General features: G+C 42.3%; 2 protein-coding genes across 2 annotated transcripts; one reads left to right on the forward strand and one right to left on the reverse strand.

The window, feature by feature from the left end:
* Positions 1-20,293: 20,293 nt before the first annotated feature.
* Positions 20,294-38,395, reverse strand: LOC311122010 (F-box only protein 15-like; the record flags this gene model as incomplete). The annotated part of the gene is made up of 12 exons (XM_084196439.1): positions 20,294-20,404; positions 20,540-20,698; positions 20,875-20,999; positions 21,449-21,594; positions 22,738-22,820; positions 23,092-23,221; positions 23,403-23,603; positions 34,291-34,457; positions 35,417-35,489; positions 35,592-35,696; positions 37,847-38,017; positions 38,286-38,395. The coding sequence occupies 12 exons, from the start codon at positions 38,393-38,395 to the stop codon at positions 20,294-20,296; spliced, it is 1,581 nt and encodes a 526-aa protein (XP_084052565.1).
* Positions 38,396-45,220: 6,825 nt separating this feature from the next.
* On the forward strand, positions 45,221-47,868 carry LOC311122011 (cerebellin-2-like). The gene is made up of 3 exons (XM_084196440.1): positions 45,221-45,643; positions 46,440-46,559; positions 46,766-47,868. The coding sequence occupies exons 1-3, from the start codon at positions 45,350-45,352 to the stop codon at positions 46,961-46,963; spliced, it is 612 nt and encodes a 203-aa protein (XP_084052566.1). The 5' UTR covers positions 45,221-45,349; the 3' UTR covers positions 46,964-47,868.
* The last annotated feature ends 24,221 nt before the right edge of the window (positions 47,869-72,089 follow it).

A 72,089-nucleotide genomic window follows, 5' to 3' on the forward strand; every position in this document is an offset into this window, starting at 1 on the left:
ATGAGCGAGGTGAGGAAAGGGAGAAGGTCTCCGGAAATGGTCTGGAGAAGAGAGGAGGGGATAGGGTCAAGCGGGCAGGTTGTTGGGCGGCCGGCCGTCACAAGTCGCAAGATTTCATCTGGAGAGAGAGGGGAGAAAGAAGTCAAAGCATAGGGTAGGGCAGTGTGAGCAGGACCAGCGGTGTCATTCTTTTCAAAATGGTTGACGAAGTCGTCCACAGAGAGGGAGGAGGGAGGGGGAGGAGAAGGATTCAGCAGGGAGGAGAAGGTGGCAACTTGGTACAGTATTCTGAAAACCGTCCAGGGCACCAAATCCTATGACGCCAAAGCCAACTACCATGCCAGCCTCCAATAACACGGTTTAGCACCAATACTCGGTTACAACAAACCACCAGTGTGTTAACACGCCAAGCAGATCATTCGTGTCCGTGTCTAACGTTGTGTAAAGTCTTGGGTTAGTTTTGACAGTTTGAGTGAGTACGTCATCAACTTATTCAGCCATTTAATTAGCTAGAATAGTTAGCATACTAGCTAGCCATTGCTCTCTGCCAACGAGCTAACCCCTCCTCCCACGGCACGAACACACAGCCAAGCTAACGTTAACTAGTCACCCATGTCCCGAATTCCCTTGAACGACTCTGGTTACCAGTATGTAAAAACAAAACAAAAATAAATGTAGGTTATAACTTACCCTTAGTAACTACTGTTAGCCAGTTAAGTGCAAAGCTAGCCACTGAATCGATTCAGCTAGTTTGCGTCTGTCCCAACGGAGAGAACGCGTCTCCAAATATTAAAGCTAGGTCGTTCCAGCTATTGTTTAATTAGTTATCCAGGTAGCTACATTTCGAGTACAGTAGCTACTAACTACCTAACGTTAACGCTTCAGATAATGAGGTTAGAAAAACAGCTGAATGGTAGGTAGGTAGCTGGCATAATTGCAGGTACTCTTAAGTGTGAAATAACATTGGAAACAACTATCCACAGTTGCTAATAGTTACCAGTAGTTACCCGCTAGCTAGCTAGCTTTATTGGTCCAGGTAGTGAGTTAACTAGCCTCGTGCTTCACCGGGCTCAGTCGAATACAATACTTACCTACAATAATTACCTACAATAACTACCTAGATAAACTACCTACAATACCTAACTACAATACCTACCTACCTACAATCTAAATACATGGTTTAAGCTTTAGTCGACACCATATAAGCCAAGCTTACCTCCCGCCAGAGAGAGACACAACCTCACAAATGGAAGAAGCACAAAATAACTGTCAATCTCCCTCGGCCTGGGGCTCCATGCAAGATCTCACCTCGTGGAGATGCAATGATCATGAGAACGGTGAGGAATCAGCCCAGAACTACACGGGAGGATCTTGTCAATGATCTCAAGGCAGCTGGGACCATAGTCACCAAGAAAACAATTCGTAACACACTACGCCATGAAGGACTGAAATCCTGCAGCGCCCGCAAGGTCCCCCTGCTCAAGAAAGCACATATACATGCCCATCTGAAGTTTGCCAATGAACATCTGAATGACTCAGAGGAGAACTGGGTGAAAGTGTTGTGGTCAGATGAGACCAAAATGGAGCTCTTTGGCATCAACTCAACTCGCCGTGTTTGGAGGAGGAGGAATGCTGCCTATGACCCCAAGAACACCATCCCCACCGTCAAACATGGAGGTGGAAACATTATGCTTTGGGGGTGTTTTTCTGCTAAGGGGACAGGACAACTTCACCGCATCAAAGGGACGATGGACGGGGCCATGTACCGTCAGATCTTGGGTGAGAACCTCCTTCCCTCAGCCAGGGCATTGAAAATGGGTCGTAGATGGGTATTCCAGCATGACAATGACCCAAAACACACGGCCAAGGCAACAAAGGTGTGGCTCAAGAAGAAGCACATTAAGGTCCTGGAGTGGCCTAGCCAGTCTCCAGACCTTAATCCCATAGAAAATCTGTGGAGGGAGCTGAAGGTTCGAGTTGCAAAATGTCAGCCTCGAAACCTTAATGACTTGGAGAAGATCTGCAAAGAGGAGTGGGACAAAATCCCTCCTGAGATGTGTGCAAACCTGGTGGCCAACTACAAGAAACGTCTGACCTCTGTGATTGCCAACAAGGGTTTTGCCACCAAGTACTAAGTCATGTTTTGCAGAGGGGTCAAATACTTATTTCACTCATTAAAATGCAAATCAATTTATAACATTTTTGACATGCATTTTTCTGGATTTTTTTGGTTGTTATTCTGTCTCTCACTGTTCAAATAAACCTACCATTACAATGATAGACTGATCATTTCTTTGTCAGTGGGCAAACGTACAAAATCAGCAGGGGATCAAATACTTTTTTCCCTCACTGTATATACAGTGGGGGAAAAAAGTATTTAGTCAGCCACCAATTGTGCAAGTTCTCCCACTTAAAAAGATGAGAAGGCCTGTAATTTTCATCATAGGTACACGTCAACTATGACAGACAAAATGAGGAAAAAAAATCCAGAAAATCACATTGTAGGGTTTTTAATGAATTTATTTGCAAATTATGGTGGAAAATAAGTATTTGGTCAATAACAAAAGTTTCTCAATACTTTGTTATATACCCTTTGTTGGCAATGACACAGGTCAAACGTTTTCTGTAAGTCTTCACAAGGTTTCACACACTGTTGCTGGTATTTTGGCCCATTCCTCCATGCAGATCTCCTCTAGAGCAGTGATGTTTTGGGGCTGTCGCTGGGCAACACGGACTTTCAACTCCCTCCAAAGATTTTCTATGGGGTTGAGATCTGGAGACTGGCTAGGCCACTCCAGGACCTTGAAATGCTTCTTACGAAGCCACTCCTTCGTTGCCCGGGCGATGTGTTTGGGATCATTGTCATGCTGAAAGACTCAGCCACGTTTCATCTTCAATGCCCTTGCTGATGGAAGGAGGTTTTCACTAAAAATCTCACGATACATGGCCCCATTCATTCTTTCCTTTACACGGATCAGTCGTCCTGGTCCCTTTGCAGAAAAACAGCCCCAAAGCATGATGTTTCCACCCCCATGCTTCACAGTAGGTATGGTGTTCTTTGGATGCAACTCAGCATTCTTTGTCCTCCAAACACGACGAGTTGAGTTTTTACCAAAAATTTCTATTTTGGTTTCATCTGACCATATGACATTCTCCCAATCCTCTTCTGGATCATCCAAATGCACTCTAGCAAACTTCAGACGGGCCTGGACATGTACTGGCTTAAGCAAGGGGACACGTCTGGCATTACAGGATTTGAGTCCCTGGCGGCGTATTGTGTTACTGATGGTAGGCTTTGTTACTTTGGTCCCAGCTCTCTGCAGGTCATTCACTAGGTCCCCCCGTGTGGTTCTGGGATTTTTGCTCACCGTTCTTGTGATCATTTTCACCCCACGGGGTGAGATCTTGCGTGGAGCCCCAGATCGAGGGAGATTATCAGTGGTCTTGTATGTCTTCCATTTCCTAATAATTGCTCCCACAGTTGATTTCTTCAAACCAAGCTGCTTACCTATTGCAGATTCAGTCTTCCCAGCCTGGTGCAGGTCTACAATTTTGTTTCTGGTGTCCTTTGACAGCTCTTTGGTCTTGGCCATAGTGGAGTTTGGAGTGTGACTGTTTGAGGTTGTGGACAGGTGTATTTTATACTGATAACAAGTTCAAACAGGTGCCATTAATACAGGTAACGAGTGGAGGACAGAGGAGCCTCTTAAAGAAGAAGTTACAGGTCTGTGAGAGCCAGAAATCTTGCTTGTTTGTAGGTGACCAAATACTTATTTTCCACCATAATTTGCTAATAAATTCATTAAAAATCCTACAATGTGATTTTCTGGAGAAAAAAAATCTCAATTTGTCTGTCATAGTTGACGTGTACCTATGATGAAAATTACAGGCCTCTCTCATCTTTTTAAGTGGGAGAACTTGCACAATTGGTGGCTGACTAAATACTTTTCCCCCCCCACTGTATATATATATATATATATATATATACATACACACAAATATACACACTACCATTCAAAAGTTTGGGGTCACTTAGAAATTTCCTTGTTTTCGAAAGAAAAGCAATTTTTTTGTCCATTAAAAAAACATCAAATTGATCAGAAATACAGTGTAGACATTGTTAATGTTGTAAATGGCTATTGTAGCTGGAAATGGCTAATTTTAATGAAATATCTACATAGGAGTACAAAGGCCCATTATCAGCAACCATCAGTCCTGTGTTCCAATGGCAAGTTGTGTTTGCTAATCCAAGTTTATCATTTTAAAAGGCTAATTGATCATTAGAAAACCCTTTTGCAATTATGTTAGCACAGCTGAAAACTGTTGTGCTGATTAAAGAAGCAATAAAACTGGCCTTCTTGAGACTAGTTGAGTATCTGGAGCATCAGCAATTGTGGGTTCAATTGCATGCTCAAAATGGCCAGAAACAAATAACTTTCTTCTGAAACTTGTCAGTCTATTCTTGTTCTGAGAAATGAAGGCTATTCCATGCGAGAAATTGCCAAGAAACTGAAAATCTTGCACAACGCTGTGTACTACTGCCTTCACAGAACAGCACAAACTGGCTCTAACCAGAATAGAAAGAGGAGTGGGAGGCCCCGGTTCACGACTGAGCAAGAAGACAAATACATTAGAGTGTCTAGTTTGAGAAACAGACGCCTCACAGGTCCTCAACTGGCAGCTTCATTAAATAGTACCCGCATAACACCAGTCTCAATGTCAACAGTGAAGATGCGACTCTGGGATGCTGAACTTCTAGGCAGAGTTGCAAAGAAAAAGCCATATCTCAGACTGGCCAACAAAAAGAAAAGATTAATATGGACAAAAGAACACAGACACTGGACAGAGGAAGATTGGAAAAAAGTGTTATGGACAGACGAATCGAAGTTTGAGGTGTTCGGATCACAAAGAAGAACATTTGTGAGACGCAGACCAACTGAAAAGATGCTGGAGGAGTGCTTGATGCCCTCTGTCAAGCATGGTGGAGGCAATGTGATGGTCTGGGGGTGCTTTGGTGGGAGATTTGTACAGGGTAAAAGGGATCTTGAAGAAGGAAGGCTATCACTCCATTTTGCAACGCCATGCCATACCCTGTGGACGGCGCTTGATTGGAGCCAATTTCCTCCTACAACAGGACAATGACCAAAAGCACAGCTCCAAACTATGCAATGAACTATTTAGTGAAGAAGCAGTCAGCTGGTATTCTGTCTATAATGGAGTGGCCAGCACAGTCACCGGATCTCAACCCTATTGAGCTGTTGTGGGAGCAGCTTGACCGTATGGTACGTAAGAAGTGCCCATCAAGCCAATCCAACTTGTGGGAGGTCCTTCAGGAAGCATGGAGTGACATCTCTTCAGATTACCTCAACAAATTGACAACTAGAATGCCAAATAACATTCTATTGGTAGCAAGAATTTTGTATAATAATTTAAAATCGAAAAATTCTAAGTTTTGAATCCGGTGTCATTTTGCGTATCAGTTCATAAACAATTTGCCGTGGAATCGGTACGTCAAAAATCTCTTCCCAACTATTTTGCTATCTATATGGGACGGCTGTCAATCCTTTGGTCCTCAAATGAAACTGGTATACTTTTTTATTTATCACAATTTTCTTTAACCAATTATGTTCTTTAATGCAGGGCCGACAGACAAATTCCTTACTTTTTCCCCCTTCCACTTTCCTCTTCCATTTTTGTGGTAATGCTGCAATTATTTGGTTGTAATTTTGGGTAGAACAGACATTTCCATATGTTTTTGTTAGCTGCATGTGCGACATAACTCCACCAGTCCTACCTATGATATCCTTTACGAAGATTATACTTTTTTTTTTTATTACCAAAAAATAATGTTTTTTAATCAATTAGTATATTTGAGTTTAACCACAATATTTGTTGCATTATTTGTTCTGTCGTTTCTGGAGGATTAAATTGAAATTGTAACCAACTTCTATGGCTTGTTTTAGAAATAGTAATATTTGGGAGATGATTTCCTTTTCAAATAACTGAACGTGAGAGGCTGTAATCTGAATAAAGGGAAAAAGGCCATTCTTGAACATGGGGTGAGACAATCTTACTAATTTGCTAGAGAACCAGTTAGGATTTAAGTATAATTTTTGTATGACTGAAGCTTTTAGTGATAGGTCTAATGCTTTAATATTTAATAATTTCTGTCCTCCGAATTCATATTCATGATATAAATAGGCCCGTTTAATTTTGTCTGGCTTGCCGTTCCAAATAAAATCCAATACTTTTTTCTCATATAATTTAAAAAACTGTTCGCTAGGCGTAGGCAAGACCATAAGCAAATAAGCAAACTGGGATAATACTAAAAATAGTTAATCAGGATGATTTTTCCACAAATAGACAGGTATTTACCTTTCCATGGTAGCAAGATCGTATCTATTTTTGCTACCTATCTATTAAAATGTATTGGAGTGAGATCATTTACATCATTTGGGATATGTATTCTGAGTATATCCACATCACCATCAGACCATTTTACTGGTAAACGACACCTTAGTGATCCAATACGTAATATAGTACATTTATCATAATTTGGTTGTAATCCAGAGAGGTTAGAAAATGTATCTAGATCCTCTATGAGGCTGTGGAGCGATTCAAGTTGTGGATTTAAAAGAAAACATGAATCATCAGCGTACAATGACACCTTTGTTTTTAAGCCCTGGATTTCTAATCCCTTGATATTATTGTTGGATCTGATTTTAATAGCTAACATTTCGATGGCCATAATAAATAGATATGCCGATAGTGGACAACCTCGTTTTACTCCTCTTGACAGTTTAAAACTTTTGGAGAAATAGCCATTATTTACTATTTTACACCTAGGGTTACTATACATGATTTTAACCCATTTCATTAGAGATTCTCCAACATTGAAACGCTCCAGGCAATTATATATAAACCCCAGTCGTACTTTATCAAATGCCTTTTCAAAGTCTGCTATGAATAGCAGGCCTGGTTTCCCAGATTCTTCATAGTGTTCTATTGTTTCCAGTACTTGCCTTATATTATCTCCAATGTATCGTCCATGTAAAAAATCTGTCTGATTAGAATGAATAATGTCCAACAATACCTTTTTAATTCTATGTGCTAAATTCTTTTTGGTAGCATTTCTATGTTGAAGATAAAAAAATAATTTGGTTCATTTTCCTTAATATTCCATCCAGTTTGCTTTATTTTTTATAATATATTACACTTGATCTTTCTTGAATAAGTTTCTCCATTTCTTTTTGTTTTTGCTCTAATTTATTCTGAGCCTCTATGTTACAGTTGTTATTGCTATCTATCTGTTCTGTTAGACCTTCTATTTCCTTTGTTAGTATGGACTCTTTTGACCTAAATTGCTTTTGTTTTCGAGATCAGTAGTGAATTGCATGGCCTCTAAAAGGCACATTTAAAAGTGTCCCATACAATAAGGGGATTTGCTGTACCTATGTTATGTCGGATAAAATCAGTTATAAATTCCTCTGTCCTAGTTAAAAACAAGTTATCATCCAATAGGCTTTGATTCAATTTCCAATATCCACACCCACGTGGAAATTCAGTAAGAGTAATGTATATGCCAATTATATGATGGTCCGACCGCATTCTGTCCCCTATCAACACTTTTTTAAACTTTTGGTACCAACGAGAATCACATAAGAAAGAAGTCAAGACTAGCTTGATTGAGTCTCTGCCATGTATATCTCACTAGGTCAGGATTTTTAAGCCTCCAAGCCATGATTTCCTTAAGAGCGTGAGGGTGATAGTTTGTAGTGCGATTTCCTTTACGGTCCATTGAGCCATTTAAAACAGTATTATAATCTCCCACCATAATAATAGAGTCTTGTATTGCTTGCAGGGTTGATCATTTATTACATATATTGTCAAAGAAGCGTGTTTCACCATTTTAAAAATGTTTTATATTACAAGCAGCCAAAACATTCAACAGACATTCTGCTTTTTTATTTATATAGGTCGTTATAATAATAATAATATATAATATGCCATTTAGCAGACGCTTTTATCCAAAGCGACTTACAGTCATGCGTGCATACATTTTTGTGTATGGGTGGTCCCGGGTATCGAACCCACTACCTTGGCGTTACAAGCGCCGTGCTCTACCAGCTGAGCTACAGAGGACCACGTTATCAATAAAACATCACAATACGGTGCAGAGCGTTTGATTTGGCTGCTGGGGGGCAATGAGACCCTCAGCTCCACTAAAACCATTGACAACTAAGTGCCATTTTCAAGGGATTGTTAAATGTTATAACTATTTGGTTTTAATATCGTCACCTCTTGAAAAGCATAGTTAGAACTACACATTTCCGATTATTCCACATTTAGCTCTATCATCAGTTATACAGCAAGTAACTGCATGCTTTTCATGATCAGTAAACATCAATTGATCATGTAATTTTAGATACCTGAGGGAAACCTATCCATTTGGCATGTAGCTAGCTAGCTAGATAGTAAAGCAAACAACATGTGTCATTTAGCTTGCTTCATCAGAGATGTGGCTTTTGTAAAGAGCTTGACATCGGCAAGTCCTCGTCCTGGTAAAGTTGTCAGTCGGACATCTGTCATCACCACTATAGATGATATGCAAATCAAACAATATTTGGATATAGCCATCTAGTTTATCCCCCGAAAGTTAGCTTGTCTACTAGCCAAATTGACGTGATCGGTTAATAGCTAGCTAGCAAATTTACTGCAGCCAAGCTATCCTGCAAACGAAAATCCTCAGTCAAACCATCTGCGCTATAGAATTTGTATGCACACGGAATATGCTTGACAGGGAGAGATGCTCCGTTATCTGAACCTCTTATACATTTTACATTTTAGTCATTTAGCAGACGCTCTTATCCAGAGCGACTTACAGTTAGTGAATACATATTTTTTTATACTGGCCCGCCGTGGGAATCGAACCCACAACCCTGGCGTTGCAAACACCATGCTCTATCAACTGAGCTACATCCCTGCCGGCCATTCCCTCCCCTACCCTGGACGACGCTGGGCCAATTGTGCGCCGCCCATGAGTCTCCCGGTCGCGGCCGGCTGCGACAGAGCCTGGATAGAGATTTATATAGAGATTTAGTGTCGCCTCTCGCCAGTGAATTATGTGATATGTTTATACCCAGTAACTTCATTCAAAAAGTGAGACAAATTGTATAGACTTTATTCACTTTTTTTATTGGATATTTGAGTGATATAAAATAAAAGTGAACTATACCTGACGAGTGGTTTAGGTAATTTCCCATCCTTTGTAGGCTCTGCCTGTCAAGCAGCAAAGGATGCATTTGCCGATGTACTTTTAGTTGATAATGATTACTTTGCAAGCTACCGGTAGAAACTTTGAACAGTTGACTAAACATAGTGGTAAGTAGACCTAATGCACTTTTTTCTCCAACCAACGTAGGCATACCTAGCGAAGTTAGCTAACATTATCCCCTTTTCAAGATTGTTTTTAAGAGTGTTAAATTCCCATAGCTCTTGCTGACTGACATGATAGTCTACTTTGACTGATTGACCACATCAAATTGGCACTGCGGTCAACCTAAATGGAAACAAGAATCCTCGGTCAAGCCATCTGCGCTGTAGAATTTGCATGCATGCACTGCACATTATGGTATCATGGGAATATGCTTGACAAGGAGAGACGCTCCGATCTCTAAACCTCTTCTAAACAGATTTAGTGTCGCCAGTGAATTGTGTGATGATGTGATATGTTTATACACAGGAACATCATTCAAAAAGTGAGGTAAATTGTATTGACTTTCTTACATTTGTTTTATTTTTTGGTTCGGTAGCACCACACATCATACGCGGAAGTATATTCCTTCCAGGCGGAAGAATATGCCTCCAAGGTGGTAGTTCGGTTAGACCCTAATCAGTGATTGAGATTCCACATAACTGATTGCATTTGGTTGTCATAAAATATGTCAGAAATACAGTCTTGCAGCAAAGAAACATCTAACCACTTTATAAAAAGCCATGATTGGATTTGTATAATACCATAAACTACTGTCAAATATGATCATGTATACGATTTGAATGGTTATGATTTTAATTGAAGAGCTCATTCAAATAGATTGCCAAAACAAGTAATTACTGGGTAGGTTTCATCTCTTATTCCCAATATATATATATTATATATATATACACAGTGGTGTGAAAAAGTGTTTGCCCCCTTCCTGATTTGTTATTTGTTTGCATGTTTGTCACACTTAAATGTTTCAGATCATCAAACAAATTTAAATAATAGTCAAAGATAACACAAGTAAACAAAAAATGCAGTTTTGAAATGAAGGTTGTTATTATTAAGGGAAAACTAAATCCAAACCTACATGGTCCTGTGTGAAAAAGTGTTTGCCCCCACTGTTATAACACAACTCAACTGTGGTTTATCACACCTGAGTTCAATTCCTCTAGCCACACCCAGGCCTGATTACTGCCACACCTGTTCTCAATCAAGGAATCACTTAAATAGGACCTGCCTGACAAAGTGAAGTAGACCAAAAGATCCTCAAAAGCTAGACATCATGCCGAGATCCAAAGAAATTCAGGAACAAATGAGAAAGAAAGTAATTGAGATCCATCAGTGGAAATGGTTATAAAGCCATTTCTAAAGCTTTGGGACTCCAGCGAACCAAAGTGAGAGCCATTATCCACAAATGGCGAAAACATGGAACAGTGGTGAACCTTCCCAGGAGTGGCCGGCCGACCGAAATTACCCCAAGAGCGCAGCGACGACTCATCCAAGAGGTCACAAAAGACCCCACAACAACATCCAAAGAGCTGCCAGCCTCACTTGCCTCAGTTAAGGTCAGTGTTCATGACTCCACCATAAGAAAGACTGGGCAAAAATGGCCTGCATGGCAGAGTTCCAAGACAAAAACCACTGCTGAGCAAAAATAACATTACGGCTCATCTAATTTTTGCCAGAAAACATCTTGATGATCCCCAAGACCTTTGGGAAAATACTCTGTGGACTGACGAGACAAAAGTTGAACTTTTTGGAAGGTGTGTGTCCCATTACATCTGGCGTAAAAGTAACACCGCATTTCAGAAAAAGAACATCATACCAACAGTAAAATAAGGTGGTGATGGTCTGGGCCTGTTTTGCTGCTTCAGGACCTGGAAGACTTGCTGTGATAAATGGAACCATGAGTTCTGCTGTCTACCAAATAATCCTGAAAGAGAATGTCCGGCCATCCGTTCGTGACCTCAAGCTGAAGCAAACTTGGGTTCTCCAGCAGGACAATGATCCAAAACACACCAGCAAGTCCACCTCTGAATGGCTGAAGAAAAACAAAATGAAGACTTTGGAGTGGCCTAGTCAAAGTCCTGACCTGAATCTATTGAAATGCTGTGGCACGACCTTAAAAAGGCAGTTCATGCTCAAACACTCCAATGTGGCTGAATTACAACAATTCTGCAAAGATGAGTGGGCCAAAATTCCTCCACAGCGCTGTAAAAGACTCATTGCAAGTTATCGCAAACGCTTGATTGCAGTTGTTGCTGCTAAGGGTGGCCCAACCAGTTATTAGGTTGTAGGGGGCAATCACTTTTTCACACAGGGCCATGTGGGTTTGGATTTTGTTTTCCCTTAATAATAACAACCTTCATTTCAAAACTGCATTTTGTGTTTACTTGTGTTATCTTTGACTAATATTTAAATGTGTTTGATGATCTGAAACATTTAAGTGTGACAAACATGCAAAAAAATAACAAATCAGGAAGGGGGCAAACACTTTTTCACACCACTGTGTGTGTGTGTGTGTGTGTGTGTGTGTATATATATATATATATACACATATACACAGTTGAAGTCGGAAGTTTACATACAACTTAGCCAAATACATTTAAACAATTCCTGACATTTAATCCTAGTAAAAATTCTCTGTTTTAGGTCAGTTAGGATCACCACTTTATTTTAAGAATGTGAAATGTCAGAATAATAGTAGTGATTTATTTCAGCTTTTATTTCTTTCATCACATTCCCAGTGTGTCAGAAGTTTACTTACACTCAATTAGTATTTGGTAGCATTGCCTTTAAATTGTTTAACTTGGGTCAAACATTTTGGGTAGCCTTCCACAAGCTTCCCACAATAAGTTGGGTGAATTTTGGCCCATTCCCCCTGACAGAGCTGGTGTAACTGAGTCAGGTTTGTAGGCCTCCTTGCTCGCACACACTTTTTCAGTTCTGCCCACACATTTTCTATAGGATTGAGGTCAGGGCTTTGTGATGGCCACTCCAATACCTTGACTTTGTTGTCCTTAAGCCATTTTGCCACAACTTTGGAAGTATGCTTGGGGTCATTGTCCATTTGGAAGACCCATTTGCGACCAAGCTTTAACTTCCTGACTGATGTCTTGAGATGTTGCTTCAATATACCACTTAATTGTCCTTCCTCATGATGCCATCTATTTTGTGAAGTGCACCAGTCCCTCCTGCAGCAAAGTACCCACAGCATGATGCTGCCACCCCCGTGCTTCACGGTTGGGATGGTGTTCTTCGGCTTGCAAGCAACCCCCTTTTGCCTCCAAACATAACGATGGTCATTATGGCCAAACAGTTCTATTTTTGTTTCATCAGACTTTTCTCCAAAAAGTACAATCTTTGTCGCCATGTGCAGTTGCAAACCGTAGTCTGGCTTTTTTATGGCGGTTTTGGAGCAGTGGCTTTTCCTTGCTGAGTGGCCTTTCAGGTTATGTCGATATAGGACTCGTTTTACTGTGGATATAGATACTTTTGTACCTGTTTCCTCCAGCATCTTCACAAGGTCCTTTGCTGTTGTTCTGGGATTTATTTGCACTTTTCACACCAAAGTACATTCATATCTAGGAGACAGAAAGCGTCTCCTTCCTGAGCGGTATGACGGCTGCGTGGTCCCATGGTGTTTATACTTGCATACTATTGTTTGTACAGATGAACGTGGAACCTTCAGGCGTTTGGAAATTGCTCCCAAGGATGAACCAGACTTGTGGAGGTCTACCATTTTTTTTTTCTGAGGTCTTGGCTGATTTCTTTTGATTTTCCCATGATGTCAAGCAAAGAGGCACTGAGTTTGAAGGTAGGCCTTGAAATACATCCACAGGTACACCTCCAATTGACTCAAATGATGTCAATTAGCCTATCAGAAGCTTCTAAAGCCATGACATCATTTTCTGGAATTTTCCAAGCTGTTTAAAGGCACAATCAACTTAGTGTATGTAAACTTCTGACCCACTGGAATTGTGATACAGTGAAATAATCTGTCTGTAAACAATTGTTGGAAAAGTTACTTGTGTCATGCACAAAGTAGATGTCCTAACCGACTTGCCAAAACTATAGTTTGTTAACAAGAAATGTGTGGAGTGGTTGAAAAACGAGTTTTAATGACTCCAACCTAAGTGTATGTAAACTTCCGACTTCAACTGTATGTATATGTATGTGTGTGTGTGATATACACACACACACACACACTGTATATAGTACCAGTCAAAAGTTTGGACACCTACACATTCCAGGGTTTTTCTTCATTTTTACTATTTTCTACATTGTAGAATAATAGTGAAGACATCAAAACGATGAAATAACACATATGGAATCATGTAGCAACCCAAAAAGTGTTAAACAAATCACACTCCCACTCAGCCAGGCAGGTACAGAACTGACTGATTAAGTGCGAATGGACACATTTTGGGATCTTTTATTTCAGCTCATGAAACATGGGACCAACAGTTTACATGTTACGTTTTATATTATTGTTCAGTATAGTTTACTCACTTTTTTTTTACCACTACATCGCTGGACCCAACCAACCCATACTGTGTAAGGTGCAAAAAATGCGACTTTGACATTGCGAGCATGGGTGAATCAGCCCTGAAGAGACCCATGAAGGGGGAAAGACACAATGCTGCATCCTGCGCTGGCGCCAGTTCTACATTGTCACTTTTCTTCTACAACAACCTCCAGAGCTTTTTTGCCAATCGCCTCATTCACGGGCGCCTGCGATATTCTGCTTTATCAAGGAGACTCATGGGCGGCGCACAATTGGCCCAGCGTCGTCCAGGGTAGGGGAGGGAATGGCCGGCAGGGATGTAGCTCAGTTGATAGAGCATGGCGTTTGCAACGCCAGGGTTGTGGGTTCGATTCCCACGGGGGGCCAGTATAAAAAAATATATATATATGTGTTCACTAACTGTAAGTCGCTCTGGATAAGAGCGTCTGCTAAATGACTAAAATGTAAAATGTAATGTAAATGTAAAATGTATTTGAGATTCTTCAAAGTAGCCACCCTTTGCCTTGATGACAGCTTTGCACACTCTTGGCATTCCGAGTGTACAAAATATTAACAACACCTTCCTAATATTGAGTTGCATGCTCTTTTGGCCTCAGAAAAGCCTCAATTCGTCGGGGCATGAACTCTACAAGGTGTCAAGCGTTCCACAGGCATGCTGGCCCATGTTGACTCCAATGCTTCCCACAATTTTGTCAAATTGGCTGGATGTCCTTTGGGTTGCGGACCCTTTTGATACACACGGGAAACTGTTGAGCATGTAAAAACAGCAGCGTTGCAGTTCTTGACACACTCAAACTACCACACCCTGTTCAAAGGCACTTAAATATTTTGTCTTGCCCATTCACCCTCTGAATGGCACACACACACAATCCATGTCTCAATTGTCTCAAGGCTTAAAAATCCTTATTGAACCTGTTGCCTTCATCTACACTGATTGAAGTGGATTTAACAAGTGACTGAACAGGTCAGGGTTCCAACTACTCCACTATTTATGTTATGCAATATAAACATTTTTACTGTACCATTTTGAAAATGCACTGCTCCAAACCTACTTACATCACATAGGAGATAATGGCATTTCTCACATATTAAAGACTAAATTAAAGGACCGTTTCAAATATCATATCAGCAAACTCAATGGATTAATAGAGAACAAATACTTATCTTTCTATGTTAAAGGACTAGATACTTACATCACATACACGATAATGGCATTTGCAGTGCCTTCAGAAAGTATTCATATTCCTTGACTTATTCAACATTTTGTTGTGTTACCACCTGAATTAAAAATTGATTAAATATACTTTTTTTTCACCCATCTACACACAATACCCCATAATGACAAAGTGAAAACATGTTTTTTGACATTTTTGCAAATGTATTGAAAATGAAATACAGAAATATTATATTTACATAAGTATTCACACCCCTGAGTCAATACGTTGTAGAAGCACATTTGGCAGTGATTACAGCTGTGAGTCTTTCTGGGTATGTCTCTTAAGAGCTTTCCACACTGGATTGTGCAACATTTGCCCATTATTCTTTTCAAAATTCTTCAAGCTCTGTCAAATTGGTTGTTGATCATTGCTAGACAAACATTTTCAGGTGTCTTCTTGGTAAGCAACTGCAGTGTATATTTGGCCTTGTGATTTAGGTTATTGTCCTGCTGAAAGGTTAATTAATCTCCCAGTATCTGGTAGAAAGCTGACTGAACCAGGTTTTCCTCTAGGATTTTGCCTGTGCTCCTTTTCTTTTTTGTCCTGAAAAACTCCCCAGTCCTTAAAGATTAGAAGCATAACATGATGCAGCCACCACTACGCTTGAAAATATGGAGAGTGGTACTCAGTAATGTGTTGTATTGGATTTGCCCCCAACATAACACTAAGTATTCAGGACAAAAAGTGAATTGCTTTGCCACATTCTTTGCAGTATTACTTTTGTGCTTTTTTGCAAACAGGATGCATGTTTGGGAATATTTGTATTCTGTACAGGCTTTCTTCTTTTTGCTCTGTCAATTACGTTAGGATTGTGGCGCAACTACAATGTTGTTGACCCATCCTCAGTTTTCTCCTATCACATTCATTAAACTCTGTAACTCTTTAAAGTCACCATTGGCCTCATGGTGAAATCCCTGAGCGGTTTCCTTCCTTTCTAGCAACTGAGTTGGGAAGGACGCCTGTATCTTTGTAGTGACTAGGTGTATTGATACACCATCCAAAGTGTAATTAATAATTTCACAATTCTCAATGTCTGTTTTTAATCTTTTTAACCATCTACCAATAGGTGCCCTTCTTTGTGAGGCATTGGAAAACCTCCCTGGTCTTTGTGGTTGAATCTGTGTTTGAAATGCACTGCTCAACTGAGGGACCTTACAGATCATTGTATGTGTGTGGTACAGAGATGAGGTAGTCATTCAAAAATCATGTTAAACACTATTATTGCACACATAGTGAGTCCATGCAACTTATTATGTGACTTGTGAAGCACATTTTTACTCCTGAACTTATTTAGGCTTGCCATAACAAAGGGGTTGAATACTTATTGACTCAAGCCATTTCAGCTTTTCATTTGTAAAAAATTCTAAAAACATTATTCACTTTGACATTATAGCCAGTGACAAAAATCTCAATTTCATCCATTTTAAATTCAAGTTGTAACACAACAAAACGTGGAAAAAGTCAAGGGGTGTAAATACTTTTTGAAGGCACTGTATATTTATTTTGGAGCAGTAACGGTGAGTGGACATTCCCCCTTTCTCTTCTACATCTGCATTGCTTGCTGTTTGGGGTTTTAGGCTGGGTTTCTGTATAGCACTTTGTGACATCTGCTGATGTAAAAAGGGCTTTATAAATACATTTGATTGATTGATTGATATTTTTCCAGCTCCTGTGAAAAGTATGGATGGGCGTTGTTTTAAATGCCCACTGGGAGCAATTATGGTGCCTGTAACTGTATTTAGACATAGCCTTTTTCAAACAAGTTGTTTCGTTTTATTAGAATTTGATTAGAATTATTTGCTGTCTTTTTAGGTCTTATCTAGAGATGGGCGATATGAACAAAAATCCATATTGCGATAAATTGCCTAGATTGCTGCGATAACGATTAACAGAATGATATGTTTATAACATCAATGTGCAGCAGTTTTTATTTTTTATTACCCTTTCAACTACTACTACTAGTTTTATTGTAGTAGCCATCAATTGTCCCATTAACAATCACCCATATTAGCAAACTTATTTCATTCCATATTTCACATTTCTCTAGTATAGGCTACTTATCGTAATGAACGATATCAGTAAAATGCCTGCGATAAGTGGTCGGTATTGATCATTTTCTGTTTGTTTTCACAGCTCTAGTCTTATCAATAGTGAATTAAATATTGCTTATTGACAACATTAGGCATGTCCATGGTTCAGACTTAATGCATTTTACAGTACATTTACATTTTAGTCATTTAGCAGACGCTCTTATCCAGAGCGACTTACAGTTAGTGCATACATTATTTTATCGAACCCACAACCCTGGCGTTGCACAGTAGACACGTATCAGTGTGATTGCTATGTTAACAATATATTTCCATATTGAAGCTAGGCAATTACTGTTCAAAAACATGTTAAACATGTTTAGCAAATATGCGACAGGCCTACATTTTGTTATTTTGTTTCTGTAGGCTATTTAACAAACTAGGCTACAATTGACTAACATTCGAATTGGAGTTGATGACAATGCAATACATAAAATACCATAAATAGACAACTTGAAGCAACCATATAGAGTTGAAGTCGGAAGTTTACATACACTTAGGTTGGAGTCATTAAAACTCGTTTTAAAACCCTCCACAAATGTCTTGTTAACAAACTATAGTTTTGGCAAGTCAGTTAGGACATCTACTTTGTGCATGACACAAGTAATTTTTCCAACAATTGTTTACAGACAGATTATTTCACTTATAATTCACTGTATCACAATTCCAGTGGGTCAGAAATGTACACACACTAAGTTGACTGTGCCTTTAAACAGCTTGGAAAATGCCAGAATATGATGTCATGGCTTTAGAAGCTTCTGATAGGCTAATTGACATCATTTGAGTCAATTGGAGGTGTACCTGTGGATGTATTTCAAGGCCTATCTTCAAAAGCAGTGCCTCTTTGCTTGACATCATGGGAAAATCAAAAGAAATCAGCCAAGACCTCAGAAACAATATTGTAGACCTCCACAAGTCATCCTTGGGAGCAATTTCCAAACGCCTGAAGGTACCACGTTCATCTGTACAAACAATAGTACGCAAGTATAAACACCATGGGACCATGCAGCTGTCATACCGCTCAGGAAGGAGACGCGTTCTGTCTCCTAGAGATTAACGTATTTTGGAGCGAAAAGTGCAAATCAATCCCTGAACAACAGCAAAGGACCTTGTGAAGATGCTGGAGGAAACAGGTACAAAAGTATCTATATCCACAGTAATACGAGTTCTATATCGACATAACCTGAAAGGCCGCTCAGCAAGGAAGAAGCCACTGCTCCAAAACCACCATAAAAAAGCCAGACTACGGTTTGCAACTGCACATGGGGACAAAGATCATACTTTTTGGAGAAATGTCCTCTGGTCTGATGAAACAAAAATAGAACTGTTTGGCCATAATGACCATCGTTATGTTTGGAGGAAAAAGGGAGATGCTTGCAGGCCGAAGAACACCATCCCAACCGTGAAACACGGGGGTGGCAGCATCATGCTGTAGGGGTGCTTTGCTGCAGGAGGGACTAGTGCACTTCACAAAATAGATGGCATCATGAGGAAGGAAAATTAAGTGTATATATTGCAGCAACATCTCAAGACATCAGTCAGGAAGTTAAAGCTTGGTCGCAAATGGGTCTTCCAAATGGACAATGACCCCAAGCATACTTCCAAAGTTGTGGCAAAATGGCTTAAGGACAACAAAGTCAAGGTTTTGGAGTGGCCATCACAAAGCCCTGACCTCAATCCTATAGAAAATGTGTGGGCAGAACTGAAAAAGTGTGTGCGAGCAAGGAGGCCTACAAACCTGACTCAGTTACACCAGCTCTGTCAGGAGGAATGGGCCAAAATTCACCCAATTTATTGTGGGAAGCTTGTGGAAGGCTACCCGAAACGTTTGACCCAAGTTAAACAATTTAAAGGCAATGCTACCAAATACTAATTGAGTGTATGTAAACTTCTGACCCACTGGGAATGTGATGAAAGAAATAAAAGCTGAAATATATCACTCTCTACTATTATTCTGACATTTACATTTTAGTCAATTAGCAGACGCTCTTATCCAGAGCGACTTACAGTTAGTGAGTGCATACATATTTATTTATTTTCATACTGGCCCCCCGTGGGAAACGAACCCACAACCCTTGCGTTGCAAGCGCCATGCTCTACCAACAGAGCTACAGGGAACTACAAGAGTACATTTTACATTTACATTTTAGTCATTTAGCAGACGCTCTTATCCAGAGCGACTTACAGTTAGTGAGTGCATACATTTTCATACTGGACATTTCACATTCTTAAAATAAAGTGGTGATCCTAACTGACCTAAAACAGGGCATTTTTACTAGGATTATATGTCAGGAATTGTGAAAAACTGAGTTTAAAAGGTATTTGGCTAAGGTGTATGTAAACTTCCGACTTCAACTGTATTTAGCCATGGAGCACGTTCTGATTGGCCAGTGAGGGGTCAAGCCTCGACACACCTTCAACTTGCTTGCACCTTTAACTTGTTTATTCAAGTTGAAGGCTGTGGTGGCGCAGTAGCCACCACCAGCTACTGCGCCCATAATTCTGGTTGTGAAAATAGCAAAAATATTTCTGACACACCCCTGAACCTATAGCGCTGGCCCCATTGTGCACATGTTGATTTTGTCTATCCCCACCAGACACGTTCATGACAGGCAGATTAAAATATAAAAACCAACTGAGAACCAACTATATTCATTTGGGGACAGATTGGACATTTAGCTAGCTTGCTGTTGATAGCTAATTTGTCCTGGGAGATAAACATTGGGTTGTTATTTTACCTGAGATGCATATGGTCCTTTTTTTTTTTTTTTTTTTTTTGCTGGATCTTTGTAAGCAGTTTGGATGAAATAATTAAATAACGCTTGGGCATGCAACGTGGCCGCTCTAGTCAGCATGTTAGATTTAACATTGCATTAGGTTTGTTAAAATAGAGCCCACCATGTCTGAACCATGGTAACTTAGGAGTCTGGCACTTGTATTGAAATATAATATAATTTAGCATTAAATATTCAGCAAGCATTCCAGCAGGACTATGATATTTTCTGCTGTCACCATGACAAATATCTGCATTTGAAAATTGGCACATTGTACCCCCCATAAAGGGCTAGAAACACACAATAAACACATAACAGATTAATTATTTTTAAGATATTTTGGGGCATAGGGAAATTTACTTTTAAAAAACTATACAGAGATCATATAGTACAAACTTACAGCGTCCACTCAACAGTCAGCAGCCTTAGTAGGCTCTCCCAAAGTGCTGGTTGACTTTGACTGTGCTGATGTAGATCACCAGATTAATAAGGAAGAACTGTCTCTGTTCCTCCAGCCGCACCACGTCCATCTGTACCTATACACAATCATATGAAATAATATAATACATAAATTATTATAATTATTATTTACTTTGGTAGAGAAACAAAAGTCATGCTTCTCACTGTCTGGTGCTGCCAATAACTGATCATTTAATAAAGCTAAAACACACCTTGCCCTCTGCATCCTGGTACTTGATCAGGAAGTGCTGGCCCTGGTAGTCATAGGAGAAAGGCTCCTCATTGGCCAGCACCATGGAGACGGGCGTGCTGACACACCAGAAGGGCATCTGGGTTTCATCCAGCAGGGTCAGGCTCATCATGCAGCAATTCTACACAGAGAGAGGAGAGGAGACAAAGAGAGAAAAACACAAATGCTGCCATTAGCGCAAATCAGTGATGATGGTTTATGCCATCTGTTATGTAATTGCTTTGTCAACATTATGTAGGCCTTATGACAGGTGGTTCCTGTAACCTAAACCAGTGAGTCAGTGTTCCTTTCCAGTACCTTCACAGTCCCCTCCAGAGCGTCAGACCTCCAGGGCAGGCTGACCCTGGCAGAGAGAGGGGTGTGCTGGGACTGCTTACTCCTGATGATGGCATTCAGCTGGATGAAGCCTTCATGGATCTGACCTGGACAACGACAAGGACCACATCAAGACATCAACAACAGCCTATGGTCAAGTAGCTGTGTAGAGAAACTACAAGGCAGAGGAAGGAAGACTAGACTCAGTAACTCGGGCAAGGGCACACACTACTGTAGGAAGTCTCAGTTCAGACTTGATATTAAACAATGTCACTAAGCTAAAAACAACCCAACTCTATCATTCTCCTCGGGACCCCAGGCTTCTCACCTTCTGTTTGAACGCCTGGGGAAGTTCTCCTCAGAAAGAAGCTACAAAGGGGTGGAGTACGGTGTCTAGATGGAAAATGAATGCCAGCGCTTCAATTCAAACGCAAAATCCAACATTGAAGTTCTCCAGACTTCCAATAGTCGAGTCAATGAGACGAGATTTGGAAGGATGGCCACGCGAGACTATGATAACCCTAACCCTGAGCCCTGTGGATAGTGGTTTGTTTACCTTTCCGACAGAAGAGTTCAGGGAAGTGGCCAGACATGATCTCCGTCACGGTGTTGTGGAGGGTAATGTGTAGCGTGTAACCATGTAGACCATAGTTCGGGTCCACGTCGTCGAAAGGAGGCATGTTCTCTGGAATGGTGTAGGGGCTGGGAGAAAAAGAGAGAGAGTGATAGAGAGATGAGAGACAGAGACACAGACAGGGAGAATGAATTAATGTAAAACAGAGGAATATAGGACCATTCCCACCTGTCACCAGGAGAGGGAGTTAGCACCCCATCTGCAAGTCTAAGGCTCAGTCACATCAACCCACAGAACCAACGTAGAGCCAGTGTGCAGTAGGCACACATCATCATAGACATTTTTTATTTTATTAGGATCCCCATTAGCTGTTGAAGAAGCAGCAGCTACTCTTCCTGGGGTCCACACAAAACATATAACATGACTAAACACAGAGCACTAATAAACAAGAACAGCAACACAAATGTATAACAACATTTAAAACAACTAAAGGTTCATGGGAGTGTGTCTCTTCACAGTCCGCATTGTTCCTTGTTTTTATATGTTTTTATTTCAATTGATTTTATTTCTTGCCTTGAGTTACTTGAGGTGGAAAATAACTCCATGTAGTCATTGCTCTATACAGTACTGTGCGTTTCCCAGCCTCTGTTCTGACTTGGGGACTGTGAAGAGACCCCTGATTGCATGTATTGCCGCGTATGTATGGGTTTTTGAGCTGTGTGTTAACTGGCTGAACAGACAATTCGGTACATTCATCACGTCAATACTTCTAACAAAGATCAGCAGTGATGCAGTCAATGTCTCCTCCACTCTGTGCCAGGAGACTGGCATGCATGTTATTGACATTGGCCCTAAGTGTACATTTGAGGGCCAGAAGTAGCGACTGATCGTGTGCCATTAGTTTACCATTATCAACAGCTGAACTCAAATTGGTTTATTAAATATTGAAATTAACTATTTTCTTGACTTTCAAGAGTTTGAGAGTAGAGTGCCTAGAGTACACTTGGCAATGCAAACTGCCATAATGTAAACAACAACACAAGCATTATATTGAAACTAACAGACTAATGTACTTAACAAATAAGCAACAAAAATAATATATGAATAATGTATACATCTGGGTTAAATAGTGGAACAACAAATCGTGTTAGGGGACATCAGTCTTCAAAGACACTTTGAAACAGCCAGCGGGCCATCTGTGGGTAAAAGGTGAATACAGAGAGAGTTGTAGCTGGGCTGGACCAGGGTGAGGGGAGCCAGGGGCTGCATACCAAATAGACGAGCCCAGGAGACTCCTCTCCACCAGCCTGTGGTAGTGGAAGGTGGCCATCACAAAGGCTATAGACAACTGGCCCTGTGGTGAGAAACGGGGAATAGACGTCATCATTATTCAATCATTAAGATCATATTATTCCTCCTAATCATCATCCTCTTCCTGATCATCATCATAATTATCATCATCATCAGGGAATAGAGAAACACCATCATTACTCAATATCTTCCTTCCCCTCCTAATTATCCTCATCATCGGGGAATAGACCAATACCATCATTATCACCCTCATTATCAGTCTCCTCGTGCATCATCATCCTCATCATCAGTACATACTGTGAATGTAGGCCTACCCTCCAGATGCCGATGACAATGCCAGGCGACAGCAGCAGCAACATGACCAGTCTGTCTCCACCTTTCACCTGGCTGCTCTTAGAGATGGTGTCAATATCCAACTGAGCCATCAGAGACCACCAGCCTGGCCTGAAGGGTGGAGGGGACAGAGGAAGGAGGGGGAAGGGCAGAAGAAAGACAAGAGCTCTTTTCATTCAACAGGACCAAAACCTCCCAAATATGATTTGATATGGGATGGCTAGAAGGATGGGTGGTAGGAGATGGAGGGAACAATAAATAAATGGTGAGGAAGGAGAGAAAGCAAACTCACTTGATGGCGCTGGGACATTTGAGGGGAACTTTCTTGACACCGTGAAGCTGTAGGGTAGAGAGTTGGTGGAAGGCGGGCCATGAACCGTTGCTCCAGCACACCGTCACTGACGAGTCACTGTAGTAAGTGTGGCTCTGCTCAAAAGTCCCCTCACAGCCCGACTTGTCACACACTGTGATCTCCCAGGCCACACGTTGCTCTCTGAAACAGAGGACAAAAGAGAGGAGAACAATTTAATGAAGTGATACTGACATGGTTTTCATACCCTATTGAAAACTACTAAAATGTACGTAGCCAAATCAAAGTTTATTGGTCATGTGCACACGGTACAGTGAAATGCTTACTTGCAACAGTTTTCAGCTGTGCTAACATAATTGCAAAAGGGTTTTCTAATGATCAATTAGCCTTTTAAAATGATAAACTTGGATTAGCAAACACAACGTGCCATTAGAACACAGGACTGATGGTTGCTGATAATGAGCCTCTGTACGCCTATGTAGATATTCCATTAAAAATCAGCCGTTTCCAGCTACAATAGCCATTTACAACATTAACAATGTCTACACTGTATTTCTGATCAATTTCATGTTATTTTAATGGACAAAAAATTTGCTTTTCTTTCGAAAACAAGGACATTTCTAAGTGACCCAAACTTTTGAACGGTAGTGTACATAATAGAATATACAGAGTATGAGTCAGTGTCAAGTCACTAAATCTCGAGTCCGAGTCCCAAGTCCCTAGCATTCCAGTCCAAGTCCGAGTCCTTTATGCTCGAGTCCTGAGTTGAGTCATGAGTCCCTTGGTAGTGCTCAAAGCTACATTTTGTAACGTAGAAAGTTGGATAAATGACTGTATTGAATAGCTAATACAGTAGCTATCTGACATTTGCTGTTGTAGCTATCATGTTGAATAATGCAAGGGAGAGAGACTTTGACAACAAAGTCACTACTGGTCGAGTCCGAGTCATCACTGGTCGAGTCTGAGTCGAGTCACGAGTCATGAAAATCGTGACTTGAGTCCGACTCAAGTACGAGTCCTGGACTCAAGTACTACAACAATGATATTATTTCTAAAATGTGTCAAATTATGATGACGATGACCGTTTCTGTATACGTTCTTCTGACTATGTCAGTATTACTTTATGGAAAAACATGATGTCTTATCTAACTTTTTGTAAACTGTTTGTGACTGAGCCCATTCAATGTATGCCAAATAAATTCCCATTCTACCCTCATTGCTCAATAAAGCATTTGAAGGAGGAAACCAACCAATGTGTTGTTGACTATTGAAATCACAGCATTGACAATGACCCACTAAAACAGAAATGACTTGCAGATACCTGAAATGAAACCACATGTATTATGATACATTTCTGACCCAGTTCTTTCTACAAACACAGCTCAAGGATACCCCCACACGATGATGCATCCTGTGTCTGCTGGCAGCAGCCCAACCTTCATCCAACATAAATTAAATAGGAGAACAAAACTAAGAACCCAAACAGCCAGGATGCCCTGGGGAGCCCTGTGGGAATTCCATTGACTCTGTTGTTTTGTCCGTCCACCTGTTGTCTTGTGAAATTATCATTACCAGGGTAAATCGCATCCCCCCGCATGGCAAGAACAAACAGGTCACCAGAGGGAGTAGTCTGGGCAGGTGGGAATGTAGGGAGGGGTGGGGGTTCAAATCATTTATTTAAACAGAAACACAATTATTTCTCCATCCGCCAAGGCCGCTGCCATGGAACTCAGAAATTGAGTGCCAGTGTTGCATCTAATCAGAGGTTTTTAAAAAAACTGACCTTAAACAGCAGAAGAAACGCTAAGTGAGCTTTCACCCGTGTGTGTGTGTATCGGTATTCCCCACAGCACAGATCGCATTTCAGACAGAGGCTTCCTCCCTGCGCTTTAATAAGAGAGGTCATAAACAGAGAGGAGAGAAAAACAAATGGAAGGCAGGTCGTTCTATTTCATTTCAGCAAGCTATGATACCCACCATCTCAGATTGTTCTGACATTTTTTCTGTAGTTTGATAAGATTAGCATTCCTACAATATTATATTGTTGAAATATAATTTGATCTCTGAGAAATTAAGTTACTTGATTGCACCCAAATTGGAACAGCACCGTCTAGTGGTCAGAATCTGGTAATATCAGGATGAAGGATGTGACATAATTCTAACAACTTCAATGACACATTTCTCTGAACAGAGAAAAAAAAAAAAAAATATATATATATATCCCTGAGAATACATTACATAGGATAAAGGGACAATACTCGGAGCCGCAGCTCCATACTACTTGTCAAACATAGAGAACTGATACTATATACTCGTTGTTGGGGTGGGAAGGGTGTGGGGGGTCCCTGAGTGGCTTTGACCATTTATTTGGATTCCTTATGTTTTACTCATTGTTAGAAAAAAGGTTTGGTCCAAATCTGATGTTAGGTACTATATTTATTGATTATATGAATCCTATACATTTAAAATGGCCAATTTGGATGCAATCAATTAGCTTAATTCCTCAGATCAAATTATATTTAAAAATAATAATGTTGCAGGAACAATTTCAGAACAATCTGAGACGGTGGGAGTCGAAATCCTCTTTCTTGTGTTTTCTGAGGTGGAACGACCCAGGCATTTTATATTTTGGAGGCTCGTATCATCCCCATTAGGGGTGTGGCCATACTCATATTCGTAATCGTATCAGTAAATTGACAGTTCATAATCAGATCGGATATGCCTAAATAGATGTTGTCAAAATACCTATCTCCCTGCACGTTTATCGACCAAAAAAGCTGCAGATTAGGAGCAGCGCGCGGAGGGATGTCTGTGTGTCCTAAATTTGCAGCGGGCAGACAAGTTTGATGTCACTCAGTCAGCCTGCGCATTTCATATTTTTTCCCTACCCGCTTGTTAGATATTATGCACATTGATAGCTTGCTAGGCTAGCAAACGTCCTCGCCTTTTGATTTATCATAGTAGCAGGCTAACACGAGGCAGCAGCAATCTAAATGATAAGATCGAAACAAGCGGTGATCGGATTCAGTTGAAGTTATGAAGAGAAGTGAGTGAACTGAGAAATACACATTCGCTCTATCCAATCAGAGCAGCAGGATCAACGTACAGCCCGCCCTTCTCTTTACTGACAGGCAAACTAGCAAGTTGAGTTATTTAGTCCATGTAGCACATCGCACTTGATTGAAAGTAGTTAAAGCTGCAATATGTTACTTTTTGGGTGACCTGACCAAATTCACATTGAAATAATGTGATATAGACAGGGGTGCACATAACTTTTTCAGTGAGTTACTCATGTGAGTACCAGCAGATAGTGTCTGGTACTCACCCCATATGTAGCGTGGTCTTAATAAGTACAGTCTTCCTCACTGTCCTCCTCAGTGCTGCCACCACTGTCCTCTGCTTCAGCTTCCTGCATGGTAGATGATGAAGATGCTGCAGATGCACCTCCCTGTCCTTGGTTGAGCCTCCGATTAGCTGTCTCCATCCACAGGTCAACAGCAGGCTTTGGGTCAAATGTCTCTGTGGTCTGCTTTGACAGGTGAATGTGCATCAGTGCTGAGAGATGAGCATGTGACAGACGAGATCTGTACTTGGTTTTTATTATGTTGAGATGTGAGAATCCCCTCTCACAAGCTGCACTGCTTAAAGGCAGTGTAAGAGACAGCTTAACCACCTTGTTGATGTTGGAGTAAGCATCTGGGTTACTTGTATTTACTATTTGGACCAAGTCATACATAGAAGAGGCTCCCAGGCGTTTTCCTGCCTGCTTTAAGCGCATCCATTCTGTCACAGTGGTATCTTTGTCAAGTTGCAAGGTGGCCTCATATTTCTTGAGAATGCTGCAAACTGTTGTGTTTCCAAAACTGTGGAGGTCTTGCATTTCCATGTTGGAGGCCATGTTGAAGGATCAAATACTAAGAAATGATCACATGACTTGAGGGAGTCATATCTGATTTCAAACTCTTCAATTAACCCCCTGAGTAAGTGTGTCTTGTCTCTGTCAGCATCAGCATTGGAAACAGTGTGTGCCCTGTGGCTTTCACCATCAAGCAGAAGTGTGAACTGTCCAATGGCCACCATGAGTTAATCCTTACATTCTCCAATGGTCAGCTTTTCCTTCTGAAACCTAATGGATGTGGTCTTCAAAATGTTGCAAATGTCAAGCATGTTTGACAGAAAGCACTGAAAACGCTCTGAGCAGATATGCTGCAAGTCACTGTTATCACTCGTAACCAGTTGCATTTTAATGGCTGGCAATAGTCTTGATATTTTTAACAGTGTTTCATGCCTCCATGCAGACCATCTGATATTATGAAACTTACCCAGTTTCACAAAGGAGATCCCATTTTCTTCACATAGCTTATTCAGTGCAGCAGTTTTTTTTGCTCCACCTTTTTGTAAATAAAACTGCAGCAGCTTGACCACAGAGCGATTAAATGTCTCACAGTAAGGAACATTGCGATTAGCTGATTTCGCGCAATTCTCCAGTGTGTGTGCGGTGCACAGAATGTGCACAAGGGAGTCTCCAAACGCAGCAAGTTGCCGGAGTTTTGGCACAACGCCGTTGTAGATACCTACGTTGACAGCAGCCCTGTCTGTGCACACAGCGACCAACTTTGTTGTCCAGTCATCCAAGCCTATGTCCTGGAAAAGTCTCACAAGTCCGTCTGTTATGGCCTGCGCGGTTCGGTCAGCACCCAATTCAATCAGTCCAATAAAGTCCGAAGTAAACTCTCCGTTGCTGGACACAGACACAATGTAAACGATTTCCTGCTCAGTTTTTGTGATGTCCTCAGATCCATCAAAAAGCAGCCCCCAAAATTCAGCAGACTGCAACTTGGCTCGTAACTCCCCGCTGATGGTGTGAGCGATGCTCTGCATGATCCGTGTGCCCCCTTCACGTGAATGATATGCACCTCCGACATTTACTCCTAGCCGCTTCAGTAAAGGAACATCCTCAGAATAGGAAGACATGGGGCGTGCGTGTTTAGCTTTATGGAAGGCGAGGAGAAAAATATTAAACAGAGCTTGCCGCTGTTCTTCATTCAGCTTGTCTCGCCATCTGGCAAGTGGGCGACTGGACATTTCTTCTCGGCTAGCTTGTTTAGCAATGGCTTGCGCCACATTCGTGTGCTCCTTGCTCTTTTCATGTTTGTCAAATAAAGGATGGTTGAAATTTCTGAGCCTTTATAAAATGCACCTGTTTTGTCTGCTAGATGTGGATTTGAGCGGCAAATCTTGCACCACATTTCAGTGCGCTCATCGTTAGCTTCAAGCCACTGCACATCTTGGAGCCACTTTTCCGAAAAAAAGTATTTTCTTCGGCTCTGGCTCCAGTTGGCGTTTCTTTGTAGATGGCGAAACGCCAAAAGAAGCTGCTTAATGTCTGTTGCTTTTTGGACATCCCTGACAGTCGTTGACAAGCAACATGTCATGTGTAAGGTTAGATGAGAAGATCGGTCAAGTACGCAAAGGCGCGTAGTAACACAAGTGGCATTACGCATTCCTGATTTTTGTCACGCTTGCGTACCTGCGTACCAGTTATGTGCACCCCTGGTTATAGATATGTCATTCTCAATGAAAGCAAGTCTAAGAAGTGGTAGATCTGTTCTGTGTATTTCTATGCTTCCCTTTCTTAAGTTTAGTTTTTTGTCTTTTACTTTTGATTTTGTACACCAGCTTCAAACAGCTGAAAATACAATATTTTTGGTTATGGAAAACATATTTCACAGTGGTTTAGACGGTACAATGATTCTCTACACTATACTTGCTTGTTTTGTCACATAAATTGAAATTAGGCAACTATTAGAATTTTAGCAACCAGGAAATGGCGGAGCGATTTCTGCATAGTGCATCTTTAATTGTTTAATTCCAGCATACACTTCCATCATTTTAATAAATGTCTTCATTTCCTGCACTAATATGTTATCATTTACACATTGTAACCATGTTTCCATCCACAGTTATGCGAGCAAAGTCATACCGTATAAAAAAAAATCCAGACAGACGTGATGGAAATGCCAACAGATAATTTGTTTGTTCGACATTGTGGGATCTTTTTGTGTCGGTAAAATTAATAATGTGAGAAATGGAGGTGGAAAGACCTTAATGTACAAAATTATTGATATAATAGCCATCATATAGAAGTAAACTTGGAGTCACGCGATGATATGGTGTGTGGTCTTCCCATTACAACTCAGGAAACTATGCAGTGTATTATTAGGCTACAGATTAAATAAGTGATGAACTTCACAGGGTGGTGAAATTGCAAGGTGATGAGCTTGATGCTCATTTCCAATAAATATCGAGGGTCTTATTCTGGTAAGATGATGATCGATGCTTGACTACCATTTGACAAATACAAATATTCTCACTCTTATCCATATTAATAATCTCATCATGTAGACTAGCCTCCTGCACAGCCTACTGCACTGTATCTGCGAGCTGTTGGCTAGAGTGCACGAAAGACTAGAGTAGGCACATTTGCTATTTAACGCAACCGTTTTTTGTGACAAACCTATCGGTAGAGTTGAAAATGCAATGGAAACACATTGAACTTTAGAATTTTATTCAGTAGATGAAAATGAAAGCGAAAAAGTACATTTTGTGTGTATTAGGTCATCACGCACTGATTTTTATCCGCAACAAGTCAGTTTGGTGGAATGGCTGCCGTTTTACAGGCTCCTAACCAACTGCGCTATTTTGTTAGTTTTTTCGCGTTGTTTGTAAATTATTTTTTAACTTATTGTGTATATAATGTTGCTGCTACCGTCTCTTATGACCAAAAATAACTTCTGGACAACAGAACAGCGATTACTCACCTCGAACTGGACAAAGATTTTTTATTTAATGAGTTTGATGAGAAGGATACTGCTTTTTCAGAAACGTGCCCAAATCCCTGTCATTTGCATGAAGAAAAGATGGAGAAAAAGGGGGCGGATGTCGGGCTGCCTTCTGAGAATTCGTTGGTGAGTGAGTAAACCTCCACTACCATCCGTTCTATTGGCCAACGTGCAATCATTGGAAAACTAAATGGATGATCTACGTTCAAGAATATCCTACCAACGTGACATTAAAAACTGTAATAACTTATGTTTCACCGAGTCGTGGCTGAACGGCGACACGGATAATATAGAGCTGGCGGGATTTTCCATGCATCGGCAGGACAGAGAAGCTACGTCTGGTAAGACGAGGGGCGGGGGTGTGTGTCTATTTCTCAATAACAGCTGGTGCGCAATGTCTTATATTAAAGAAGTCTCAAGGTATTGCTTGCCTTAGGTAGAGTACCTTATGATAAGCTGTAGACCACACCATCTACCAAGAGAGTTCTCATCTATATTATTCGTAGCCGTCTATTTACCACCACAAACCTGGTGCTAAGACCGCACTCAACGAGCTGTACAAGGCCATAAGCAAACAAGAAAATGTTCATCCAGAAGCGGCGCTCCTAGTGGCCGGGGACTTTAATGCAGGCAAACTTAAATCAGTTTTACCTCATTTCTACCATTTACATTTACATTTGAGTCATTTAGCAGACGCTCTTATCCAGAGCGACTTACAGGAGCAATTAGGGTTAAGTGCCTTGCTCAAGGGCACATCGACAGATTTTTCACCTAGTCGGCTCGGGGATTAGAACCAGCGACCTTTCAGTTACTGGCACAACGCTCTTAACCACTAAGCTACCTGCCGCCCCAGCATGTCACATGTGCAACCACAGGGAAAGAAATACCACCTTTACTCACACACAGAGACGCTTCCTCGCCCTCCATTTGGCAAATCTGACCATAATTCTATCCTCCTGATTCCTGCTTACAAGCAAAAACTAAAGCAGAAAGTACCAGTGACTCGCTCAATACGGAAGTGGTCAGATAACGCAGACGCTACACTACAGGACTGTTTTGCTAGCACAGACAGGAATATGTTCCGGGATTCATCCAATGGCATTGAGGAGTATACCACCTCAGCCATCAGCTTCATCAATAAGTGCATCGACGACGTCGTCCCCACTGTGACTGTACGTACATATCCCAACCAGAAGCCATGGATTACAGGCAACATCTGCATTGTGCTAAAGGCTAGAGCTGCCGCTTTCAAGGAGCGGGACACTAATCTGGAATCCCGCTAAGCCCTCAGACGAACGATCAAACAGGCAAAGCGTCAATACAGGATTAAGATTGAATCCTACTACACCGGCTCTGACGCTCGTCGGATGTGGAAGGGCTTGAAAACTATTACGGATTACAAAGGGAAACCCAGCCGCGAGCTGCCCAGTGAGGCAAGCCTACCAGAGGAGCTAAATGCATTTTATGCTCGCTTCAAGGCAAGCAACACTGAAGCATGCATGAGAGCACCAGCTGTTCCGGACGACTGTGTGATAACGCTCTCGGTAGCCGATGTGAGCAAGACCTTTAAACAGGTTAACATTCACAAAGCCGCGGGGCCAGACGGATTACCAGGACGTGTACTCAAAGCATGCACGGACCAACTGGCAAGTGTCTTCACTGACATTTTCAACCACTCCCTGACCGAGTCTGTAATACCTACATGTTTCAAACAGACCACCATAGTCCCTGTGCCCAAGAAAGCGAAGGTAACCTGTCTAAATGATTATCGCCCCGTAGCACTCATGTCGGTAGCCATGAAGTGCTTTGAAAGGCTGGTCATGGCTCACATCAACAGCATCATCCTGGATACCCTAAACCCACTCCAATTCGCGGCAGGTAGCTTAGTGGTTAAGAGCGTTGTGCCAGTAACCGAAAGGTCGCTGGTTCTAATCCCCGAGCCGACTAGGTGAAAAATCTGTCGATGTGCCCTTGAGCAAGGCACTTAACCCTAATTGCTCCTGTAAGTCGCTCTGGATAAGAGCGTCTGCTAAATGACCAATTATTTTTATTTTTATACCGCCCCCAACAGATCCACAGATTACGCAATCTCAATCGCACTCCACACTGCCCTTTCCCATCTGGACAAAAGGAACACCTATGTGAGAATGCTGTTCATTGACTCCAGCTCAGCGTTCAACACCATAGTGCCCACAAAGCTCATCACTAAGCTAAGGACCCTGGGACTAAACACCTCCCTCTGCAACTGGATCCTGGACTTCCGCCCCCAGGTGGTAAGGGTAGGCAACAACACGTCTGCCACACTGATCCTCAACACTGGGGCCCCTCAGGGGTGTGTGCTTAGTCCCCTCCTCTACTCCCTGTTCACCTATGACTGCGTGGCCAAACACGACTCCAACACCATCATTAAGTTTGCTGACGACACAACAGTGATAGGCCTGATCACCGACAACGATGAGACAGCCTATAGGGAGGAGGTCAGAGACCTGGCAGTGTGGTGCCAGGACAACAACCTCTTCCTCAATGTGAGCAAGACAAAGGAGCTGATCTTGGACTACAGGGAAAGGCGGGACGAACAGGCCCCCATTAACATTGACGGGGCTGTAGTGGAGCGGGTCGAGAGTTTCAAGTTCCTTGGTGTCCACATCACCAACAAACTATCATGGTCGAAACACATCAAGACAGTCGTGAAGAGGGCACGACGACACCTTTTCCCCCTCAGGAGACTGAAAAGATTTGGCATGGGTCCCCAGACCGTCAAAAAGTTATACAGCTGCACCATCGAGAGCATCCTGACCGGTTGAATCACCGCCTGGTATGGCAACTGCTCGGCATCTGACCGTAAGGCGCTACAGAGGGTAGTGCGTACGGCCCAGTACATCACTGGGGCCAAGTTTCCTTCCATCCAGGACTTATATACTAGGCGGTGTCAGAGGAAGGCCCAAAAAATTGTCAAAGACTCCAGTCACCCAAGTCATAGACTGTTCTCTCTGCTACCGCACGGCAAGTGGTACCGGAGCGCCAAGTCTAGGACCAAAAGGCTCCTTAACAGCTTCTACCCCCAAGCCATAAGACTGCTGAACAATTAATCAAATGGCCACCCGGACTATTTACATTAACATATTTTCTTAACTCTTTCTGAACTGCATTATTGGTTAAGGGCTTGTAAGTAATCATTTCACGGTAAGGTCTACACCTGTTGTATTCGGCGCATGTGACAAATAAAGTTTGATTTGATTTGGTGGGAAAATGCGCATATTTTCTTTATGCAGATTTTAAGATTAAAATCTGTCGCCAATTGGATGGAAACCTAGCTTGTGTCACGTTTCTTTTGTCTTAGTATGCCTCTATTTCAGGAGAAAAAAAACTTTTCCTTGACAGAATAATTCTCCTCCTCTTTCACTGTGCATTTTCGGCAGTTCTTACTTTCGCCACTAGAGGGCAATCAACTGATGTCTGGGGGTCTGTACCACAATCTATGGTCTGTACTCCCAAAGTTGTTGACTGTTTTTGTGCTTGCTAGTTTTCTAGCAGTTCTCAGCTGATAGCAGCCAATGGCTAGCAGCTTCTTACTGGCGATAAAAATGGATGATTGCCATAATTTTTTTGAGTCATTACTGAATTATTTAATGTAACAAATCAAATATTAAACCTTGTAAATTAATTAATGGTAATTCAATGGTAACCTCGTAAACAATTCATTTAGACCCAGGCGTTTATTTTCTGTAATGTGTGCTGCTGCCCGGCTATTAAAAGGGACAGTTGGCTTTTTGAGACTGCATTTAAAATAAGTTTTACGGTACTTAATTGTTAGCCAGACATGATTTGATATTGAGATAAAAACAGCTGCATTGGACCTTTAACAAAGGTATTGCACAGCCTAAACATGGCATATTGTAACAAGGTATATTTGATTGATTCTGGCCTGTGAGTTTCAATTAGTATGTTCTGACAATACTGGTATTGGAGTCTGTTTGTTTCTGTACCTACAGTGTAGCCTTAGCGACAGAGCCAGTAGAGTATCTAACCTGAGGACTCTCTCTGTGTGGCTGGGAAGGCCTGTGTAGGGGTTGATGGTTCTCAGCTCCTTCAACCACTTGGTGTGGTTGTTGCCAGCTATGGTCCTGAAGTACAGCCTTCTCCAGTAGCCCTCTGGTCTCTCCTGAACCTTCATCACACTCAGCTTCTCCACCACCTGAATGGAGGAGCAGAAACATAATAGATTTGGTTCATAATGCTATATTAGTATATACAAGCATACAGTATTCACTTACATACCAAACACATACTAAATCATGAACCATTCACATACTCAATACATTGGGGGGGGGGGAAACAACTGTGTATTATGTATGTGTATATACACTGTGTGTACAAAACATTAGGAACACCTGCTCTTTCCATGACATAGACTGATCAGGTGAATCCAGGTGAAAGCTATGATCCCTTATTGATATCACTTGTTAAATCCACTTAAAATCAGTGTAGATGAAGAGGAGAAAGGTTAAAGAAAGATTGTTAAGCCTTGAGACAATTGAGACATGGATTGTGTATGTGTGCCATTCAGAGGGTGAGTGGGCAAGGCAAAATATTTCAGTGCCTTTGAACAGGGTATGGTAGTAGGTGACAGGCGCACCGGATTAAGTGTGTCAAGAACTGCCATGCTGCTGGGTTTTTCATGCTCAACAGTTTCCCGGGTGTATCAAGAATGGTCCACCACCCAAAGGACATCCAGCCAACTTGACACAACTGTGGGAAGCATTGGAGTCAACATGGGCCAGCATCCCTGTGGAATGCTTTCGACACATTTACATTTTATTCATTTAGCAGACGCTCTTATCCAGAGCGACTTACAGTTAGTGAGTGCATACATTACCTTGTAGAGTCCATCCCCCGACGAATTGAGGCTGTTCTAAGGGCAAAAGGGTGTGCAACTCAATATAAGAAAGGTGTTCCTAATGTTTTGTACACTCGGTGTAGACTGGGTATGTAAATATTTCATGTTGTACAGTACATATGTAGTGTGCAATATGTATGCTATGCATGTTTGTATCTGCTTCTTGTATTTGAATTCATACTGCTTTGCGAGCTTGCCCTCTACTTTGTCCCTAGTGGGATAATTAAAAGTGTTATTCAATTGAAATTATACTGAACCTCGTCCATGTGCTTGGCCTTCAACTTCTTACTCTCCCCATATTTTGCAGAGTACTTTTTACGCCACATTCCACTGCAACGAAATTAGACAACATATTCAGCTATTATGTGATTGAATAGGGTTGCTAGATAGTGGAGACGAGTCCTGCTGCCTCCGGATATAAAGTATCCTTACTTGTTTTTGGCCAGCTTATAGAAAAGCTTGTTGACGTAGCTAATGCAGTAGAGAGAAGAGGCATCCAGGTTCCACAGGATCTTCATTAGGATCTCAGGTGGCAGTCTAATAAAACACAAATTACAATAAGGCTGGGTCAAAAAAGGCATGAACTGGGCACTTGCTGGCTGTCTCCTTGCCTAATAAATCAGACTTTTATACCAATACTTGATATACAGTCTGAAACAGCAATGCAAAATTGTCAAAGTATTCCTTACAAGCCAGAATATTGAATAAAATTACATTTACATAATTTATTTGTCTGTGCGGTTTGTCCTTCAGCCGCTCAAAATTTGAGACAAAATATCCACAGGTTTAAATTTATATCACCTGGCACATGTGCAAAACCATGTAAACACCTGCAGACTTCGGTTACATGCATGCGTCGCTTGTATGTACTTCCGTCTTGTGCATGTGCATGTGCCTTTGGTCACGAGAAAACAAATCTTGATTACCACACACAGAGAGATGCGTTTTCATGTCGGGTTAATAACACTTTCCTGTGGATATTTTGTCAAAAAATGTTGACCAACACCACAGACAATCGGCAGAGTCAATTCAAATGAAGTTTATTGAACATTCTGACTTGTAAAGGGACTGTTTGGATTTTTTTTACGTAAATGTGAGTCAAACATAATTTGAATGCATCACCACGTTTCGTGCCTAGCTGTCTCCAAGTCCACACAGCCAAACACATGTACTCAGGATACTTACAGCTAACACATTAATACAAACACACAGAGACTGGTGCTTCTACATCTGCATCGCTTTCTGTTTGGGGTTTTAGGCTGGGTTTCTATATAGCACTTTGTGAAATCTGCTGATGTAAAATGGACTTTATAAATATATTTCATTGATTGATAGAAGATTTGTCAACTGTTTATGAACATCAGTTTGCAGAATGAAATAAAATACAGTATAAAATAAAGTTATTCTAATTTCAATTCTAACGGTGGGACTTGGAGACAGTAGCAACTTTGTCCTTTCTCTCTGCAGATTACAGAACAGGAAATGGACCACCCTTTTGTAGGAAACAGGTGGAGGTGCATTCTTGTCATACCTGCAACCAATCAGTGCACGCAAACAATTAATTCAAACGGACCAAAAAGCTCACACTTCCAAATCACATGATGATTACCGTAATGCACGAGGCACCTCCACTCTGCTACACATTAATTAAGTGTCGAAGTAGCTAGCTAGCTACTGTAATGAATGACGGAGAAGATGGCGGTAGAGGATGTGGAACTTGAATCAGATAGCGGTGTAAGTGAGGACGAATGGACTTTTGTCCATAAGAATGGTAAAAGACGCAAAATTGAAAGGGGAAAGGAAACGGCTAGTGTTGATAATACCCCCATCATATCTGGTACAAGTTAATTTTGGGGGAGTATTGGTGCCCGACTTGGTGAATCCGTTGAAAATATCAAAAATGTTGGAGAAAGCTTTGGGTAAAGTTAAGTCGGTGAAGATCACGAGAATTGGTCATGTTTAGATTTTTTTGTTGGGTCTCAGGCGAGTTGACGATTACGCTGTGTCGTGTTTTGAGCTACGGAGAAGGGCACCTGTCAAGGGAGTAATTACTGAAGAATATTCCTGGAGTGGTCAATGCATGTAGGATGAATCGTTTGGTTAATGGCAGGAAAGAGAAGAGTTTGTCTGTTCTACATGGAGTACTGTCTAGTGCAGTTCCACCCTGTCAGGCCTCAGAGTCTAAGGAGGGTATTTGAATTTTCAAATGACTGAAGGAGTGGGAATATAAATGTATATTATAATTTGTTTGGTTAATAATGTTAAGTAGTTTGTGTGGATTAATGTTATTTTTCCCTTCCCTGTGTCATGGAATTACTTTTATTTTGTTAATTTTTCACCCCCGTCCAGTTGAAGAAGTAGCTACTGTAACAAGTTTGACACAAATGCTGATAATTATTATATTGCATTCATAAACTAGGATTAGCTAAACTGTTACATCACCCAACCCTAAAGGGTTATCCTGGCATTTGGGTAGACTACCAGTACCTGTGTACAGTGGAGGCTGCTGAGGGGAGGCCGGCTCATAATAATGGATGGAACGGCGCAAATGGAATGGCACCAAACACATGGAAACCATTTGTTTGGTGTATTTGATAGCATTCCACCAATTCCGCTCCAGCCATTACCACGAGCCCGTCCTCCCCAATTAAGCTGCCACCAACCTCCTGTGTCTGCAACCCACTTACTGCTCTATGTGGTTCTGAGTGCAGCCAGCTGGCCTTGCAGCATGTCTAGTAGACCTTGGTAGCGGAGAGGTGAGTCTCTTTGTTGGTACCCTGCTTGGTACTGGATGGCTGGGTACAGTGGCCTTTTTCTGTGTCAGTGGCACTCGTTTTGCATTGTTGGTAGCCAAGCATCTAGAAAGACACAAATGTAAGACATTCAGCTAGCTAACTAACTAGCAAACTAGTCAACTAGTATCTAGCTAGCTTGACATTAGCTATATGCATAATGCACCACAAGTAGCTAGAAAGCAAACTGACAAAAAAAAGTCAACAAACGTGTTTCTCTGTAACTAGCTAACGCGTTAGCTAGCTACGTAAGTGAACTGTCATTAACTACAGTAGTAGCTAGCTATGGTAGTCTGAGCAGCCTTTGTTGACATTCGGTCCACGCTATACCCACCTTTGAGTGCTCGAGCCCGGGGATTTTATGGGCATGATTTTTCTCCTTTTAGGACGTCTGCACTTCTTTTCGCCTGTAGGTCCTCTACCCTCGGTTGGCGGTGTCTTCATCCAAACCCTCTCCAAAACTGCGGCGAAATTGTCTAGATACTTCCAGTAGCCATGGTTACAGATAGGCTGCATGCATAGAAATAGGAATTAGAATACTAGAATGGCTTAACCTTTTTATGAATGTCCAAATGTCAGCCATGTTGGTCAGGTAGATGGTCAACCATGGTTTGCTAGTGCCGTGATAAGATATTATGTAAAACAATGAATGTGAAGAATTTATCTAGCTAGCCAGACAGTTTTAGAGGAATGATTCCATACAATTTTCTAATTAACTGCTAATATGTCAACATTCCATTCAAACAATGCAGTCAATCCACAACCATACACTGGCTGAAATCAGTTGATGATAGGACAAGTTGTCAATGCAACAAGTACTGATATTATATCATATAAAAGGACTCACAGCTTTCCAATAAAATAACATCTGAGACATGTATGGTCTGTTTCCATATATTTTAGAGGCTATTTGTACAGAACATTTGTATAAAACCTGTATAAACAGTATTTATAATTATATGACAATATTTTAGGTTGACTATAATTCCATTACATAATTTCTGATACCTCACATGCTTTACTTTTATTTTCCTGTATAAGTAAAAGCTGGAAATGCATCACCTATGTCTCTACTACCATTCGTTCCAATTAGACTGTTTTGGGATGTCTCCCTCACCAAGATGGCTTCCGTTTTTGCCCCATAATGGAACTTAGAGGGTTAATGAAATCCCCTCTAGTAATTTCATAGGATCTCTATGACTGCGTGTCTAAATTTTTGAAGACACTGCCTCCTAGGGGTTTGGCATTTCTTGACCTGCAGACAAAGGTGATTTAATTTTCTATTGTCAAAAGATGTAGCTATGGCTAGGGGGACTACTAGTTACATTTGTTGTAGGCCTGCTGATTATACAGTGAATTATGTTTTTGTGTGCCCATATTGGTGTTGTTAAAGGCTTATCTATAATATTGAATTAATTACAGAGAATAGCTACTTGGTTGCTGACTGTCAAGTGGTAAAGTGGGAGGCACACACATTCACACACACACTTCTGGGTTAACGTGAGATTGAGAGTTTGTGTGTTTTTAACAACCTGCAGCTGTCTCCCACTCAGCCAATTCACTGTAAGAGTACACACACAAAGGAAAGATCTGAAAGAGTGGTCAGGGAGGAGGGAGAGTGGGAGGGAGATGAGGAGAGGGATATAAACAACTGGTGGTGGGGGGCTAGGCCCTATTGGAAACAGTTAACTTTTTAACTGAAAGCAAAGCAACCTCCAGTGCAGGCCAGGGATGTGAATCTCTCTAGGTTAACAATACAGCACTCAGCAGGTAGGCTAGGTGTCAAAGGTCAAACTACTGCAGAAGAACCTGGGAAATGAATCTTATTTGGCTCCATGTGGGGTTCAGGAGGGCGACGCAACACAATGAAATGTTATCTCTTTTTCTTCTGTTTTTCTTTTGCGGATGCTTTTGGAATCACAGGTTTAAATGGAACCTCCTTGGCCTCGTTGGACACGCGCGCTCACACACACACACACACACACACACACACACACACACACATATACAGCTCTTGAAAAAATTAAGAGACCACTGCACATTTTTCTTAAATCAGCATCTCTACATGTATGACAGCCATTCCATTCCAGTGTCTGTTGAATTCCAACACAGGCACACCTCATTCTACTGAATTAGGTACTGATTAGGTGATCACCTGAACCAAATCTTATTTAACGAGGAAAAGTATAAAAACCACTGCTGTGGTCATCACTATCCTCTTGCAATAGGACCAGCTGGATGGCAAAAACAGTGCTAATAGTACCTCAAAAGTAATATTAATCAAAAGGTAACTATTGACCATGCCAAAAGAGTTGAGAAGGAAAGTTTTGAGTGAGGAAAAGAAGGGTTCAATTCTGGCTTTACTGGCAGAGGGATACAGTGAGCTTCAGGTTGCTTCCATCCTTAAAATTTCGAAGATGGCGGTTCATAAGAACAAGGTCAAGCAGCAGACATTGGGGACAACAAAGCTACAGACCGGCAGAGGGCGAAAACGACTCTCTAATGACCAGGATGACCGCCAACTCATTCGAATGTCACTCAACAACCGTAGGATGACATCAACTGACCTACAAAAAGAATGGCAAACGGCAGCTGGGGTGAAGTGCACGGCGAGGACGGTTCGAAACAGGCTCCTAGGGGCAGGGCTGAAGTCGTGCAAAGCTAGAAAAAAGCCCTTCATCAATGAGAAGCAAAGAAAAGCCAGGCTGAGGTTTGCAAAAGACCATAAGGATTGGACCGTAGAGGACTGGAGTAAGGTCATCTTCTCTGATGAGTCCAATTTTCGGCTTTGCCCAACACCTGGTCGTCTAATGGTTAGACAGAGACCTGGAGAGTCCTACAAGCCACAGTGTCTCGCACCCACTGTGAAATCTGGTGGAGGATCGGTGATGATCTGGGGGTGCTTCAGCAAGGCTGGAATCGGGCAGATTTGTCTTTGTGAAGGACGCATGAATCAAGCCACGTACAAGGTTGTCCTGGAAGAAAACTTGCTTCCTTTTGCTCTGACATTGTTCCCCAACTCTGAGGATAGTTTTTTCCAGCAGGACAATGCGCCATGCCACACAGCCAGGTCAATCAAGGTGTGGATGGAGGACCACCAGATCAAGACCCTGTCATGGCCAGCCCAGTCTCCAGACCTGAACCCCATTGAAAACTTCTGGAATGTGATCAAGAGAAAGATGGATGGTCACAAGCCATCAAACAAAGCCGAGCTGCTTGAATTTTAGCGCCAGGAGTGGCATAAAGTCACCCAACATCAATGTGAAAGACTGGTGGAGAGCATGCCAAGACGCATGAAAGCTGTGATTGAATATCAGGGTTATTCCACCAAATGTTAAAACATTAGTGTTGTTTAAAAATGAACATGAACTTATTTTCTTTGCATTATTCGAGGTCTGACAACACTGCATATTTTTTGTTATTTTGACCAGTTGTCATTTTCTGCAAGTAAATTCTCAAATTGACAATATAGGGGCGGCAGGTAGCTTAGTGGGTAAGAGCGTTGTGCCAGTAACCGAAAGGTCGCTGGTTCTAATCCCCGAGCCGACTAGGTGAATAATCTGTCGATGTGCCCTTAAGCAAGGCACTTAACCCTAATTGCTCATGTAAGTCGCTCTGGATAAGAGCGTCTGCTAAATGACTAAAAAATAAATAAAAAATTTATTTGGGAGAAATGTTGTCAGTAGTTTATAGAATAAAACAAAAATGTTAATTTCACCCAAACACATACCTATAAATAGTAAAACCAGAGAAACTTATATTTTTGCAGTGGTCTCTTAATTTTTTCCAAAGCTATATATGCTTTGTTCTCTCTAATGGTATTTGGCCTCTCTGGAGGATATAGTAGTGAGGGACTCTGTAGAGTGTTAGGTATAGTTCCTTATGCTCTGATCTACAGACAAGTATATATCCAAATAGAGCCAAGGTAACTGGAGGAATGATCAAATGAACATCCATTCTTCTTTGCCACAGCAGCACTCATCATAACTATCACAACCCTGATTGCTTAATCAAAGCCTATCTCATCACATCATGGCAAATCAAACACTCCACCAGGGGAAATCCCACCACCACCATGGTTCCTAATCTTTCTATATTTACCAAGCCGACTGCGTTCTAAATGACGCCCATAGATAAACAATGGCAGCCAGCCGCCAGCAGCAGAACTGACTGACTGATGCTAAGTCTCTTTTCATTAGAGCAGATGTCTGTGCTCTTAGACAGACACGCCAACACACGGTGAAGGGTCGAGATCCCCCTAGTCCGGGGAGCTGGTCTGCTCTGCTAGCTGTCACTGCAGATAGCTGTAACATCCTCCCTACTGCCAGTCCCTTCGCCTCATTACAGAGCCTTGGTCCATGGCGGGCCCCTCTCAGGACAGACGCAGCCTCTGGTAATGGTAATACATGGCCCCGTGCCCCCCCCCCCCATTCCCCCATGCCTCTGCTTGACATTTGATGTCTGTTGCTCTAGCTTGGTGTCCTTCTGCAGGCCTGCGGGTCGGTCTTAGCTCTGGGGTGTCTGATGTCTTGCTCCTGCATGGGTTGTCACTCAGCACTGACACTGTGATGTTTGTCAAATGAAGTGGGAAGGAGGGAAGAGGGGAAGAAGAAAGGGAGGATAGAGAGTGCATGTTGTGTAGCTGTAATTAAGATGTCTATATAGCTACAAGTGCATAATAATGTCTGGTGTTTTACTACTGCAAGGCAAGTGGGTCACTAGATGATGTGACATGGATAACTGGTGGATGTTAATTGTTTAATGTCTTGTGCTGTCTAAGGATATATTATTATATTCCAACATAGATGAACAAAAGACAGTATTTGTTGAATTGTATACCGTGGATGTTTGGCCTATCACTGCTATGTATACTGTGTACTGTATGTATACAGTTGCTCCCACACATATTATCAGTCAGGAGATTTGTATTACACACAGGCTACACTGTTGACCATGTTTATTCCCTTCATGACAGTATGGATAGTGCTTGGATGAGTTGTTGTAAAAGCACAGATGTTTCAATGTAAAGGAACATGCATGTGGAATATCAAATAAGGCTTCCAGTGTGTTGATGGTTATGATGTCAAAAGATGTCAGATTTCATACATTATTTCAAAATGTTATATGATTTCATTACAGATGGGTGGATCAGGGTGGATGGATGCACAGATTAATTTAAATGAATGAATGAATAAATAAATGGATGAAAATATTAATAGATGCCAGTGCCGTATGGATGGATGGATAGATAGATAGACAGATAGGTAGACAGATGAAATTCCAACACAACCTCTGGTCAGAATATTCTGTTTTAATTGCATTTAAAATATGGATGACATACCTAACAGATCCTTAATGATACACCTACTCCCCCCCCCCCCCCCCCCCCCCCCTCCTCTGGGATAATCAGTGGAGTCAAACGTATCATGGTATATGAATCTGAACTCCTTGCATAATATGGCCAATTAGCAAAGCTTAGAGCGAGTGGAGTGACAGCTCATTACGAAGTGTAAGTGAAGGTTCAGCAGTTCTGAGAAGGAACTCTCAGATTCATCAGGGACAAGGAACCATGAAAGGGACCCTTGCACAGAGGTCTTCAAAGGTATTATGACATGTTTGGGCAGGGCTGGGCAGAGAGGGTAGGAGTGGGCAATGGTGAGGTGTACAGGATGTATACTAATACATTGTATATAGGGTCCAGAGTTTTTCCTGGTCCAGTCACGTGGTTAGGATCTGGGTGGGAAAACCCTTGGCCCTTGGAGTGGGGGATTCCATGTATGAATTGTTTTAAGCCTAATTAATCAACTGAAATCACACATGTTGCTGTACCACACATTTTTTTATGCAAGACACATAACTGGAACTGAATCCTGACCTCTCAGCCCTCCAGCTAATATCATCAATAATATCAGATATGCATAATATCAATATTCATAGATAGCGTAACTATTAATGAAATGGAAGGTTGCAAAGGAATAACTTACTGTAATTCCCCCAATGTTATACTCCCACTGCTTTAACTAATGACACAACCAAGTGGCAATGAAAGACTGCAAGTGGCTGTTCACTTTAACCTAATAATTTAGCCTCAGAAACACAAGCATTGTTAATAGAAAACAACAGGATAGCATGGTAGTTGTCCTCATTAGTCAAACATAAGTTCACCATGCACCTCTGGTGAGAAAACATAAACAGCTGACAGTACCGCCTTCATACCGCTGGGTGTCGCACAAGTATCTATGTGGCTCCTGTAAAACTGCCAGTTTTGAGCTCAAATTAGTGACATACATACCCAATTATAGGAACAGCGCAAAAAGCAATGATATCCGCTGTTCTGCCCCTTGCATCTCTGATTAGGCGCGGGACAAGACAAGGGGGAAAGGCGGGGTATAAATTGCGGGTGCAGATTGGGAGGCAGCAATGAACTCCGCTGTCCCGCGAGGGCCACTGATGTAAAATCTCACAACATTCAACTGCTTATGTAAACAAACTCATTAATCCATACGTGTGCTTATTCTACTGTAGTAGCCTACTAGTGAGTGAGGTGCCCTTATACGCGGTGTCTACGACATTACTACTGTACTTGAATATAAAGGATGGGCGTGAGTCGCCTTTGAAATTGAAGCAAGGATGCGAGCCCACCGCTCAGTTCACTCTGCGCGCTGCTTCCTATGCGGAATGAGAGACTGACTCCACGCTATGGATAGGCCTACTACAGGTACCGTACAGGCGTCTTTTCGGGAACACAGATGTATGGTGTTTGGATAGTGCAAAAGAGTAGGCTAGTATAAGAGTGGCCAAATTAAACTTGAAAGGAAGAAAAATTAAATCACCCCCATTGACCTTAAATCATTGATCACATTGATTGCTTTTAGGATTTCCAAATTGCATGAGTATTTAATAACGTTCATTTAATAATGGGAGGTGATACATCTCATATTTACTCATTTGAATGCTATAGCCTAAATGAAATGGCCTACATTTGACGCACTTACTGTATAGGCTACCTTCGAATTCCGTGCGAATTACGCACGGTTTTTTTTGTAGTTCTATGGATCCCAATGAATCCTTTTTAACACTCAGTTTAGTATCTCTTAAACACTTAATAGTATGTCATAAATCAGTTGTTATTTGTTTCTTAAATCACCAGGAAACACCACCACACCATATGTTTGAAGACCAGCCTAATATCAACTGAGACGCACAGGAGGAAGGGGAGTGTGAGAAAGAGAGAGCGTGTGTGTCAAAGTGTGTGTGTTAGAGAGAGAGCGAGAGAGAAGGGGAAAGCGCGAGAGAAGAGGAGTAAGGTTGGACTAGGTGATCGCGTCCTATCAAACCTCCAAGGAGCTGCCGTGTAGAATCAGTGTGCACAGGAAGGATCAGAGTTCCGACCAGACCATGGTGGTGCCAGCCCGCTGCCCGGGCCCCTGTGCCATGCTGGCGCTCAGCCTCTTCATGGGATACGGAGTGGTGCTCTGCGTCGCCGGCCAGAATGACACGGAACCCATCGTTCTGGAGGGGAAATGTCTGGTGGTCTGTGACTCCAACCCGTCCTCGGACGGCGGGGTGACTTCTTCGCTCGGGATATCCGTCCGTTCGGCGGGCGCCAAGGTGGCTTTCTCTGCGGTGCGCGGGACGAATCACGAGCCCTCCGATATGAGCAACACGTCTATGACCATCTACTTTGACCAGGTCAGGCGTCCCGGGAATTTGCGCATGCAAATATTGTCCCTATCTGGATAGATAATTCATTTGGGGATTGATAAGATGTTTAATATATATTTTTTCTGAAGCGGCATACAGCATAATTTGTTCATGCAAATGGTTTATGATAACTTGACCTGGGTTGTGTTTATGCGTTTGGAGATTTCTTTCTCTCAAAAACTTGAGAGCAGTTTTGGGGAGCCTCTGCAAGAAAATGTTGCAGTATGATAACGGGGACATTTTGATCGTTGTGCGTAATTACCCCAAATATGCATAAAAGCTGCAGCTTGATGCAAATGTTGTGATTTGAAAATATGTAGGTTATTGTATATATAGTCTGGCTTGTGTAGGTTTAAGGGACGCGCAAGCACTGCGGCGCAACAATAGATGTGACTACTGCTGTAAATTCTCCAACCATCAAGTGGAGTATTTTTACGCCCAGCTGGTGCGCTGGAGCATTATGGATAGTATTATATTAATTCATTGCACCCCCCCCCCCCCCCCCCCCCCCCCCTCCAACAAAACCAACGTGTATTTATTGAAATCAATGATTCGACTACTACGTTTATCGACTTCAACTATAAACATTTATTGTCCAATTGGAAAACCGCAAGTGACAGGCGAGCAGCATTGGATAATGTGCGTCGCGCCTTCACAGGACCACTCTATTACGCAGTGTGAAAGTGCTTGGTAATCTGGCTAGTTTAACCCTTGCCGTGTCTCAGTCTGTGATATGGTGACTCTGGGTGCTGATTGTGCGTTATCTTGTCGCTTTGTGTTGCAGGCTTTAGTGAACATCGGCAACCATTTCGATCTCAAAGCGAGTGTCTTCCAGGCGCCAAGGAGGGGAATATACAGCTTCGGCTTTCATGTGGTCAAGGTTTACAACAGACAAACCATACAGGTAAGACCAATGGTCAACATTTGCTTTACTATGATCGCTATTCAACGTTTTCTGATGGTAGGCCTAGTTGGGCTATAATGTATTGTTGTAGGCTATGCCACGGAGCAGCCTACCCAAATGGGCACATTATTGGTCCGTAATTAGAGTAGGCCAACCGTACGATGTAACAGGTCTGAAATCTATGCGTGCTGTTTCCGTTACACCAGGTCAACCTGATGCAGAACGACTACCCGGTCATATCAGCTTTCGCCGGTGACCAGGACGTTACACGGGAGGCCGCGAGCAACGGCGTTCTTCTGCAACTGGAGCGCGAGGACCGGGTGTATCTGAAGCTGGAACGGGGCACGCTCATGGGCGGATGGAAATATTCCACTTTCTCAGGCTTCCTAGTCTTTCCACTATAATTTAATATGCGATCACGGAAATCGCAAACGTGACTCCTCCACGGTTGAGGAACGATAAAGACAAACATTTGCTATTTTATTTGAACTAAACTGTCAGACGAGGAAGAAGACAACAGACATATGTGTACACACACACTATACAGTATATATTTAATTCAAACATGAACGTTTCTTTGGAGTTCATACATTCAAATCCATCGACCAAACCCAATCTGGAAGGATAACCGAATCGATCGCTCCGTGATGTATAGGCTACCACTTGTCGATTATTTGGATTTTATCACTTGGGAATCAATTAACTTTTGTCAACAGACAGACGAGTCAGTGTACCTCTGTGTACCCGGACTACTGAACAGATGAGAATAACGTTATATGAATCGAAGAACTAAAAGTCCCGAACTAGCCTACATGTATTTTCCAATCCTCTATTTTGTGTTTGTATAGCCTATGGCATAGAACTAGGGTTTCCGTCAAGTGAGGTGTATGGAATTATAACGGACGTCCAAGAGAAGAGTGCTTTCACGCCCAAAGCATTTTTTGCACGAATGGAAGATTTGTTTTGTTTTGTTTTGTGCTGTCTATGGTGTTCCGTTTTGGATGCTGAACATATTGAAAACAAGCCAAATGTAGGCTGCCTAACTATCCAGAGATGACATTAAAAGAGAAAAAAAGGCAACATATTTCAGCCAATGGAGACATCTATAGAAACTCTTTTACAAAAAACATTTATCGAATTTATAAAGTACATATTCACATTATGGTGTGTTCTACTCTACATTTCGGATCTGCGTAGCTTTGACTGATTTAGTGTCCAGTGACGTTGCTCACAAATGTACATTGTGAAAATAACAACAGAAAAAAATCCCTATATATGATGTCCCGCCTAATAAAAAATATTGTATTGTATACGCGTATCTATTCACTTTTATTCTATACCATTTTGGGCTTGCAAAAAAAAAAAAAGCTCGAAAAGACATCAGGTCTGAAGTAAGTTAAGAAATTAACGTTCAAAGTCGAAGTAATCGTGACAGAATAGGCCACTAATAAAGTACTGTACAGCGAACGTCCTTCTCGGACCTGTAGCGCACTACAGATTGGCGCTGTACATGGTTTTCATCTAGCAGCGGCTTGAACTGAATGCAATGCTACGCGCGTCACCGTACACTGAAGCCCACACCAAACCCCATTCAACTCTCGTTGTTGAAAATAGTAAGCAGATTGCTATCAACTTTTCATGTTTCTTTATTCTAAGATCAAAGCAGAGATATAACAAGACAATACAATAGCATATTGACATTGTCAAGACCGCTCTATTTTGATGTGAGTAGTGATAGTTATTCACTCATTGTAATTATCTTAGCCAAATAATTATGCAATGCAGAGACAATGCGATAATGTTTTGGGCCTGCTGTAGAAAAACAACTCTCCAGCACACACACACAAACAAACAAACACACACACACACACACACACACACACACACACACACACACACACACACACACACACACACACACACATACACAGATCAAAGTTGTTTTTCAGTTACGATGTACACGGATACATTGCTATTACATCTTCACAACTGAACAATCAATAGTACATCAATGAAGCCTACTCTATCTCTAGAGCTTTGATTTAATCACAATACTGCATGGATATGGGAGCATCACAAAAAGTTCAAATATGCCATATGCAAAACGATGCTATCAAAGATGCACCCCAAACAAGTCCACATAATTACAATTTCATTGTGGTACATAGAAACCAAGGAAACCACTATCTTATCATGTAAAACTGAAAGTGGGGAAAAAAAGTATTTAGTCAGCCACCAATTGTGCAAGTTCTCAAACTTAAAAAGATGAGAGAGGCCTGTAATTTTCATCATAGGTACACGTCAACTATGACAGACAAAATGAGACAGACAATTTTTTTCTCCAGAAAATCACATTGTAGGATTTTTAATGAATTTATTTGCAAATTTTGGTGGAAAATAAGTATTTGGTCACCTACAAACAAGCAAGATTTCTGTCTCTCACAGACCTGTAACTTCTTCTTTAAGAGGCTCCTCTGTCCTCCACTCGTTACCTGTATTAATGGCACCTGTTTGAACTTGTTATCAGTATAAAAGACACCTGTCCACAACCTCAAACAGTCACACTCCAAACTCCACTATGGCCAAGACACAATTGGTGGCTGACTAAAAACGTTTTTTCCCCACTGTAAATGTCTGGTCTATTTCCAGTGTGTGTGTGTGTGTGTGTGTGTGTGTGTGTGTGTGTGTGTGTGTGTGTGTGTGTGTGTGGTAGCAAGTATATTAATAGATGCGATATCAAATGGTGCCTAGATGCTGTATATAGGCCTATACCATGCAGGTCTGATTGGCATTCGTTCTTTGATCTAGGTTAAAGGGGAACAAACTAAAACAAACATTGATATGGATTGAAGATAGTGGCCATGAATGAAACAGATAGTAGAACAAAGGGAATTGGTGTGGTTTAGTTATAGTGTAGCCTAATAAGAAAATAAGGGAGATGGTAAGTACACCTACACTTGTCATGCCATGTGGAGTGTAGTTTTCAGCAAGGCAAGGCTGGGATGTGGATCAATGGAATACTTTAGTTTGACCTTTGCATTGGAGCCTAGGTCTCTGTCTGATTTAGAGACCAAACCCGCTTATTTGACTGTTGCTACAAGATAATAAACAGCTCATGGGTTGTTTTGAATTGTCATAACATTAGTATAAACTGTAGATTGTGATGCTTTATCTGATCTCATACATTTAAATTGAGAACAATGAAACACCATTTTCATAATGATGCAGGTGTGCACTGCAAGCAGTCATGACAACAGCAAGATGGCTGACTTTAGTGGTTGGATAAATGTGATTGGATAGGCTCTGCTCAAAAGAATGCTGAAATGTTCTTATGCAGATAATTTTTTGACTTGCCAATATAATATGTATTGAAGTTGATTAGCTCACCAGGATCTCCTAACTACGGTTACTTTATATTCAGCTATCAACAATGGCACAAAATACTGAGATTGTATAGTCTATTATACAGAAAATCTTATAAAATGTAATGTCCAAAAAATCCAAGATGGCAGCAGGATTGGCCTTGACAGTGGAACCCAGCTGGCAACTGCCTAGGGGATCAGTGTCTTAACTAGTTCGATCCAGTTTTTATATTCAACATGCCACACACTAGGCAGGTTTCCATTGGCCCAGATTTATTAGACAAAAGCAATGTCGAAAAAAAAAATGTGACATAGGAGAAATGTTCTAAAGATCGACAACGTTTTCATCTGTTCTACAGGGGTGGATTTTTATTTTGTCAAACTTTCTTTATTGCAACAAATGATGATGGAAACAGTGTTTTTCAAATAAATGATGATTGCCTAATTATTTTGAAGGTACGCAGGGAACTTGATGTCATTAAGTAACTATAAAACTCCACTCAACATTTAATTCTAAATGCTTACTGCTTTCTAAATCTATTTTTCAACCATAACAAATAATATTTATTTGCAGGACAAGGATTGTCTTGACTTTCAAGAATGCCTGAATTGCTTTGCCTTGTTTTTCTGGTTAGCTGGATGCAAGTTTCACCATCCAATTATTTCAGATCTACAGGAGTGCAAGTTTCACCATTGCACGGACTGTGGCAGTTATTATCATTATTAGAGTATGGCAAATATTAGTACTTTCTTGCATTCTATCCATGCTGGCTTTTGTGGGCTACCTGAGACATGAAACAGGTGGGAGGGCATACAGGCTGTGACCAATTTATTAATGCACAATTTGCCTACATGCATAATAATAATAACACTTCAACCACTTCATTTTTATTCCACACTCTAGATTATAGTAAAACAAATATTTATTTTAGGTGTGATGTCATTACGTCCAGCTGTTTTTATCGACACAAGACAGTTCAATGGAAACGCAATGGACAAGTTCATGGAAACGTAGCTAGTGTGTGAAGGCAACAGGCACTTTGAATAAGCTAATACTACCTACACATCTGTGTGGATATCGGCATCCATTGGTTTCTACTAATTACCAAAGCCACAATGTCAACATTGGCTATATTGTAAGAATTCATGAAAACAAAAACAAGCATTTTGGTCTTAATTGACAGTTAAGGTTAAGCATAAGGTTAGCAGTGTGGTTAAGGTTATGGTTAAGGTTAGGGTTAGGTTTAAAATCACATTTTAAGAAGATACATTTTAGAAATAGGCGGGTTTATGACTTTATGGCTGTGGTAACTAGTTACGACCACATCCGTTTTGCGGAAACGAGACCTAAATCTTCTAATGGGACTCCAACAACTGAGAGGCCTGCTGTTACTTCGACAGATGCCAGGCCAGGGATGAAGTAGCATGAAGTAAAATGGCTCTGGCAACCAACCTACCACTCACCACTTCACTCTCAACAACTTATTTGGACAGCATTTTAAAAAGCTCTATGAATTTGTGATTAAGCCCATACTGACTCAAACAGTCTATTTTCAGACCATTTATTTTCGTAAGTATGGCTGTATCTCATTCTCTTATCTCTTCATGGCTTGATTACTCAGAAATGATTCTACATTGTTGGTGGTCAAATTATCTCAATCCGTAGAGGCAGACACAAAGATATAAAACTAGAACTAGGGTTTGTGTACCCTTACGAAAAAAGATTGCCGTCAGAGTGCAGTAAAACTGCAGTACACTGCAGTAATTTTGCATTGTAACTGCAGTTCAACAGCAGTACACTGCAGTTATTCTGCAATTACTGCATCCAAAATACCAGAGTCGGCTGTAGTTACTGCACAATATTTTCCCAATTTGTAGAAGAAAATTGACAACAGGAAGCTGATGCTAGCACATGATCAATCCTAAACACTGTTTGCCACGACAGGCGCTAGATGAGTATATTTGATGTTACCACCATATAGCATTGAGGAACGTTAGCCACCTAGCTGATGTGTACATCTTTATGCCCTTATGGGTGTGAACCATGGTTAAAGTAGCCTATTGGGTGTTTGCAACAGATATCAACAAAAAATTTCAAAGATGTGAAATGATAACACCACCATGTGTCCGCCCCAATAACACCATCAATCCCTGTGTATGGGGGGCACTTTTATGGATGTACAGATGGCAGTATATTGTTCTTTGTGGGCCCGATATAAATAAGGATAAAACTGGTACCACCCATTAAAAAGCACTGAGCTAATATGGCCTTTTAGTGTTTTAAAGACGTCTTTGTTTCATGGTTAGTCTCTTGGAGGCAGGCATGCTTCTCGTTAAATATCCTTTGTGGCCTCGTCTCTGGGTTCGTGTTTCATTTAAACAGCTCATCCAGCAGGATTGTAGACTTCAATGTGTGCCCTCACGGCATGCAGCACTGCAATACTTAATGCATTACAGTCTAAATTACATATTAGAGTCATCAGAGGCATATTATGTATGGGTTCAGCAAGATGTAATGGATGTCAGTTGCAATTATTCATTAAACTGTAGGTTTGGTGAGGAGTCTTAAACACACACACACACATACATAGACACACACACACACACTCGCTCCCCTCAGAGAGACACAGCTGTAATTCCTACCCAGTCAGGCTTGAACAAAATGCCACATATCTAAACATTTGAAAAATGCCAGAGAAAAAAATAAATTAAATTAGAGCAATCAGATATTGAAGTCCTCTGGTGTTGACTTGAAGGCTGTCATCCAGAGAGCATCACAACTGTAACTCATCTCAGCCAGCATTGGTGTTTACACATCTAATTTAATTGCTTCAGCTTGCATTTATTGGTAAATGTAACAAAAACAAGTAAATTTTCTGGGAGAAAACAGTGGAGTATCTTTGCATCGTCCTGCCCAGACTTTTGATCTATACAGCTGAAATAAAACCATTCAATGATTATCATTCTCCTCACTTACCAACAATGCTCCAACAGTGGAGTATACGGGTGATTAACTATTGACAACTTAATGAAAACCATAACAAGTAAATACCATGGAACAGAGTTTGATCTTGTTGGCAATCACCATTAATCTTCAGATTTCCATCAAATTAAAAACACATTTTAGTTTAGTTTTAGTTTTTGAGGCCTGCCTAAGGGTAAAGCACAATAAACACAGTTGGAGCGTACTGTATATTGCTGTGTGCATATGTCGCTTTGCTGAAAAACATTGTGGACCTTATGAATCAATATACTCAATCTGATTGTGAGGGGCTCTTTACTGCCACTTTACAGTATGTAATCTGGTTCTCTGCAGAGTCCTCTGAACATTGAAGGACCAAACTGCTTCTAGAACAATGACAAGCCATCAGAAATCCTATTTCAGTAGTTTTCTATAGTTTGAAGCTATTTGACACACACAAAAGCCCCAGACTGGCTAATTGTCCCTCTGTCTCTCTGAATTTGGCAGAAGGAGTTTGCATCCACCCACTGGGCACAGACGTCATTTCAACGTCTATTCCACGTTGATTCAACGTAGACGTGGAAACAATGTTGATTCAACCAGTTTGTGGCCCACTGGGCAGGCTTTGTTTGTTCTAATGTCTCTCAGTAGGAATCCAAAGGACTAATAGGACTTCCATCATGCTTGACGCTTCCCCTTAAGGGGAACAGTAAAGAAAAACTCAAGCATCAAAATCACAAGAGACCCACTAACAATGTACAGTATCTTTTTATTTAACAATGAACAGCCAAGTAAATACATGTAGTCATGGCAAGTAAAACACCTCACACAAAATGTCTCCTCTGCCACTCATTTTCTCAAGTGTTCCTCAGCTATCCATGTGTTGCTAAATTTGCCCTAAGTGTGATTCTGGGTGAGAATAATCCTTTCACAGCAGTATTTTTATATTTAGTGTGCTTTCAGGCAAAGCTAGCGGCACTTCCTTCTGAGTTGAAACTATGCTTAGTCCCACACTCAATCTAATATCTAATGTGGCAGCAAGTTAAAAAGGAAATGTATACTGAATGGTTATCGCTAGCCCTAATGGCCCCGCCCTCTTTATATCATAGTCAAATCTCCTTCCATAGGTTTCTCTCCAAACGAGCTCTGTTAATTTCATGGTCCTGCGGTAATGGCATAGCAATAGGAACATAACCACCTGTGCCCTTCCCTTCCCCTCCTTAGGAATAAAACCAACCAATGCTTTGGCAAGGGAGGGAGGGAAAGAGGCAGGGAGGGAAAGAGGGCCTCATCAAGGGGAATTATGCCTTTCTATTCAAACATTTATAATCTTTAATCACATATTAGTGCTAAGACCCCTCATACATCTTATCGAGATAATAGTTTTAGCAACAAAAAGGTCAGAGCTGATGAAACACCAAGTGGAAACGTTGTCTTACTCTAACGAAACACACTTGGGAGTCCAAGTCCTTCCTACTATGCTTTGGGACATTGATTCATTTATTGATAGCCATCACCTGTTCAGAACCATTATATGTGCTGCATCTGTAGCTTCTATCCCTTCTCTTGAAGGGGGTTCAAGACCCCTGCGATCACTGTCATGGCCGCCTGATGACCTGGCCAATTTACACTTGAATGAGAAGACACGGTAGCAGACAGGGAGAATACACAGAGAGGATAGATAGATAGCACGCACAGCAAGCACTGCACGGTGGCTGGTTAATAATGCATCGGTTTGCCTAATAAGTAAAGAGACGCATATTACAGACCCAAACATCAGACAGACACCCGCCTCTGTGGAAGGACCCTGTGTCAATCAGCTCCCTGAAGAGATGGAGAGAAGGAGACCGAAGAGAGAAAGATGGAGAGAAAATAGAGAGGGAAATCTGTTTATTTCTTCTGTCTTTCCCCCCAACTCAGCAATATCCATACTGCTGAAATGTGCAATTCCCCAAAGAAACACCCCCCCCTCTCCCCCACCCCGCATCCCTCCTACTTATGGAGACAGTACAGTAGACTATGCAGAGCTAGGCAATGCAAGCCAATCTCGTATGAGGAACTTTGATGATGAGAGTCCCCGATATATCATCTGTCTACACATTAGATTCAGTCAGTGTCCCAGCCCCACAGCCTAACCAATTTAAACACTGTGCATCAGCACTACTCTAGCACTACTGTAGCAATAGGTGGATGACATAAATACACTGCGATGTGAGCTGGGAGATGCTCTGACACAGAGGGGGGTGTCATACTTACATTAGGTACAATCCTTTGATTGTTCCGTGGTTGCCATGGAGCTGAGGTGCTGTGAGGCCGCCTAGGCAGAGAACTCTTGTACATTTGTAAGTATTTTATAGTTTCATCAGTTTTTAAATAGCATTTTTTTCAATCATTGTTGTTCGTTTTTGATAACTTGTTGAGGGTTGACCTAAAATATCTGGTGGTAACCCATGTAGTTACTTGACTGGTGATGGGAAGTCCATTTATGTGGCTTGGCTAGCTAGCTAACTATTTGAACGATGCATCAACACAGAGTAATCTTTCCACCTGACCCAGTTTCTGGAAGGAGGTTGAAAGCGGTGTGCGGGATGAGAAACTACAGGCTCGCCTCGAAGGGGACTGTTCCGGATACTACCAAGATGTGGTGGTCTTTTCTGGAGCTTTTACAACCGCCGAAGCATCATCCAGGTGGGTGCTACATTTTCGGGAGTTGACGATCCAGCCTATTTAAATGTTGAGCTGAATATCGTAGCCGTCAAAGCTCCTGGTGAAGAGCTCTTGTGGCCTGACTAACATTTTCCCCTGGCTGCACCATCATGTAAAGAGGAAGACAGTTCACTAAGGCCGCATAGGGACCAAACCAACAGTGGACTTAAAACTAGCTCATGGATGTCCATAAATCATTCAATATTATAGAGGTTTGTGCCAGTTTAAGTTCAACGATATAGTAATGTTGTTATTTATGCTGGGTATGTTTATTTATGAACAAGTAGTTATTTAATTTCAAATGTGGCTAGTAGGCTACACGGGCAGGGTTTGAAAAATGGTGTGCATTGCTAAGACATAGACATAAGAGTTTGGGACTGTGAAATATTGCCACTATCCAAGCATTATCTCCTTTAACAAGCAGTAAAACGAAACTAGCAAAAACACAATTAGTATTTATTTGAGATTTGCAGGTTTGACAGAGTTATTGCAACGTGCATGCCTATATACTCACACTGAATATACAATCATCATAGTTAAAGCAACACCACTAAATGAATAACTGCTACTCACATACACATAACATGTCATTTAAAGCAGAAGTCTAACTTGCAATACACATGTTACTTTAACTTCCACATACAGTGCCTTCAGAAAGTACACATTTACTTTTTCCACATTTTGTTGTGTTACAAAATGGGATTAATATGGATTTAATAGTCATATTTGGTAAACGATCTACAGAAAATAGTCTGTAATGTCAAAGTGGAAGAAAAATTCTAAAATGTATTAAGAATTAATGAAAAATGTGACATAATATAAGGAAAGTACTGGAAACAATAGAACACTATGAAAAATCTGGGAAGCCAGGCCTACTATTCATAGCAGACTTCAAAAAGGCATTTGATAAAGTACGACTGGGGTTTATATATAAATGCCTGGAGCATTTCAATTTTGAACAATCTCTTATAAATTGGGTTTAAATCATGTATAGGAACCCTAGGTGTAAAATAATAAATAATGGCTATTTCTCTGAAAGTTTTAAACTGTCAAGAGGCGTGAAATAAGGTAGCTTAGTGGCTAAGAGCGTTGTGCCAGTAACTGAAAGGTCGCTGGTTCTAATCCCCGAGCCGACTAGGTGAAAAATCTGTTGATGTGCCCTTAAGCAAGGCACTTAACCCTAATTGCTCCTGTAAGTCGCTCTGGATAAGAGCGTCTGCTAAAATGTAAATGTCCACTATCGGCATATCTATTTATTATTGCCATCGAGATGTTAGCTATTAAAATCAGATCCAACAATAATATCAAGGGATTAGAAATCCAGGGCTTAAAAACAAAGGTGTCATTGTACGCTGATGATTCATGTTTTTTTTTAAATCCACAACTTGAATCCCTCCACAGCCTCATAGAGGATCTAGATACATTTTCTAACCTCTCTGGATTACAACCATATTATGATAAATGTACTATATTACGTATTGGTTCACTAAAAAATACAATTTTTACATTACCATGTAGTTTACCATTAAAATGGTCTGATAGTAATGTTGATATACTCTGAATACATATTCCAAATGAAATAAATGATCTTACTAAATTTGAATAGAAAGTGAGCAAAAATAGATAAGATCTTGCTACCATGGAAAGGTAAATACCTGTCAATTTGTGGAAAAGTTTAGTATTATCCCAGTTTACCTATTTGCTTATGGTCTTGCCTACCCCTCACTTTCAGGTATTTGAAAAGGAAATCATCTCCCAAATATCACTATTTCTAAAACAAGCCATAGAAGGTTGGTTGCAATTTCAATTTAATCCTCCAGAAATGACAGAACAAATATTGCAACAAATATTGTGGTTAAACTCAAATATACTAATTGATAAAAAAACGTTATTTTTTTTAAAAATGTTTAAAAAAGGTATAATCTTCGTAAATGATATTATCGATAGGAATGGTGGAGTTATGTCACACATGCAGCTAACAAAAACATATGGAAGTGTCTGCTCTACCCAAAATTACAACCAAATAATTGCAGCATTACCGCAAAAATGGAAGAGGAAAGTGGAAGGAGGAAAAAGTAAGGAACTTGTCTGTCGGCCTTGCATTAAAGAACATAATTGGTTAAAGAAAATTGTGACCAAAAGAGGACCAAAAGATTGACAGCCGTCCCATATAGATTGCAAAATAGTTGGGAAGAGATTTTTGACGTACCGATTCCATGGCATAGTGTTTATGAACTGATACGCAAAACGACACCGGATTCAAAATTTAGAATTTTTCAATTTAAATTATTATGTAAAATTCTTGCTACCAATAGAATGTTATTTGTATGGGGGATATAATCTTCCCAGCTCTGCATATTTGGCTGTGAAGAGACAGAATCATTAGATCATTTGTTTTGGTACTGTCCATTTGTAGCTTGTTTCTGGACACAGGTCCAGGAATGGCTGAAGGATTACAGTATTTGCATGGAGCTGACCCTGCAGATAGCACTACTGGGTGATCTGAAAAGTCATAGTCAATCAATCAATAATATAATAATACTTTTAGCAAAGATGTTTATTTTCAGTTCACAAACTGTAGAAACTTTGAGAATAGAAAGGTTCAGAACTTTTGTAAAACATCACAGTACAGTTGATAAATATATGGCAAATAGAAATCCAACATAGGTGGTGTTCAGATATAGATGGGAGGTGTTGAATGGAGCTGAAGGATGGGACTAATAACAACTAACAACAAGATAACTCATGTAAAGCATACTGTGTCCATAATAAGTAAGTATTTTAAGTTTATAGTTTACTCCAATTAGGGGAGGGATGGTGGGGTTGGAAAGTAATAATAATAATAGAAATGTATTCAAAAAAAAGGGTATGTGTCACGGACAGAAGAGGACCCAAGAGCGCAAGTTCAAATTCAGAGTTCTTTATTGAAGGTTTCAGGCGGGAAGAGGAGTGCCAGGGGTGTCAGGGGTTCCAGGGGTGCTTGGGGCTCTGGGGTTTTTCAGGGTCCTGTGGGTACCTGTGCTCCGGGGGTCACCAAATGTCCGGGGGTGTCCAGTCCAAATGCTTAGTGTGTGTGTTCCCCAGTGATGGAGCGGCGTATCGGGCTGAGGGTGGTGAAGCGTCTGGGCACGCTCATCTGGTGGTCGGAGACCGGAGGGGCTGAAGATCGGAGAGTAGTCGAGGTCCAGAAGGCAGGTCGGGATAGACGGGGCAGTAGAACAAGGAGGCAGTCAAGAAAGGATCGGTATCACAAACAGGAGTCAGAGCGCAGACAGGCAGGTTACTGGTCCGGGTTTGAAGACGATCTGACAGGGCTTGGCTGAAAAACAGGGCTTGATATACTGGGAGAGGTTAGTGGGGAAATGCAGTTCAGCTGGCAGAGTAATTAGAACAGAGTGAGGCAAGGTGAGGATGGTGAGTGGGAAATGCAGTGCAGCTGGCCAGGTAACAAGAGCAGAGCAGGGCGGAGCCAGGTGGAGCTCGTTAGGCAGAGTAGGGAGAGAGTGAGCAGAGTGGCAGAGAATTGAATGCAATTAATGTTGCTACCAGGGAGAGAGAGTGCTCATGACAGGACCCCCCCTCCAAGGGACGGCCCCAGAAGTCCCAAGAACAACATCATGCCGGGAGGGTGGAGGGGAGCAGGCGGCGGGTCAGAACTCCTCCGAGCGGTCCGAGTGAATCTCCTCATCCTCAGAAGGAGCTGGAGGGTCACGGTCGGGAGACAGGACAGGCACTGAGACAGGAGCAGGGTCAGGCACAGGACAGGAAGCAGGGCGGGCAGGACGGCTAGGAACCCCTCTTGGACGGCCCCTACGGATTGCAGGCTGATCAGGATGTAGTCGGTGGAAGTCAGTGATAAGGGTCCGGTCCACTATCCTCCTGGCCGGGATCCAGGTCCTCTCCTCTGGACCATATCCCTCCCAGTCAACGAGGTACTGGAGACCCCTACCCCTTCGCCTAGAGCGGAGCAGCCGCCGGACGGTGAAGACAGGACCGCCATCTACGAGGCGCGGAGGAGGTGGCGCCGGAGCTGCAGGGACCAGGGGACTTTCATGGACCGGCTTGACCTTGGAGACGTGGAAGGTGGGGTGGACCCGCATGGAAGCGGGCAACTGAAGTCGGACCGCCGTTGGACTGATGACTTTCTGCACAGGAAAAGGACCAATGAAGCGAGGGGCCAGCTTTCGTGATTCAACCCGCAGCGGCAGATCCCGGGCAGACAGCCAGACCTTCTGACCAACCCGGTAAGTAGGTGCTGGGGTCCTCCGTCGGTTGGCACCGACGGCGTAGCTGGTTCCAGACTTCAGGAGCACAGTGCGAGCCTGGGCCCAAGTGCGGCGGCAGCGGCGGGCATACGCAAGAGCAGACGGACAGGTGGCATCCGCCTCCTGGCTGGCAAACAGTGGAGGTTGATACCCGTAGACACACTGAAAGGGGGAGAGCCCGGTGGAGGAACTGGTGAGTGAATTATGGGCATATTCCACCCAGAGCAGGTGTTGAGCCCAGGCCCGGGGATTTTGGGAAGCCACACACCTCAGTGCCTTCTCCAGCTCCTGGTTCATGCGTTCAGTCTGGCCGTTTGACTGCGGGTGGAATCCAGACGATAGGCTGGCGGTGGCCCCAAGGAGATGACAGAACTCCTTCCAAAAGGTTGCTGAGAATTGCGGGCCCCGGTCTGACACTATATCCTGGGGTAGGCCATGGATACGAAACACATGTTCCAGGACCACCTGGGAGGTCTCTTTAGCAGAGGGTAGTTTGGGAAGGGGCACGAAGTGGGTCATCTTACTAAAGCGGTCAACAATGGTAAGGATGACTGTGTGTCCGTCAGAGGGCGGAAGGCCCGTAACAAAGTCCAGTGAAACGTGGGACCAGGGCCTCTTGGGTATGAGTAGGGGTTGCAGCAACCCAGCAGGAGGCTGGTTGGGGGTCTTGTTTCGGTTACAAGTGGGACAAGCTCGGATGAATTCTCGGACATCCCGTCTCATCCGCCGCCACCAGAACCGCTGGCGGACCAGATGAAGGGTGCGAGTGATGCCGGGATGACAGGCCAGACGGGATTCGTGCCCCCACTGAATCACAGGTGACCTGAGATTTGCTGGAACAAACAGACGGTTGGGGGCGCTGGTGCTTGGACCTGGCTGGTCCCGAAGAGCCTCCATGACCTGCTTCTCGATCTCCCAGGTGAGGGCCGCTACGACCAAGTGGCTGGGAAGAATGGGGGCTGTCATGGCGGTGGTCTCGTCCTTCTGAAACATCCGGGAAAGAGCATCAGGTTTGATGTTGCGAGATCCCGGGCGGTAGGAGAGCGTGAAATTGAAGCGCGTAAAGAACAGAGACCACCGCTGTTGACGGGAGTTCAGCCTCCTGGCTGTTTGGATATACTCCAGGTTCTTGTGGTCTGTCCACACTACGAATGGTTCCTTTGACCCCTCTAACCAGTGCCGCCATTCTTCAAGGGCGAGCTTGACAGCCAACAGCTCGCGGTTCCCAATGTCGTAGTTGCATTCGGCAGGGGTTAGCCGACGGGAGTAGAAGGCACAGGGGTGCATCTTGCCATCCTCAGCTGCTCTTTGAGAAAGCACTGCACCCACTCCCACGTCCGAAGCATCTACCTCCACCACAAACTGCCTTGCTGCATCTGGCATCTGGAGGATGGGAGCAGAAGTGAAACATGTCTTGAGGATATTGAAGGCCTTATCAGCAGCTGATGTCCATTGGTACGGTTGTTTAGTGCTGGTTAGCGCCGTGAGGGGTGCAGCCACTGTGCTATAGTTTCTGATGAATCTCCTATAAAAGTTGGCAAAGCCCAGGAACTGTTGCAACTTTTTCCGAGACTCAGGAACTGGCCAGGAAGTGACAGCCGACACCTTCGTGAGATCCATCTGAATGCTGCCCTCGGTCACCACATACCCCAGGAATGAAACGGTTTTGGCATGGAACTCGCACTTCTCTGCCTTCACGAAAAGAGAGTTCTCCAGCAGGCGGCGCAGGACCAACTGGACGTGGTGCGTGTGTTCTGACAGAGTCTTTGAGAATATTAAAATATCGTCAAGGTACACAAATACGAACGTATTTAGCATGTCCCTGAGGATATCATTCACTAGGGCTTGAAAAACTGCTGGGGCATTGGTGAGGCCGAAGGGCATGACGAGATATTCATAGTGGCCGGTTGGTGTGTTGAACGCTGTCTTCCATTCGTCTCCCTCCCTCATCCGCACCAGATGGTAGGCATTGCGAAGGTCCAGCTTTGTGAATACAGTGGCTCCCTGCAGCAGTTCGAAGGCAGACGAAAGTAAGGGCAGTGGGTAGCGATTCTTAACCGTGATGTCGTTCAGACCCCGGTAATCTATGCATGGACGAAGAGAACCGTCCTTCTTGCCGACAAAGAAGAATCCCGCTCCTGCGGGGGAAGATGACGGTCTAATTATCCCGGCGGCAAGAGAGTCATTAATGTAGTCCTCCATGGCCTTTCTTTCCGGGGCTGACAGTGAATACAGACGACCCTTGGGAGGTGCTGTGCCAGGCAGGAGATCAATCGCGCAGTCATAGGGTCTGTGTGGGGGTAGAGATGTCGCCTTGGATTTGTTGAACACCTCTTTCAGGCTGTGGTAACAGGCCGGAACATTGGATATGTCGGGGGTAGCGCTAGATCTTTCCCGGTGAACGGGCAGGGTGGCCCCCCTTAAACAGGTCTGGTGACAACTCCTTCCCCACTCACGGACTGTTCCTGTCTCCCAGTCGATGTGGGGGTTGTGCTGACGGAGCCACGGGTATCCAAGAATGAGTGGTTGGCCAGGTGAGTGTAGGAGGTGAAACTGGATGGACTCCTGGTGGTTTCCTGACAGCAGGATTGTCACAGGGGCGGAGATATGAGTGACAGTGCCAAGATGATGCCCATCCAGGGCTCGTGCAGGAATGGGTTGTGTCAGTTGATGATGGTTCACGCCCAGTTGCTGTGCAAGCTCAGGGTCCATGATGTTTGCTTCGGCTCCGGAATCCACAAGGGCGGCCAATGTATGAGTCTTGTCAGAAAGCTGAAGGCGGAGATGAAGCAGGGTCTTTCGGATGGAGGGAGACTGAAGGCTTGTTGAGCTCACCCGGATCTCCCCTACACCTGGTGAGCTGCGGCTTTTGCCGGACAAGTGGCGACACGGTGATTTTCGCCACCACAGTAGAGGCAAAGGTTGGAGCTTAGACGGCGCCGACGCTCCTCGGGAGTCAGAGAGGCACGGCCAATCTCCATGGGCTCAGGCTGATTGAGTTGGCTATGGGACTTGACAGGCAGGGGCTGGACAGAAGCGGTATCGACCCGAGTGCGGATGGCAGGTTGACTGAGACGGCCCTTCTCCCTCCTCCGGGTCTGTATACGGCGGTCAATGCGGACGGCAAGGTCAATGGCGGCATCAAGCGTTGAGGGCGGGTCATGGGAAACAAGCTCGTCTTTGATATAGTCCGCCAGGCTATGGAGGAAGGCTTGCACCAGTGCCTCTGGGTTAAACGAGCTTTGACTGGCCAGGGTACGAAAGTCAATGGAGAAGTCTGCCACTGTCCGATTGCCCTGACGGATGGTGAGCAGAGCTTGTGACGCTTCGGCTGTTGGCGAGCCTAGGTCAAAGACCTTTAACATCTCCTCCTCAAAGGCACTGAAGGAGGCACAGGCTGGGGTTTGCCGGTCGAATTCCGCCGTTCCCCACAACCGAGCTCGACCGGTGAGATGTGTGATGACATACCCCACCTTGGCTCCCTCTGTTGAGAAAGTCCTGGGCTGTAGTGCAAACTGGATTCGGCAGCTGCTCAAGAATGGTCTTACTTGCTTCTGGTTGCCATCAAAACGTTCCGGGTTCCCAATCTTTGGTTCAGGAGCGTGGGGATCTGGTGGCAGCACTGCCGGGCCTGCAGCATTGGGACCTCCAGCGGAGGGATGAAGGAGTGTCGGTGGTACAGGAACAGAAGGACCAGGGGGGGGTGCAGGTGGAGTAGCCGGGTTTGAGAGTAGTTGCAGGGCTTGGGCTAGCTGTTGTTGCTGCAGTTGGAACTGTTGTTGCTGCTGTTGGAACTGTTGTTGCTGCTGGTTGAATAGCTGGAGAAGGGAAGCGATGTCGCCAGCCATCCGATTTATGTCTCCCTCAGAGCGTTCCAGCCGCTGTAGGGCAGTCATCTCTGGCTCTTCTTCCATCGTGGTCAGGGAGTGCGCTGGGTCCATGATGGTCAGATCGTTCTGTCACGGACAGAAGAGGACCCAAGAGCGCAAGTTCAAATTCAGAGTTCTTTATTGAAGGTTTCAGGCGGGAAGAGGAGTGCCAGGGGTGTCAGGGGTTCCAGGGGTGCTTGGGGCTCTGGGGTTTTTCAGGGTCCTGTGGGTACCTGTGCTCCGGGGGTCACCAAATGTCCGGGGGTGTCCAGTCCAAATGCTTAGTGTGTGTGTTCCCCAGTGATGGAGCGGCGTATCGGGCTGAGGGTGGTGAAGCGTCTGGGCACGCTCATCTGGTGGTCGGAGACCGGAGGGGCTGAAGATCGGAGAGTAGTCGAGGTCCAGAAGGCAGGTCGGGATAGACGGGGCAGTAGAACAAGGAGGCAGTCAAGAAAGGATCGGTATCACAAACAGGAGTCAGAGCGCAGACAGGCAGGTTACTGGTCCGGGTTTGAAGACGATCTGACAGGGCTTGGCTGAAAAACAGGGCTTGATATACTGGGAGAGGTTAGTGGGGAAATGCAGTTCAGCTGGCAGAGTAATTAGAACAGAGTGAGGCAAGGTGAGGATGGTGAGTGGGAAATGCAGTGCAGCTGGCCAGGTAACAAGAGCAGAGCAGGGCGGAGCCAGGTGGAGCTCGTTAGGCAGAGTAGGGAGAGAGTGAGCAGAGTGGCAGAGAATTGAATGCAATTAATGTTGCTACCAGGGAGAGAGAGTGCTCATGACAGTATGTATATACAGTGGTGTGAAAAAGTGTTTGCCCCCTTCCTGATTTGTTATTTGTTTGCATGTTTGTCACACTTAAATGTTTCAGATCATCAAACAAATTTAAATATTAGTCAAAGATAACACAAGTAAACACAAAATGCAGTTTTGAAATGAAGGTTGTTATTATTAAGGGAAAACAAAATCCAAACCTACATGGCCCTGTGTGAAAAAGTGTTTGCCCCCCCTGTTATAACACAACTCAACTGTGGTTTATCACACCTGAGTTCAATTCCTCTAGCCACACCCAGGCCTGATTACTGCCACACCTGTTCTCAATCAAGGAATCACTTAAATAGGACCTGCCTGACAAAGTGAAGTAGACCAAAAAATCCTCAAAAGCTAGACATCATGCCGAGATCCAAAGAAATTCAGGAACAAATGAGAAAGAAAGTAATTGAGATCCATCAGTCTGGAAAAGGTTATAAAGCCATTTCTAAAGCTTTGGGACTCCAGCGAACCACAGTGAGAGCCATTATCCACAAATGGCGAAAACATGGAACAGTGGTGAACCTTCCCAGGAGTGGCCGGCCGACCGAAATTACCCCAAGAGCGCAGCGACGACTCATCCAAGAGGTCACAAAAGACCCCACAACAACATCCAAAGAGCTGCCAGCCTCACTTGCCTCAGTTAATGTCAGTGTTCATGACTCCACCATAAGAAAGAGACTGGGCAAAAATGGCCTGCATGGCAGAGTTCCAAGACGAAAACCACTGCTGAGCAGAAATAACATTAAGGCTCATCTCATTTTTGCCAGAAAACATCTTGATGATCCCCAAGACCTTTGGGAAAATACTCTGTGGACTGACAAGACAAAAGTTGAACTTTTTGGAAGGTGTGTGTCCCATTACATCTGGCGTAAAAGTAACACCGCATTTCAGAAAAAGAACATCATACCAACAGTAAAATATGGTGGTGGTAGTGTGATGGTCTGGGCCTGTTTTGCTGCTTCAGGACCTGGAAGACTTGCTGTGATAAATGGAACCATGAATTCTGCTGTCTACCAAAAAATCCTGAAAGAGAATGTCTGGCCATCCGTTCGTGACCTCAAGCTGAAGCGAACCTGGGTTCTCCAGCAGGACAATGATCCAAAACACACCAGCAAGTCCACCTCTGAATGGCTGAAGAACAAAATGAAGACTTTGGAGTGGCCTAGTCAAAGTACTGACCTGAATCCTATTGAAATGCTGTGGCATGACCTTAAAAAGGCAGTTCATGCTCGAAAACACTCCAATGTGGCTGAATTACAACAATTCTGCAAAGATGAGTGGGCCAAAATTCCTCCACAGCGCTGTAAAATACTTATTGCAAGGTATCGCAAACGCTTGATTGCAGTTGTTGCTGCTAAGGGTGGCCCAACCAGTTATTAGGCTGTAGGGGGCAATCACTTTTTCACACAGGGCCATGTGGGTTTGGATTTTGTTTTCCCTTAATAATAACAACCTTCATTTCAAAACTGCATTTTGTGTTTACTTGTGTTATCTTTGACTAATATTTAAATTTGTTTGATGATCTGAAATATTTAAGTGTGACAAACATGCAAACAAATAACAAATCAGGAAGGGGGCAAACACTTTTTCACACCACTGCATATATGTATACATACACTACCGTTCAAAAGTTTTGGGTCACATAGAAATGTCCTTGTTTTCCATTTTCCAATCACTAATTTATCTTGATTAGATAAGTATTAACCCCCCTGAGACAATACATGTTAGAAACACCTTTGGCAGCATCTTTTTGGGCATGTCTCTCAGAGCTTTGCACGCCTGGATTGTACAATATTTGCCCATTATTATTTTTTTAATTCTTCAAGTTCTGTCAAGTTAGTTGTTGATCATTGCTAGAAAGCCATTGTCATGTCTTGCCATAGATTTTCAAGACGATTTAAGTCAAAACTGTAACTAGGCCACATTCAATGTCTTCTTGGTAAGCATCTACAGTGTATATATGGCCTTGTGTTTTAGGTTACTTTCCTGCTGAAAGGTGAATTTGTCTCCCAGTGTCTGCTGGAAAGAAGACTGAACCAGGTTTTCCTCTAGGATTTTGCCTGTGGTTAGCTCTACTCCGTTTCTTTTTATCCTAAACAACTCCCTTTTCCTTGCCAATGACAAGCATACCCATAACATGATGCAGCCACCACCATGCTTGAAAATATGAGGAGTGGTACTCAGTGATGTGTTGTTTTTGGATTTGCCCCAAACATAACACTTTGTATTCAGGACAAAAAGCTAATTTCTTTGCCACATTTCTTGCAGTATTGCTTAAGTGCCTTGTTTTCACTCTGTCATGTAGGTTAGTATTGTAGAGTAACTATAATGTTGTTGATCCATCCTAATTTTCCTCATATCACAACCATTAAACTCTGTAACTGTTTTAAAATCACCATTGGCTTCATGGTGAAATCCTTGAGCAGTTTCCTTCCTCTCCGGCAACTGAGTTAGGAAGGACACCCGTATCTTTGTACTGACTGGGTGTATTTATGCACCATCCAAAGCCTAATTAATATCTTCACCATGCTCAAAGGGATATTCAGCTTCTGCTTTTTATTTTTTTTACACACCTACCAATTGGATCCCAAATGAAACCTCCCTGGTCTTTATGGTTGAATCTGTGCTTGAAATTCACTAATCGATTGAGGGACCTTACAGATAATTGTATGTGTGTTGTGCAGAGATGGGGTAGTCATTCAAAAATTATTTTAACCACTATTATTGAACATAGAATGAGTCCATGCAACTTATGTGATTTATTGAGCACATTTTTACTCCTGAACTTATTTTGGTTTGCTGTAGCAAAGGGGTTGAATACTTGTTGACTCAAGACATTTCAGCTTTTCATTTTTTATTAATTTGTAAAATGTTCTACAAACCAAATTCCACTTTGACATTATGGTGTATTGTGTATAGATTAGTGATACAACATCTCAATTTAATCCATTTAAAATGCAGGCTGTAACACAACAAAATGTGGAAAAGTAAAGTGGTGTGAATACTTTCTGAAGGCACTGTAAATCATGCATTCATGTCATGAAAATTCAACTACTAATGTCAATGAGAGATATTGGGGTTACACGGTTGTATCATTTATTTTATTTAGCCAGGATAGTCCACACAGTAACACATCTTTTTCAGGGAGTCAATTTACAATCCAGCCCTGAGTTGTCCGAAAACAAACATCAAGCTATTGAAGATCTCTAGACGGTCCATCATGGATCAGAACAGTCTCTATGCCAACCAGTAAAATGTCAAATCCAACCTCAGTTCATCATATCACCAACATATGGGGTGAGTAGCATAAAGCTTGCCGGAAGGATTGTCTTACATTCACTGGAGTCAGTTTAGCCTGGGGCTCCACAGCAGACCTGGAGGAGCGCTACAGGCATGGTAAAGGGCAAAATACAGACTAGATACTTCTATGGAGGATTCAGTTTCATCTACAATCAATCCACTGCAGAGAGAGAATGGGAAATATATTTATCAGATTCAATTATCAACTGCCGGTTTCGCCAGTTTCTTTCACACCCCTATCTGATGCTATACTGTGACTTGTGGCATCATATTTCAGATAAGTAATTAAGCATCTGTGTTGCTTACAGCAAGCACACACACACACTTTTTTGGTCTGTCCCAGATAGCGTGTTATGGCTAAGCGTGCCTGTTTTAAAGGATGCATTGGATTTGTTGTGTTGCAGGGTGGATCAATGCCAGGCATGCTGATTAGCAGTGGGCAGGTGTAGCCAGAGGCAATGTGATAATGGCCAAAGCATGCAGAATCACATCACCAGCCATGAGAGTCTATGGGGGAACCTTGTGCACGCCTGCACATACAGTATAGATAGACTGCAGGCATGCATGAAGAGATCACTCACACAAACACACAGACACGCACACACACACACCAGCCTCCTGAGGGAGGAATGAACCTGTTGCAGTTAAAGGGGTCAAAGGGGAGCCCTCAGTCCAGCAAATTACTGATATGCTGTGCTCCCTGGATACATGACCTGACTTCATGATGAATGGAAGATTCTATGCCTGGAAACAAAACCCTCCTGCCATAGCTACTGTATGTAAGTCGCTCTGGATAAGAGCGTCTGCTAAATGAATAAAATGTAAATGTAAAATATGTTTATACAAACCACTGCCTGCACACGCACACACACACACAGACACAGACACAGACACAGACACAGACATACACACACACACACACACACACACACACTACTTATTCTGAACACTGGAAGCATGCTGACTATATTAAATACTGAATCATACTGAATGTAAGTTCTGTTGAATTGAGCCCTAGCTATCTGGGATACAAAGCATTTGTGCCTGTAATTCAAAGTATTCCACAAATCATTTAGTATACTGTATCAAATTTAAAATCCTAAACTCCCCTTTAGGACGACAAGTTAGCAGAGTAGCAGGGTGCTTAGGAAAGCCATATTTTATAAATAGGGGAGTACAGTCTGATATGTGTTGAAGATGGCACATTTAGCCAATCAAAGTCTGTTTCCCCTTCTCTTCCATCCATCCTGCCCCAGTTTTGGTGAGCTCCCCCATCTGGTTTGACAATCTGTTTTGATGGAAATCATCAGTTGTTTTTACAGCACTCTCATTTCCTCTCTCGTCTCCTCTCTCTGCTTTCGTCTCGCTGCTTGAAGTTTCCCTGAGTTTTCTTCTCTGAAGCGGGATGAAGCTCAGCAACGATCACAGTCTTCTCCAACGTCAACATCAACAGTGTGTGTGTTTTAGTGTGTGTGTTTTACTGTGGTGTGTGCGCATAATGGTGATCCCTGGGGGACACTGGCCAGCAGTCCAAGACAGTTTTCATAGATGATTAAGAGGAAGACTGTCTGCTAATTTTTAAAAGCTATTTTCCAAAATGGTTCCCCTCCTTGGTCTTCTGCCAGTCAAGCTAACATCGTTGTCGATACGATGTCAAGAGTATCCTGCCATGATTAAGACAGATTGTTCTACTCACACCCCCTGCTCCCTCAATCATGTTATATTATATGTCCCTATCACTGTTGGGAGTGTCAGTCAAGTTTGGGTTATCCTCTCATTACATTTAAATCAGTAAAGTATAACCTCGTGTCAGATTTACCAGCTCGATCTTTAAACTGATTATACAACTTGCTAAGAATGTGTGTGTACACATCATACTGTATGATTGCTGGAGTCGTTTATCCTGAATGTTTACTGGATATATAGAATACTGCAGATACATTTTCAGTGCACTGATAAACCATGAGGGAGCAGAAAGTTGAACAGCATGGATTAACTGAGTATTATATACCTGTTCTCTCTGTCATTGAAGAGAAAGATTTGAATATGAGATGGAGGTAAAGTTTTACAAGCGAATAGCTTCCTCTGTTTGATGTCAGAGGTGTGAGAGTAAACATTGTTTAGAGAGATATAGGAGAGGGAGTTGGAGAAGTTCACTTCTCTCTCTCTATTTCTCTCTTTGTCTCTGTCCCTCTATCTCTATGGAATAACAGTGACTACCTCTGCAAAGTCTGTCAACAATTGCCACTATATCTTCTGACATCTAAGATATGATGAGCATCTTGACACTAACCCTCAAGACACATTCTTTTTTTTCCTCTGGAATTGTAAATATTCCTTTGTGTCCTGCTTTTCTGCTCCTGCCTTTTATATCCTAAAGTTTAGGTTTTTAAATGCAAAGATGCTGTGGATTTCTTCTCACAGAGTGTAGCCTCATCTCTACCTCCTTCCCACCCTCTCCCCACCGCCCCGATTTCTTTCTTCCTCCTCTCTCTCTCGCTCTCTCTCCTGCTAGTTCTCCAGATGACGTCTGTGTCTTAACTCTCTCTTTATTCCCTCTTCCCCCTCTCTGCACACATCACTTTTCTTTCTGACTTTACTTCACAGGAGTTTAAGAGAACTAGCTTGACTTTTTCTCTCTTTTATCTTAGTGTGCAGTGTGACATGTGCTGTGTGCTGTGCTAGGATGTACCTAGCTAGTACATTTGGTTCCTTGGAAGTTGTGGGAACGTATGTTTTTGGTTTCACATTGGTTGTGGGAATGAAGCAATATGTTTCCTGACCGGTATCTTTTACATTTTATTTCAGAAAACAGAAGTGAAAATGTTGCCTGTTCTGGGAATGTTTATTTTTAGGTTGCAGGGAGGTTCTGAGAATGTTTTACTCTGATTCCTTTAATGTTTTCCCGGGAGGTTTTTTTATCACTCTGAGAACAGAAATTGTAGGTTATTTTGAGTTTTTTTAATAACTTCCTTCAAACCTTTACTGAATGTTTCAATAAGACTTTTAATAACACTGCTAGCTTATTTTGGGTGAACTTTTTTGAACTCCAAGCACAAATGGAAATACATTTCCTTAGGCAAATAAGAAAAAAATATGTTTTATTGTGACAAGGCATCAGAGAGATTTGAACATATGATCTCCTGTTGTCTATCTATGGAATTAGTCCACTGCGCCACCAGGATGGAGCTAGCATGACCTGTTTTTTTACGCATACATAGCTTTTCATTTTAGTCTATTCAAACAAAAAAGCACTCATTAAGATCAGGATTGGCCAAATAGTGGGTGGTGCCAACACACCTGAACATACTTAACAAGATAGAGGATAGGGAGAGTTTTGTTGATGCTGAGAACGGAATGTATATATTTTTAAATAACATTCTTATAACAGTCTCTGAACATAACTAAAGTTTTCTTGTGGTTTCTATGGACCATCAGGAAACCTGTATGCAATATTATGCTGAAGTATTGAAATTCCCACAGAAGAACGTCGTTCTTTAACGTTCTTGGAACAATTTGAGAACATTACTTTAAGTAGAACCATGAGGAAACCTGTAGGAAACGTTATGCTGAAGTAATGAAATTCCCACAGAAGAACAATGTTTCTTAAAATTCTCTGAACTATTTGAGAACATTCCCAATGTCAAAGCAGTTGGAGAACGTTACTAGAACATTACAGTTTTTTCAATTAAATGTAACCATGTTTGAACTTTTTGGAAACTTTCGTTTAAAGTGATGAAATACCAAGAAATAGGATAATTTTTTTGTCAAGTTGCTTAAATATGCTGAGAATGTTCCAAAGCCAAGCAACTATCCTGCACCATTCCCAGAAAGTTGCAAAGTAACCATAGGACAACCATGATCTCACCAAGCTCTAAGAAACGTATGGTTCTCAGAACGTTATGTGCTAGCTGGGTAGTCAGCTGTATTGAGGAGACATAGCAGTCTCCACACTGCCATGCTCCAACAGCACACAATCTCACAATTCTCCACCTGTCAGCGAAGATACACACACATGCACGCAGACGTAGACACACACACATCGTACACATACCTGCGAATCTATAAAGTATCTCTCACACACACACACACACACACACACACACACACACACACACACACACACACACACACACAGACACATACTATGTCCCAGGTGTTTCCATCACTCGCTTCATTTAATAATGTACAAAGGACAAGATAGAAAGACAGACAGGCCTCGTCGGTGCCTCCCTCCCCTCACCCCTAGA

This window comes from Coregonus lavaretus (assembly GCF_964263955.1).
Source record: "Coregonus lavaretus genome assembly, contig: HAP1_SCAFFOLD_2496, whole genome shotgun sequence".
Classification (NCBI taxonomy): domain Eukaryota; kingdom Metazoa; phylum Chordata; class Actinopteri; order Salmoniformes; family Salmonidae; genus Coregonus; species Coregonus lavaretus.

Coding starts and splice junctions, on each gene's coding strand:
- LOC311122011 (XM_084196440.1), top strand. CDS start 45,350: ATGGTGGTGCCAGCCCGCTGCCCGGGCCCCTGTGCCATGCTGGCGCTC. Junction 45,644..46,439: donor TGACCATCTACTTTGACCAG/GTCAGGCGTCCC, acceptor TTTGTGTTGCAG/GCTTTAGTGAACATCGGCAA. Junction 46,560..46,765: donor ACAACAGACAAACCATACAG/GTAAGACCAATG, acceptor CCGTTACACCAG/GTCAACCTGATGCAGAACGA.